This window comes from Castor canadensis, chromosome 2 (genome assembly GCF_047511655.1).
Source record: "Castor canadensis chromosome 2, mCasCan1.hap1v2, whole genome shotgun sequence".
NCBI classification, from domain to species: domain Eukaryota; kingdom Metazoa; phylum Chordata; class Mammalia; order Rodentia; family Castoridae; genus Castor; species Castor canadensis.
In genome coordinates this window covers 145,149,275-145,207,985 of record NC_133387.1, presented here as the reverse complement: position 1 = coordinate 145,207,985, position 58,711 = coordinate 145,149,275, and the positions used below count along the sequence as shown (strand labels likewise).

General features: G+C 40.4%; 1 protein-coding gene across 2 annotated transcripts; it reads left to right on the top strand.

Annotated features, from left to right (window-relative positions):
- The first annotated feature begins 375 nt into the window (after nt 1-375).
- Nucleotides 376-48,841, top strand: Dnaaf4 (dynein axonemal assembly factor 4). Of its 2 annotated transcripts, XM_074065999.1 has the most exons (9): nt 378-574; nt 861-1,008; nt 4,441-4,574; nt 16,096-16,327; nt 25,719-25,864; nt 28,181-28,290; nt 39,669-39,822; nt 41,769-41,874; nt 46,882-48,841. In XM_074065999.1, exons 1-9 carry the CDS (start codon nt 452-454, stop codon nt 46,989-46,991), a joined length of 1,263 nt encoding a protein of 420 aa, XP_073922100.1. In that variant the 5' UTR covers nt 378-451; the 3' UTR covers nt 46,992-48,841. The 2 variants fall into 2 exon arrangements, with proteins under 2 accessions (XP_073922101.1, XP_073922100.1); XM_074066000.1 differs by lacking the exon at nt 41,769-41,874 and having other exon boundaries at nt 376-574.
- The last annotated feature ends 9,870 nt before the right edge of the window (nt 48,842-58,711 follow it).

The window sequence follows — 58,711 nt, the reverse complement described above, 5'->3', positions numbered from 1 at the left end:
ACACCTCCACCCTCAGGTGCTGGGATTATAGCAGTGCAACAACACGCCGGGCAAACGGTGCTCACTCTTAAAAGCCGTGGTCAGGGCCCATCAAGGTTCGGCTTTGATGGCACGTGGGTGTCGCACCTACTCCGCGCGGGCCTCGCTTTCCGCCTCCGTAAGGCCACAGCCCTTCTTTGAAGTCTAAGGCATGAAGCTCTTCCTTTTCTTAAGCACAGCATGTAGGGCTGCTTCTTTCAAACGAAGAGGAAAAGGGTAGCCCAGGCAGTGGCCTAGCACGGCAGCTCCGCGCCTCAGGCAGTCCCGGGAGGGCCAGGACGCGCGCGGTGCACGCCGAGAACCCGCAGTTCCGCGGCCCGGCCTGACCCGGAAGGACTAGCGCGTGCTGACCTCAGCTTCCCTAGCAACCGAACGAGCGCGGGGAGCAACCAGCCACGCCGGCTGCTCCGCGATGCCGCTGCTAGTGAGCAATTACAGCTGGCAGCAGACCAAAGCCTCAGTCTTTCTCTCTCTGCCCCTACGAGGCGTCTGCGTCAGAGACGCGGACGTGTTCTGTGCGGAAAACTATCTGAAGGTAGGCATCCGAGTGCGTCCGCCGCGTCCTGGGGGCGTGGCCCGACGCTTCCGCCGCCGCGCGCCACGCGCGACTCGTGCGTCCTTGCCCGCCACCGAGTCGTATGCAGGTGGCATCTCAAATGCAAGCAAGTGTCAGCAGGTCAAATATGACTTTAATCCAGGGCTTCCTTATAGCCCTTGCTAAATTGGGCTACCTGGATCTTTAAGAAAAGTAGGCCTTTATTCTTTTGATAGCCATATCTCTAATTTGTGTAACTAATTTCCGTTTTCTCCCTTCGGAACAGGTCAACTTTCCCCCATTTTTATTTGAGGTATTTCTGTATGCTCCCATAGACGAAGCGAGCAGCAAAGCAAAGATTGGGAATGACACTATTATCTTTACCCTGTGTAAAAAAGAAGCGGTCATGTGGGAGACCCTTTGTATATCAGGTGGTAAGTGTTTTGTTAAACCATGTTCGTCTGCCTGGGCATGGTGGTTCATGCCTGTAGTCCCAGCATTTGGGAAACTGAGGCAAAAGGAGCGAGCTTTAGCCCAGCCTGGACTACATAGTAAGACCTGTTTCAAAACAAAACAAAAACCCTGTTCATCTGGTTGTGCTTTTTCTGTTTTAAAAAACTTTTTTTTTTTTTTTGGTAGTGCTACTGGTGTTTGAACTCAGAGCCTTGTGCTTGCTAGGCAAACCTTCTACCACTTAAGCCGGTGCCACCAGCTGTTTTTATTTTAGCTATTTTTCAAATAGGGTCTTATGTTTTTGCCCAGGTGGCCTGGACTGCAGGCCATGCTTCTTTGTTGCCTGAGATGACAGGTAGGTGCCACCACACCTAGCTTATTGGATGAGATGGACATGTCCCATGCTGGCCTTGAATTTCGATCCTCCCCATCTCCACCTCCCAAATAGCTGGGATTCTAGGCATGAATCACCACACTTGGCTAAGTAATTCTCTTTTAAGGTTGGGATGTAACTCAATGACAGGGTCCTTGCCTAAGTTTACATAAGGCCCTGGGGTTGATCCCCAGCACTGCAAAACAAAAAACAAAAAACAAAATCCAAAAACCTTTGAAACAACTAAGTTGTGTAGGGAAAGAAAAACTCCGAGATCGTATAGCTTGGTTTATGAAGCAAACTAACTAGCAGATTAACAGCAGACAATTTATACAATTTTATTAATTTTTAAGATGTGCTTGGGGGCATCACGGAAAGAAAAGTGAATACCTAAAAGATGATGAGATTTAGCCTGGTGCCAGTGGCTTACCCCTGGAATCCTAGCTACTTGGGAGGATGAGGTTAGGAGGATTGAAGTTTGAGGCCTGTCCAAGTAAATAGTTCCAGAGATACCTATCTCCAAAATAATCACAGCAAAATGGACTGGAGGTGCGGCTCAAGTGGTGTAGACACTGCTTTGCAAGCATAAAGCCCTGAGTTCAAATCCCAGTCCCACCAAAAAAGTGAAGTTTGAGTTTATATAGACTTTCTTAATAAGGAAATGCTAGCAAGGGAGTGAAGACCACTTAGGCCAGTAAGTGCTTAGGAAAGATGAACAGGTCATTTTGTGGTACGGGGGTTTGAATTCAAGGCATTGTGCTTGGTAGGCAAGCAGTCTACTATTTGAACCATGCACCAACAGCTTTGTTTTCCTTTTTGATACAGGGTCTCGATATGTAGTGCAGGCTGGCCTTGAACTCTTAATCCTCCTTCATCAGCCTCCCAAGTGCTGGATTTACAGGTGTGCTCCACATGCTGGCTTGAACAGGGCTTTGGAATAGGTGGGAGATAAGAGTTTGTATGAAAGTTAGAGTGTAGTGTGGAGCTCTAGTCTCCTCTCCTGTGGTAAGAATTAATACTAGCCCAGTTAAGTGGCACATGCCACTTAGTAGTCCCAACTACTTGGGAGGCTGAGGCAGGAGGATTGATTGAACCCAGGAGTTCAAGATCAGCCTGGCCAAGACCCCATCTTTAAAAACAAACAAACAAAAAAATGAGTCAGTACTCCCTGATTGATGAAACTCCAATTTATGACAATTGAGGGGTTTTTATTTTGTTTTCTTTTGTTTTTTTATAAAGGATCTGTTTCTAGGCAGATAAGAGGAGTTCAGAGAAAGCCTCTACTTGCACTTGTTTTATAAATGCCTTCTCTTAGGGTATCAGGAACTAGAGAAAAGGTTAGTTTGAGAAGAATTAATTTAGAAGGTAACACACATGTACAGGAAAGCAATGCCAGTCAACTCCCTGTATAGCTATCTTTATCTCAACCAGCAAAAACCCTTGTTCCCTCCTATTATTGCTTATACTCTCTCTACAACAAAATCAGAGATAAGGGCAAAATAGTTACTGCCTGGTAGTGAGTGGGATAGGGGGGCTGAGAGAGGGGGCGGGGGAGGTGGGGAGAAATGACCCAAACATTGTATGCACATATGAGTAAAAGAAAAAAAAATGCCTTCTCTTCAACACAGTCAATACACCAAAGCGCTATATTTGGGGGAGGCATGTCTGATCTCCTTTAATTGCTGTCACAGAAAAAATAGATACCGTTGCCTGATTTAAATGAGATAATGCTTCAGTGGCCACTTCCCAAAGATTGAATTGTTAAAGTGAGAGCACAGTAAGCAGAAGAGATGTGGGTAAGCCTTCCTGGTAGGTCCTTTATTGAGAACTCACTTGTGTCAGGCAGTACCATAATTGTTAATCCTCGAAACAACCTATCACTTAATCACTTAGGTTGAATTACCCTTTTTTTTTTTTTTAAGGATTGCAAGTTCATAGCTAGTCTGGAATACACTGAGACCTTGTCTTTAAAAAAAGATCTGAAAAAAATTAAGTGACAAACAAAAACCAAAAACAGCTAGCACCTGTAGTCCCAGCACTAGGAAGGCTGAGGCAGGAGGATCGCTTAAGCCCGGAAGTTTAAGACAAGTCTGAGCAACATACACCCTGTTTCTAAATAGAGAGGTGGATATAAAAATACATAGATAAATAAAAACGTGATGAAGGTGTACATAAAAAGGGTCTGCTGGACAAAAAGGTTAAGAACCCATCCCTAGGGCAGGATTCATCCCTCCACCCTGTTACCCCCATCCACTGTCCCCCACTTTACCTCTACCCACGCCCCAATTTTCTCCCCTACCATTTTTTTTTTCTCTCAAAGGCTATCCTTTCCCTCTGGGCCTGATTCCCTCCTTCCCTAAGCTAATTTACCCACTAGTGAATCACAGCCTGCAGTTTGTAAAGCATTTAGCTATAGTGAATATAAAAATAATTGTGAATGGAAACCTTTTATATAGCATGTGTTGTTACTGCAGAAGTTTTTCCAGGACTGGCCCTGTGTTCTTCATATGTATAAAATACTACTTTAAGCTTTTGAAGAATACTGGTCATTTCAGATGATGCCACCTTTCTCTTCATCTTTCCCTTCTAGAGGACCCCATAAGGATGTATTACGGTGACAAAATTTTTAATCTCTACAGAGAGGAGGGAGGATAAATCTGTTACCATGTTTCTCCTCTCTCCTTCCCTCTTATTCCCTCCCTCTCCTGTGTCCCTCCTCCATTCCTTCATCTTCCTCCTCATTACACCGTAAATTGCTCACCTTTGAATGTTAACCTCTTGGCTAGTTTAATATTAAAAAATGTTTTCATAATGACCATGGTGGTGCAGGCCAGTAGTCCCAGCATTCAGGAGGAGGAGGCAGGGTTCGAGGCCAGCTTAGGCTACATAGTGAGACCCTGTCAAAACAAAAACGAAAAGTTTTCACTTCTTACGGAGTTAGGTCAAAAGAAACCTCATCCTGGATCGTATGTTAAGTAGTTTTTCCTAAGTCAAGCAAATTAATCATAATCCTGATTTGGCGATATTCCTTATTTGTTAGTTGACAAAGAGATGATGCAAAGAATAAGAGAACAATCTATTTTGCAAGTACAAGAAAGGGCAAAAGAGGCTGCAGAAGCAAAAGCTACAGCAAAGCGGGAAGATCAAAAATACGCACTAAGTGTCATGATGAAGGTAAGTTGAAGATGGAATGGGATGTCATCCAAAGAAAGGTACTAGTGAGTGATATAAAGGTACTTAGTTCTAGTCACTGCTTTCTCATTGTTTGGTCATAGGTGTTACTATGTTAGGTAGACAATCCACTACTTACTGTGTTGCTAAAAATCTGTGGAACTGTTCAGAGAATAAACATCCAGAGATAAGCCAGACACTGTGGTACATGCCTGTAGTACAGTTACGCAGGAGGATGAGGTAAAGGACCACTTGAGCCTGGATGGTGATAGTTGGATGATTGATTTACTTGTTTTGGAAGAGATGGTGCTGTTTCTATGGAAATAAATACAGTTTCTATGGTGTGTTCTACTTCTTTTTAATCTTGGAATAATGGACACATTTGACAGTATCTTCTTAAATGTCAAGCTTTCAAGTGATATAATTTATATGTCACCCATTTAAAATGAGTACTTGTACTTGCCTAGCAAGTACAGTGCCCTGATTTCAATCCCTAACACTGCAAAAAGTAATAATAATAAAATTTAAAATATATATACAGTTTGATAGCTTTTAAGATATTCAGCATCGTGCAACTACCCCACAGTCACATTTAGAAAATTTTCATCACCCCAAAAAGAAACACAGTAGCCATTAATATTTACTCCCAATTTCCTGCTTCTATTCCTAGGCAAGTGCTTATCTACTTTCTGTCTCTGTTGTTTTACCTGTTCTGACTAATTTTTACAAATGATTTCTTATCTTGAATTCTCCTTTTGACATGTGGAAATGATTAAGGATTCTGGAATAAGCATTATCCTATGAAGAGCTCCTTGGACCATGGCTCTTTCGTACTATATCAGTTTTTATAAGCAACAGATCATGATTCCAAGCATTTCTCTGCTTTTTTTGTCACTTCTACTAGATGACTTTTTTTTGAAACATTCTTTTATATAGCACCGACTGGCCTCAGTTCTAAGTGCTGGATTTACAGACAAGTACCATTGTGCCCATCCTATGGTTATGTACTATGTCTTTTTTTAATATGTTTATTTTTTGGTGCTATTGAGTGAACCCAGGGCTGTGCAAGCACTCTACCACTGAGCTGCATCTCCAACCTGACACTTTGCCTTTTACTTAATAATTGAACAAATGGCCAGAGATCTTTACCTTTAGTTTACTTGTTAATTTCCGTGTTTTTTGGATTATATTATTTTAGCTGAAAAAGAAGAAAGCTTAACTTTGCCATTTAGGGATATGAATACATAAAATATAAAGATGATGATATTAGGGGAATAGAACCTATGAAAGCTTGGAGCATGTATTAGAAACTACTTTGCCTCATCCTAGTAGTGTTGATAGTTAAGACTGTTTGCTTTCATCCTGATTATAGCCATTACCAAATAAATGGTTGTACTCAAATATTTGAATGAATTAATATAACTATGTTGCTTTAGTACAATGTACTTGTAGTAGAATTCTACTTTGATGGATATTTGAAGTTATTTGTATTCTGTCTGAGTTTGGACACCTTTTAGAAAGGAATTTGATAATCCAATAACAGCAGATGAAGAGATGTGACAACAGGCAATCTGTGACTAGCTGCACCCATAAATTTGCTTAAAAGTTGGATAACATCTACCAAAAATCATCATTTTAATTTAGGAGGAAGGGACAAGGTTTCACTGTGTAGTATAGGCTGGCCTTAAACTTAGGCTCCTGGTATTACGGATATATGCCACCATGTTATTTTTAAAAGTTGCTACTTTAAAAAGGCAATTTTATACAGGGTAATCCCAGCACTGGGGATCTGAAAAGAAAAAAAATCATTATTTAAAAAAAAAGTAGGTTTTTAAAGAAATTGATAATGGAAAGAACTAGGGGCAGGACTCAAATGGTAGAGCATCTGCTTAGCAAGTACAGATCCCTGAATTCAAAACCCAGTGCCATTAAAAAAAAAGAAGAAAAAATAAATGGAAAGAAAATAAACTATTTTTAAAGATACTATTTTTAAGTTATGCTTAAATGTACTGAACAAGCTGGAGGTGTAGCTCAAGCAGTAAAATGCCTGCTTAGCCAGTACGAGGCCTTGAGTTCAAACTCCAGTATCGCCTAACACACAAATACACATGCACATGTAACATGAAATTTACCATTTTAGTTAAGTACCAGTCACATTATTTAGCAACTATTGCCAACTCTATCTCCGTCTCTTCATTTCATAAAGTTGATACTCTGAGTCTGGCTCTAGTGGCTCATGCCAATAATCCTAACTACTTGGGAGGCTGAGATTGGGAGGATTAAAGTTCGGGGCCAACCCAGGCAAGTAGTTCTTGAGACCCTCATCTCCAAAATAACCAGAAAAAAATGGGCTGGAGGTGTGGCTCAAGTGTTAGAGTGCCTGCTTTAAAAGCATGAAGCCTTGAGTTCAAATCCCAGTTCAAGCAATGACAACAAAAAAATTGGAACTCTTTACCTATTAAGCAGTAGCACTTCATTCCCCTTCCTCAAAGCCCCTGAAATCCACCATTTTACTCTGTTATGAATTTGGCTCTTTTAAGTGCTTCATAGTGGTGGAATCACAGTATTTGCCTTTTTATTTTTTTTTTATTTTTTTTATTTTTTAAACATTTTTATTAGTATATAATAGTTGTACAGGAGGGGTTGTTGTGACATTTCCATATATACATACATTACCCCCATTTGGCTCATCCCCTCCACTCTTCTCCCTCTTCCCTCCCTCTCCTTTCTTAGGGTGACTTTGACACATTTCAGTGCTCCGTATTCATATATGTATAGACTATATTCGCCCTCCTTTTTTTTTTTTTTTTTCATTTTTCTTTTATTATTCATATGTGCATACAAGGCTTGGTTTATTTCTCCCCCCTGCCCCCACCCCCTCCCTTACCACCCACTCCACCCCCTCCCGCTCCCCCCCTCAATACCCAGCAGAAACTATTTTGCCCTTATCTCTAATTTTGTTGTAGAGAGAGTATAAGCAATAATAGGAAGGAACAAGGGGTTTTGCTGGTTGAGGTAAGGATAGCTATACAGGGCATTGACTCACATTGATTTCCTGTGCGTGGGTGTTACCTTCTAGGTTAATTCCTTTTAATCTAACCTTTTCTCTAGTTCCTGGTCCCCTTTTCCTATTGGCCTTTTTGTTGCTGGTTTATTTCTCTTAGCATACTGTCTTCAAGGTTCATCCTGTTTTTTTTCTTTGTTCGGATAGTATTGGTGCTTGAACTCAGGGCCTTGTGCTTGCTAGGCAGGTGCTCTACCACTTGAGCCATGCACCCAGCCTTTTTTTGTGTTGGTTATTTTTGAGGTTACTCTCTACTTGCTTGCTTTTTCTTTTCCTGTAATTTGGTGCTGCCTGTCCTTTCATGGTTATTTGGGTTTCACTTTCTGTGTGCAGAATCCCTTGAAGAATCTTTTGTAGTGATGGCTTTGTGGTCACATATTGTTTTAGTGTCTGCTTATCATGGAAAACTTTTATTGCTCCATCTATTTTGAATGATAGTTTTGCTGGGTAGAGTATCCTGGGGTTGAAGTTATTTTCTTTCAGTGCCCGGAAGATCTCACCCCACGCTCTTCTTGCTTTTAATGTTTCTGTTGAGAAGTCTGCTGTGATTTTGATGGGTTTACCTTTGTATGTTACTTGTTTTTTATCTCTTACAGCCTTCAATATTCTTTCCCTAGTTTCTGAACGTGTTGTTTTAATGATGATATGTCATGGGGTGGTTCTATTTTGATCTGGTCTGTTTGGTGTTCTGGAGGCCTCTTGCATTTGTATGGGAATAGATTTCTCTAGATTTAGGAAATTTTCTGTTATTATTTTGTTGAATATATTACATATTCCCTTTGCTTGCACCTCTTCTCCTTCTTCGATGCCCATGATTCTCAAGTTTGGTCTTTTGATGGAGTAGGTGAGTTCCTGCATTTTCTTTTTACAGGTCTTGAGTTGTTAAATTAATAGTTCTTCGGTTTTTCCTTTAATTACCATTTCATCTTTGAGTTCTAACATTCTGTCTTCTGTTTTTTCTATTCTGCTGGATTGGCCTTCCATTTTGTTTGCAATTCTGTTTCATTCTTTTTTCTGAGGTTTTCCATATCCTGAGTCCCTTCCTCTTTAATGTTGTCTATTTTCGTCCTGAGTTCATTTATCTCTATTATTCGTGTACTTTGTTTCACTTTGGTGTTTATACAGTGCTTCTATGGTTTCTTTTATTTCTTCTTTTGCTTTTTCAAATTCTCTATTTTTGTTGTCTTGGAATTTCTTGAGTGTCTCCTGTACATTTTGGTTGACCATATCCAGTATCATCTCTATAAAATTCTCATTGAGTACCAGTAGTATTTCTTCTTTTAGATTATTCTTGTGGGCTTCATTGGGTTCTTTGGCCTAGTTTATCTTCATTTTGTTGGAGTCTGGATCTGAGTATCTGTTTTCTTCATTTCCCTCTGGTTTCTGTAGTAATATTTTGCTGTGGGGAAACTGGTTTCCCTGTTTTTTCTGTCTTCCCGTCATTGCCCTTGGTGTTGTTATTGTCCCTGTACTGTGTGCAATTAAGTATTTTCTGGCTTGTAATAATAGCACTAGTGATATTTAGAATGGAAGGGTGAGAGGGGATGGAAAGCAAAGAAGTTAAAAGAAAAGGGAAAAACAAATAAACAAGTAGAAAAAAACAAAACAAAGAAACAAAAAGAGTTTCAAAGATATAAACTGGGAGAGACAGTGTACTAATCAACTGTAAGCTGAAAAGGCATTAGAGAGACAGAAGATTGAAAATAAAAAATAAAAAAATAAAGATAATAAAAATAAAAAGAAATAAAAGAAAAAGTATATGAAAATAAAATAAAATAATAAAAAAAGTAAAAAATAAAAAAATAAAACCTCTAAGTTCAAATGCAATGAAGTTTCAGTCTTAATAATTTTGGTGTTCCTCCCTCAGCCTCCAATCCTGGAGATGGTGCCTCAGATGTTGTTCTTTAGTTGTCTCATCAAAGGGGAAACATAAAATAGAACAAAACTGCACAAAACCGCACAAAACAAAACAAAAAAACCCACAAAGTGTCCCAAGTTCAAATGCAATACAGTTTCAGTAAGTTTTTCAGCATGCAGGTGTAGTTCAGTTGTTTCCTCATCAAAGGTAGGGAGGGAGAGAGAAAAAAAAGAGTCCGGAGACAGGTCTTTGAATGGCTATCTGCGGCTGTGGCTTGCCTGCCCACTGCTCCACTGCTGTCAGCCTGCTGTTGCTGGAGGCTTTATTTATGCAGATCTCTGGGGTGAGCTTAACACTCACCTGGCCCTGCAGGCTTTGTTTACTCAGCGTTCTCATGTGCCAGAGCCACTGCTACAAGCTTTCCCCTTTCCAAGCACACTGGGGGAGGTGACACTTTATTTACAGTTCACGCGGGAAGTGGGTCTTCCCACCTCTCCTGTGGAGTTTTCCTCCCTCTGCCACTCTCACAAGCTTTCCTGCTCCTGGTTGCTGGGCGCGTGCCACCGCTCCGCCCTCTCCGACCAGGCCCGGCTTGTTTATTTACGGTTCCAGGAGGGATTCCCCTCCCTGCCTCTTCGGTGCTCAGGGCACCCCACCCTCTTTGCTACGTGTCTTTATTGTTCTTATTGCTTATTACTCAGTTTCTCTTTTTTCCCTGGGTGGGAGTTGGTCTGTCCAGGGGGCTATGCTGACCTGGCCCAGGGTTGTCTGTGGAAGTACCACGTACCACTTAGCTCACCTTGTTGTCTGTGTCTTCCTGAGTTGTCTGGGCGCCGGCGTCCGGCAGCGGCCCCGGGGCCCTCCTGGTCTCTCTGTCCAACGTGAAGTGGAGATGCTCTGCACAGGCTGGAGGTGTGGAGGGGGTCAAAGTTTTGCCTCTTCTCTGTGGCCTTGCCTGCGAGATGTGTCTCCAGTGTCTCTCCAAGATTTCACTTTAGGAGGCACGCTTTCTGCTTCCCCCCTCTAGTAGCCATCTTGGAATCCTCTGTCTGTGTTGGTTATTTTTGAGATAGGGCCTTGGTTTTTGCCAAGGAGGACCTGGGCCACGGTCCTCCTCTTTGTGCTTCTTGAGTATCTGGGGATGACAGGCACACACCACTGCCCTAGCCATTGAGGTGAGATGGGGTCTTGCAAACTTTTTGCCTGGGCTGGCCTGGAACCACAATCCTTCTGATCTCAGTCTCCCAAATAATTAGAATTATAGGCGTTAGCCACTGGTGCCCTGGAAGGCTCACCTTTATTTCAGCATGTGTCAGAATTCCCTTCCTTTTTAAGACTGAATGTTCTACAATGTGTGTGTCACTTTCATATCCAGCATTTCCCATGTTCTTTGTTCCTTCTCGTAGATCTGTTTTAGTGTTTGGTTTCATTTCTTTTCCTTTTAATCTAAAGAACTTTCTTTAGTGTATCTTACAGAGCAGGCCTATTGGCAGCAGGTTCTTCCCGTTTTCATTTGTCTTAGAATATGCTTATTTTGCCTTTCTTGTGAAGAGGACTTTTGCTAGATATAGAGTTTGTGGTCTATGGTCTTTTATGTCAGCACTTTGAACATGTTATTTCACTGCCTCTGGCCTCCATTGTTTCCCTAGAGAGCCTTAAGAGGCCTGCCACAACCTCCGTGTACACTCTTGGCTCTTCCATTTATGTGCTTTTTCCATTAAACTTAGCATCCTAACCAGGACCTCAACCTCAGACCTCAACCACAAATTTTCTCTGCTCATTCCCAGCCAACTCTACCACTTTTACACCAAAGCCACAGAGTTTTCTGCCCCACCCAGAAAGGAATTCACCACCCTGGCCACCAAAGCTGCTGCTTTTTGCTAGATTCACATTGGTAAAATTGCCAGGCTCATCATCCTTGGTGGAAGTGGTGGTTGGGAGCAAGCTCAGGCAGAATGGGCCAGACACCACTCTCCTTGCTTTAAACCTTAGCACTTTTTCTAGAATAAACACCTCTCCATTTGCAATCTTCCTATGGTTCATTTCCAGTGCCCTGAAATGGTTGTTTTGATAATTTTATCCAGTCTATCCTTGATATTTGGGGAGGTGAATTGTCAACCTCTGTATAATACCCACAAGTTTTCTTTTGCAGGTGAATGTTATATTTACATATCATGCTCCCTACAAGTCCTCTTCATATTTTGATTGGACTTACATCAACTATAACTTAATCTGCAGAGCACTGGCATGTTAACAATATTGACATTTCCTTTCAGGAGTAGGACATTTTTATCTCCATTTATTTGCATTTACTTTATATTCCTCAGCTAAAATAAATAAATAAATATGAGTTTGGCAGTGCTGGTGCTTGCTGGGCAGGCACTCTGCCCCTTGAGCCACTCTGCCAGCCATTTTTTCTCATTGGCTACTTTTGCGATAGGGTCTCACTTTATGTCCAGGCCAGCCTGGATTACAATCCTCCTATTTGTGCTTTCCCATGTAACTGGGAAGACAGGTATGCACCACCATTCTCACCCATTGGTTGAGATGGAGGGCTCAAAAGTTTTTGCATGGGTTGACCTTGAACCCCGATCCTCTCAATCTCTGCTTCCCAAATAACTAGGATTATAGGCATGAACCACCACGGCCAGCTTCTCAGCAAAATTATTTAACATACATTTAGGACTTGCTTATATTTTGCTAAGCTTAATCTTAGCATTTTAAAAGTTTTTTGGGGGTTGGGGATGTGGCTCAAGTAGTAGAATGCTTACCTAGCATGCCTGAAGCCTTGGGTTTGCTATTCACCACTGGGGGGAAAAAGTGGCTAAATATTGTCAAATGTCCAGTGGGGGAGGGGCAAAGTTGCTCCAAAGCAATCAGAATAGTGCTCCTTTATTTTAAAAGTTGTACTCTAAATGTCTCTTCCATAGGGCTATTCTTGAGTTGTATCCTTTTATAATGAATAGGTAAATATAAGTTAAGTGTTCCCCTGAGTCTTGTGAGTCATTGTAGGTTTGTGGGAGCCCTCAGTTTATAGCCAGTTGGTCAGACGTACCAGAAGCGTGACTTAAGGGTGGCATGTGAGGGATAGTTTTGTGAAACTGACCTCCTAACCTGTGGGATCTGATGCTACCTCCACATAAGTAGCATCAGAGTTGAATTAAATTATAGGACACCCTGCTGGTGTTAGAGAATTGGTCAGCATAGAAAAAACTTACAAATCCTGGGGAGCAGAAGTGAAGTGTAAGTATTGTGCAAGTGTAGAAGAGGAGGAAAAGGTTTGTTTTTCCTGTGCACTGTCTTTCTCTTTAATACATGTGGTCTCTATTTCTCCTTTGTCAGGAGCTTCCTGTCCCTTCCTTCTTCATGCTTTTCTCTTCACTGCAGTTCTTCTGCCACCTACTCTGTGAAACCTCTTCTTCATTGCTCTTTGAAGAGTACTATTCTGTGTCTCCAATATAGTTCACTATAAACTAAAAGTATAGATATGATAGAATTCCTTTAATTACATCGTGGCTATTATACCAGAACTTCACTATTACTTTTGGTTTTAAGAACAGTCTCACATTTGATAATTAAAACTGACTTACATGTTTTCAAAACTCTACTTAAAATTCACTTTGCACACTAAGGATATGCTTAGTGGCAGAGAGCTTGCCTTGTATGCTGAGGCCCCAGTTTCCATCGCCAGTACTGAAAACAAAATAAAAAAAACCCTCACTCTGCCTACAGGAGTTATGAAGGATGAACATGTCTGACTCCTCATATTTTTCTCTTCTTCCAAGTGTTGGGACAGAAAGCATATTGTCAAACGGGGTGAGGTTGTCTCTTTCTCCTTGTTGGGCTGTGACTTCCTCTCTCTTTTGTCAGTCATATAAATGCTGATTAATCGCCATGTATGCATTCTTCCTCACTTGTTGGCAGCTCACTGAAGTTAGAACTTGTAGTAATTATCTTTTGTTTTTAGTTTAAGCCATAGGTGAATGTACTAATCTGCTTTTCATTACTATAACAAAATTCCTGAAACAGGGTAAGTTCATAAAATAACTTTATTTAGCTCCCAGTTTTGGATGTGAAACTCCGAGATCAGGCAGCCCCATCTTTTGAGCCTCTGGCGAGGTGTGATGGTGGACAATGTTATGGCGGGAACATTTTGGGAACAAGAGATTACATAGCAAGGCAGAAGGTGAGGGAGAGATTCAGGGTTGGGCTCAGGCTTTTTTTTTTTTTTTTATTTTGGCACACTGGAGTTTGAACTCAGGGTCTCATGCTTGCTAGACAGGTGCTCTACCACTTCAGCCACTCCACTTGACCTTTTTTGTGATGGGTTTTTTTGAAATAGGGTCTTAGAAACTATTTGCCTGGGCCGACTCCAAATCTTGATCCTCTTGATCTCTGCCTCCTGAGTAGCTAGGATTTCAGGCATGAGCAACCAGATTCCTGGCTTCCCAGGCTGATTTTAAAAATGACTTCTTTTCCTTTTCCCTCCTCTCCCCTCCCCTTTCCTTTTCTCTTCTTAGGCTTAGTTTTTTATAACAACTTAAGAACTCAGCCATTTCCTGGTTCCCATGTACCCCCATTTCTCCCTATCCTGCTGACTAAAATAAATCCTTGGTAAAACTTAACAACAAAACAAGAACTAACTCGGCTGGTTACTGGTGGCTCTCGCATATAATCAACAGGAAAACTGTCAGTCTTCCAGAAGATAGGGTTAAGTCATAAAGATAGTATAGAGGACCTCTCAGTGCAGATTTTTTAACTAGAATGTCTGTATCCTGAAATAATACACTTCAAGGACTGAGGAAGATGCTCAGTGGGAGAGCACTTGCCTAGCATGTGCAAGGCTGTCAGTTCAATCCCCAGCACCACAAAACAAACAAAACAATGTCTGGGAGCCTTCATCCCAACCTCTCTGTATTCTAGAAACCCTCCAGATATACTATATAAATGAAAGTAAAATAAAAGGTGCAGTTTCTTAGCCCAGTAGCTATGTTTGAAGTACTTAAATTTACTACACGTGGCTAATGGCTATTGTATTGATAGCAAAGAGCATTTTGATCCTTGAAGGAAGTACTTCTGTGGGGGATAGAGAGATTTTCCTTATCATAGGAAAATCATATATAGAGTCAGTCATAAATACCCACTAGTTACTTTATTTCACATTTATTTTCCTCATCCATGTGAAAGCAAGAAAAGTTGCTACCTCCTGTCTAAGACACTGCTTTCACATCTACCTGACGTTTAGCTTTTCATATGAAAGTGTTTTCCTGTAAAAATGTTAAACAACTACTAGTACAAACAGTTGGCAGCAGGATTGAGAGTTCAAGTGTTTTTACCCACCAGAGGCAAACTGTCTAGTTCATCCTTCCTGCTTGCTGCCTACCTCTTCCTCAGATGAGGGTTGGCATAACTACAGTCCTAAAGCAGGTAAAACGTGTAAAAAAGAAAGACACATTTTGTTTATATGTTTGGGTGGGTGTATATATGTAGGTTTTAAGAAAAATGACTTAAATTTTAGAAAAATTATTTTTTTTCACCAAGCTCTTAGATACCACCTATTTGAATACCCACCCAGGAAACCAGGGATAGAGGACATGATTACCCAAGACCTTATCAATAGTTAGCAGTAGAACTGGGTCAAAACCTGTGTTCCGTCACCCAACACCAATGGGCATTGTACTTCTTCATTTTAATTATTTGTTCATGGCTAACTTGCTACAGATGAAATGGAAAGAGTTCAGATGTGGAATAATTAACTCTTATAATTAATTTTCTAGAAGGGAGGGTGAGGGAGAATGATGGTGGGGATGAACTAACCAAGGTACATTGTCAGCATATGTGAATAGAAATGTCACAATGAAACCCCCTGCACAACTAATAGAGCAAATAAAAATGCAAAAAAAAGAAGAATTTCTGAGTCTGTAATCCTCCTAGCTACTTAGGAGGCAGAGATCAGGAAGACTGTGGTTTTAAGTCCGCCCCAGGCAAATAGTTCAAGGGACCCTATCTTGAAAAATACCCATCACAAAAAGGAGCTGGTGTAGAGGCTCAAGGTGTAGGTCCTGAGTTCAAACCTCAGTACCACAAACAAACAAACAAAAAACCTAAAATGCTTTAGCAAAGGAAAAAGGGACAGGTGACGGGAGAGGAGCATGGCACAGTGTAGCTTAGGGTTGAATCTGGGAGTTGGTGTAGTTCAAGGGACCCTATCTTGAAAAATACCCATCACAAAAAGGAGCTGGTGTAGAGGCTCAAGGTATAGGTCCTGAGTTCAAACCTCAGTACCACAAACAAACAACAAAAAAAACTAAAATGCTTTAGCAAAGGAAAAAGGGACAGGTGACGGGAGAGGAGCATGGCACAGTGTAGCTTAGGGTTGAATCTGGGAGTTGGTGTGAGGCAGCTCATTACATTGCTGCTTCTACTTTGTAAGCGTTTGGAATTTTCATAATGAAAAATTCAAGCCAAAAAATAGTTTCCTATTTAAAGAGATACTGCTTTTATATTTTACAGAGGAGAGTTTCCTTATCATAGGAAAGTCATAAATAGAGTCAGTCACATATGCGCACTAGTAAAGGATTTACTCATTCTAATTTTTACAGATTGAAGAAGAAGAGAGGAAAAAGATAGAAGATATGAAAGAAAACGAACGGAGAAAAGCAACTAAAGAATTGGAAGCCTGGAAAGAAAGTCAAAAGAAAGCTGAAGAACAAAAAAGAATTCAGAGAGAAGAGACATTTCGTCAACAGCAAAAGCAAACTAAAGAAGAAAGAAAAAAACTAAAACCTAAAAGTCTCACTAGAAGTTCCATATCCAGACATCCTGCTACAAAAGGTACAGTGAGTAATATATTCTGGAAAAGTGAGTCCTATTGGTGTCTATGACACTATATTTTTGGTGTATCTGTTCACAGTATTAAGATACTGTTTTGGTAAATAATGTAAAGGCTAAAGTGAAAGACTTCTTTTTTAGGGAGTGGTGGAGTTTTCTAATAAAATGTGCAAGGATTCAGTGTCTTCTTTGCTTGTGTGCTACTTTTTCAACTTACGCAGGTGTTACTAAAGATATGCTCAAGTTAGGTTCAGAGAGACTTAGAGTGGACTGGTACTGTCAGGAACATTCATTTATTCCTTTAGAGATAAGAAGGTAGGAATTTTACTGGGTGTAAAATCCCTATAATCCCATTCCTATAATCCCAGCTACTCAGGAGGCAGAGTTTGGGAGGACTGCAGTTTGAGACCATCCTGGGCAAAAAGTTAGCAAGACTTCATCTTGACTAATAACCCAAGTGTGGTGGTTTGCACTTGTCATCCCAGCTATATGAGAGGAGTAAAGAAGATTGTGGTCTAGGTTGCCCTAGCAAAGCACAAGATCCCAAAAATCACTAGAAAGAGCTAGGGTATGGCTCAAGTGATAGAGCCCCTGCCTAACAAGTGCAAGGCCCTGAGTTAAAATTCCAGTGCCACAAAAAAAAGAAAGTAGGAATTTCATTAAGAGACCTTTTTCTCAAATGACCCAGGAAGATGAGTACTATAAGCAAATTTAGTCTCAAGCAAATAGGGTTACTTCTGACCTTTGATCCTAATGTATTCAAAAATAGGTAAAAGAGCCAGGCACCAGTGGCTTACACCTGTAATTCTAGCTATTCAGGAGGTAGAGATCAGGAGGATCGGGGTTCAAAGCCAGCCCAGGTCTCGAAAAAAATCCAATCTCAAAAAAAGGGCTGGCGGCGTGGCTCAAGGTATAGGCCCTGAATTCAAGCCCCAGTACTTGAAAGAAAATAGATGGTCTGGCAGAGTGGCTCAAGTGGAAGAGCGCCTGCCTAGCAAATGTGAGGCCCTGAGTTCAAACCCCAGTGCCACCAAAGAAAATAGGTAAAAGCATATAATTCTTTATCGAAAACTAGAAATTTTATTTTGTCCAATTTTTAGAATAGTAAAATTTTGGGGGTACATTTCAGTCTCCCTTATCCCTGGGGGTTGTGTTCCAAGACTCCCAGTGGATGCCTGAGATTGAGGGTAGTTCTGAACCCTGTATGTCATATGGTTTTCCCCATACATACATACCTATGAAAAACTTTCACCTTTTCACTCACACAAAACAGGCTTTCTTGGGCATATCCGGATCGCTAGTGTCACTACCGTTATGCTTTGGGGCCATTATGAAGTAACATAAGGGTTACTTGCCCTGGGCTTTTGTTACTGCTCTCTTGTAACCAAAACAAATACTGGGTGACTGTGCATGTGTACAGCACAGATACTGTGGAAAGAAGAGTGGTTTACATTCTGGGCTGGATGGAGCAGGATGGCACAGATTGTGTCACACTAATCATGTGCAGTTTTAAACTTACAACTTGTTTATTTCTGAAAGTTTTAGTTAATATTTTTGAGCTGTGGCTGACCATTGGTAACTTAAACCATGGAGAATGAAAGTGCAGGTAAGTGGAAGGTACTATTATTTACTATTTTATTTAAGTCGTTAATGAAAATAGAACATCTGAAACTGGGTGCAATGGTGCACACCTGTAATCCAAGCATGGAGGCTGAGGCAAGAGGATTACAGGTTCCAGGTCAGCCTGGGCTACATAGTTGAGACCCTGTTTCAAAAAAACCAAAAAACTCCTAAACAAGCAAAAAGAAATGTCTCATCTTTAAGTGTTGAAAGAGGACCAAGGGTGTGGCTCAAGTGGCCCAGTGCTTGCCTAGCAAGTGCAAGGTTCTGAGTTCAGTCCCCAGTTCTGCCTCTCACCCCCCCAAAATCATGTTAAAAAAATTAAAGTGCTGAAAAAAAAAAAACCTGTCAACCCAGAATTCCATTTAAGTGAAAATATTCTTGTGTTCATTTTCTAGTGTTACTATAACAAAGTTGCCCCAAACTTGGTTGTTTAAAACAACATAAATTTATTCTCTCACATTTGGAAGTCACAAGTCTGAAGTCAAGGTACCAGGTGTTTCCTTCTGAAGACTCAGGAAGAACCCTTCTGATGCCTCATAATTCTCATAACTCACAACTTCTGGTGGCCGTCATCAATCCTTAGCACTCTTTGGCCTGTGTACTCATCATGCATTCTGTGCTTCCATCTTCTTGTGTCTGTCTGTCGTTTGTTCTCTTACAAGCATTCCGGTCACTGGAGTCAATACCACTTTGAATCCAGGGGGATCTAAGTTTGTGATCCTTACTTATATGTGTGAAAGAGTCCAAATAAGGTCACTCTGATGGCTTTTTTTTTTTTTTTTTTCTTTGTGATCCTGGGGTTTGAACTCAGGGTCTCACACTTACTAGGCAATTGCTTTACCACTTGAGCCATGCCTTAGTCCTTTTCTGCTTTATTTTTCAGATAGGGTCTTGCTTTTGCCTGGGGCTAGTCTCAGACCATAATCCTCCTCTATCTGTGCTTTCCATGTAGCTGGGATTTTTGTAAAATCGCAGCTGGTTATTTGAGATGGGGTCTCCTAACTTTTTGCTTGGGCTGGCCCTAACTGAGGTCCTCCTATTTCTGACTCAAGTGGCTGGGATTACAGGTTTGAGTTACCATACTCAGCCCTCTGATGGCTAATTTATCTGACTACTGGGCCATGGTATGCTCAGATTTTTGGTTAATTGTTACTTGGAGGTGTGTCTGTGAGGATGTTTCTGGATCTGATAACTATTTTAATTGGTAGACTGAGTAAAACAGATGCCTTTCCCAGTGTGGGCAGGCCTTATCCAATCTGCTGAAGACATGAATAGAATAAAAGATGAGTCAGAAAGGTCTCTCTTTTTCTTCCTCTCTCCCTCTTTGTCCCAGTCTCTTAGCTGGGACATTGTTCCTGCCTTTGGACTCAGACTGGAACTGTGCCATTGACTCTCCTGGATCTCAAGCTTGCCTACTACAGATTAGAGACTTCTTACTCTCCAGTCATGTGAGCCACTTTCTTAATCTCTCTCTCTCTCTGTCTCTGTCTCTCTCCTTCCTCCCCACCTCCTCTCTCCCCTCTCTCTGTCTTATAGGAAGGCAGGTAGATAGGTAGCTTTGTATCTATTCTGTTTCTGTTTTAGGGGTAAAGGGAAGTGAGGAAACTTGGATCTTTAGGAATAAATTGAAAGTGCTGGAGACCAGCCAAAGGCTGGTTTTTGAAAACATCACAAGATATATTAATACCTAGCTAGACTCATCAAGAAAAAAGAAAAATAAACAATTAAATTCGAGTGGGTGTGCTGGATTCCACCAGTAAGCCTAGCACTCGAGAGGTGAAGGGAATAGGATCACGACTTCCTGAGCTATGTAGCAGAACTGATTCAGAAAATAAAGTAAAATAAATAAGTTACATACTAATCTTACAGACAGAAAAATATAGTAAGATAATAAAGTATACCATAATTGACACAGATAAAAGCAAATTTGGCAAACTGAAATAATGTATTTGGCTGGGGATCTAACTCAATGTAAACTTCAGGTCCTAGTGATATCACTGGTATATTCTATCAGTTCAAAGAAAAAGTAATGCCAATTTTTACAGAAAATCTTTCATAAAAGTAGAGGACAGAGGAATACTTTCCAACACTTAAGACCAACCTAACTCTAATAATCCAATCCTGACAAAGACAGTACAAAAAAGGAAAACTGCAGGCCTATGTCCCTTATAAATATAAATGTACACATCCACAACAAGATAATAGCCAATTGAGTCCTGTAATAAATAAAAAGGGCAGCACAGGTGCCAGCTGTGGTTATGTACACCAGTAGTCCTAGCCCTCTTGGACACCAAGGCAGGAGGATTGCAACTTCAATGCCAGCCTAGTCTGAATAGCGAGACTCAGTTTCAAAAAATACAAAACAACAAAACAGAATGGTAGTATAGTGTGACCAAGCAGAGTTTGTACCAGGACTGCTAAGTTGGTTTACTATCTGAAAGTTTTCAGTATTGATTCCTCTTGTTAACAGAATAAAGGAAAAAACACCATTTCAGTATTGTAGAAAGACATTTGACAAAATCCAACACCCATTGATGATAAAAATTTCATGTTTTTAGCTGGGCTTGGTGGTTCATGCCTGTAATCCCAATACTTGGAAGGTGGAAGCAGAAGGATTGTGAATTCAAGGTCAACTTGATATACACAGCAAAACCCTGTCTCAGAAAACCAAAGGCCCCAGTACCACCAAAAAAAAAAAAAAGTCAGAAAATCAAGGGCCACAATGTAACTCAGTGGTAGCGCTCTTGCCTATTATGTGCAAGCCCTTGGTTTGATCGGCAGAAATGAAGAAAAAGAGAAAAAGAAAAAAAGAAGAGGGCTGGTGGAGTGGCTCAGGCAGTAGTGTACCTGCCTAGCAAGCATGAGGCCCTGAGTTCAAACTCCAGTGCTGCCAAAAAAATTTTTTTTAATAGCAAATATATTTGCTGCATAGGTCTAAGAACCAGGCACTTTTATTCACTATGCATTAAGACAAGAAAAAAAGTTGGCACTGGGGACTCAAGCCTGTAATCCTAGCTACTTGTAGGCTGAGATTGGATCTTGATTTGGGAACCCTAAGGAAGATCCAGAACTAGTAGAACTAATCAATGAATTGTAAGCCTTAGGAATAAGTTTATAAAAGTCACTTGTAAGGTTTTTTTTGTTTTTTGCGTTTTTGAGACGGGGGCTAGCTTTGTAGTCCAGACTGGCTTCAAACTTGAGATCCTCCTATCTCAGCCTCCTGAGTGCTGGATTACAGGTGCGGGCCACTACACCTGGCGAGAACATATTTTATTCATTAAATAAGGACATGAGGCTGTAATAAAGAATCTTGAGAGAATAGCTGGGCAAGGTGACTCAGCCCTATAATCCCAGCTAATCAGGACGTGGAGATCAGGAGGAACTCGGTTCAAGACCAAAAAGTTAGTGAGACTCAAGCTCTACTAACTGAGCATGGTGGCACACACCTGTGATCCCAGCTGGGCAGGAAGTGTAGGTAGGAGGCTCATGGTCCAAGGTTGGCCCTGGGTAAAAACCTGAGACCTTATCCAAAAAAGAAAGAAAAAAAGAATATTGAGAAAACAAAAATGTTTGGAAATTAAAAATATGATTAATATTTTAAAAATTCAACCCAATAAATGGAAGATGGTTAAGGCTTTTCTTCTTTTCAGAAAGTAGAACAATATGATAAAGCGATTTGAGCTAGGAAAAAATTAAAACAATTTGAAGATATATCTAAACTGTCCAATATTCAACTAACAGGAGTATTAGGAAGAGTGAAAGGAGAGACAGGAGAGGAAATCATTAAAATGTGCTAGAAATTTAAATTCCTAGAATTTAAATGAGTTTCTAGATTGAAAGGACGAATCAGGATGAGTATAATAATGTTAAAATTGATGTTAAAATTGATTACACATTGTAATCCGTTTTGTGCCACTATCACAGAATGGCACAGACTGGATTCTGTTTTTGGGTGCTGGGAATTGAACCCAATGGCTGGTGCATGTAAGGGAAGCACTGTACCACTGAGCTACACTCCAGACTCTGTTAACTTAGAAAGAACAGCACTTTATTTCTCACATTTCTGGGAGCTAGGAATTCAAGGTCAAGGTGCTGATACCTGATGTGGGCATTCTTTCTGTGTCCTTACTTGGCATAAAGGCAGAGACAGCAGGCTCCCCCCATTATGCCCTTTAAAATGACATTATAATAGGACATGACATAAACTCCTGCTTGGCTCTACCCTCCAACACTATTGCATTGGGAATTAAGTTACCAACACAGTAATTTTGGAGAACATATTCACACCATTAATTTTGGAGAACACATTACCAAGTATTTCAGCATACTGGGGAAAATGATCCTGAAAGCATCCAGAGAGAAGAAATGGGCCACACAAAAAGGACTGGGAATGTTCACATTGATACTTGTCAGCCTTAGAATCCCAAAGCTGTGGGTTGGTGCCTTCAACATTCTGGGTGAAAAATTTTTTCAACATGGAATTATGCACCCACATTATTAATGAAATGAGAGGTGAGAATAAAGATTTTTCAGGTGCCAGGCATGGTGCTGTACACCTGTAATCCTAGCACTCAGGAGGCTGAGGCAAGAGGATGGTGAGTTTGAGGCCAGGCTGAACTACATAGTGAGACCCTGTCTCAAAAAAACAAAACAACAAAAAGATTTTTTTTAGGCATGCGATCTTATAGCATTTACTCTCCAGGTACACTAGAAATTTTACATATATATATATGAAGTACATATATACTGTGTACTTACGGGTTTGAACTCTGGGTCTATGCTTTTAGCCACTCCACCAGCCCTTTTTTTGTGAAGGATTTTTTCAAGATGGGGTCTCAAACTATTTGCCAGGTTGGCTTTGAACCGTGATCCTCCTGTTCTCTATATCCTGAGTAGCCAGGATTACCCATGTGGTACACCAACGCCAGGCAGGAATGATGTATTTTTTAAATTACTTTTTTAAAGACAAATGTATTGGAAGGCAGTTGATTAATACGTGTAGGACAATATGTTGAATTTGCTTATTTATTTTAATTATTCTGGATAATGAATGGATATTGAATTCTAGCCTGGGCATTTGTTGTAATTTTGTCCTTTATTTAATGAATGTGGTATATTGCATTAATAGTTTTTATGACATAGAAGCATTCTTGTGTTCCTGTGACGAGTGATGTTTGATCACACTGGTTTCTATACAGTGAAATTCAATTTGCTAGTATTTTATGAATGATTTTCACAGTCATATGAAGATTGACTTACATTTTTTCCTTCCTCACACTGTCCTTGCCAAGATTTGATAATCATAATAAACCTCACAAGTTATGGGACTCCTTTTTTTCTTCTTCTTTTTGGCAGTACTGGGGGTTTTGAACTCAGGGCCTTGCCTTGGCAGACACTACCAATTGAGCTATGCCTTTAGCCCTTTCCTTTTAGCAATTTGTCAAATAGGGTCTTACATTTATGCCCCAGTTTAAGCCTTCTGAGTACCTAGGATAACAGGCGTTCACTACCATGCCCAGCTTTGTTGGTTGAGGTGTGGCCTCAAACTTTTTCCCTGGGCTGGCCTCAAACTGTGATCTTCCCAATTTTCACCTTCCCAAATAGCTAGGATTACCATTGTGTGCCCCCATGCCTGGCTTTTTTTGTTTATTTTGGTTTTTGAGACATGCCTATAAATCCCAACACTTGTAAGGCTGGGGCAGGAAGATCCAGAGTTTGATTTTGATGCCAGCCTGGGCTGTCTTGATCCACAACTGCAACATAAGATTGAAAGTTGGTTCTTTGTAAGGTGACACTTTGTTGTGCAACAGACAGAAATCAACCTAGGTCTGATAGATACTTTTCTTCAGGAGCAAATGTCCAGGTTGGTGTGGTTGCTTCTGTCATCACATCAGATGACTCTGTCTCTGGGTCCCTTCTGTTGAAATGTCTGCTCAGGCCTTTTTCTAATTTTTAACTACTTATTTTTGAAAGAGGCCTCATGTGTCACCCAAGGTGGCCCTGCACTACTAGACTCAAGCTGTCCTACCTCAGCCTCCTACGGAGCTGGGATTATTGGCTAATTCCACTGTACCTGTCCTTTTTGTAACTTTTTAAACTTTTTGATTTTTGCTATGTATTCATTTTCTGCCCAGGACTTTTTGTTTATTTGGGGGATGGAGATCAAAGCCAGGGTCTTGTACATACTAGGCAAGCACTATACCAGTGAACTACACCCCCAGTCTTTGGTGTGTTTGAGACAGGGCCTCAGTTTACAGCCCATGCTGCCCTTGAGCTTGAGATCCTTCTGCCTCAGCCTCCCAGGTACTGAGATCATAGGCCTGTGTCCTGAAGTCTGTTAAGCATATTATCCTGTATCCTATTTCTTTTCTTTCTTTTTGGTGGTACTGGGGTTTGAACTCAAGGCCTTGTGCTTCTAGACCAGCCTCCACCCCTTGAGCCAAGCCCCCATCCCTCTGTGTCCTAGTTCTTGAAAATCTTTTTTTTCACTAGTTTTGCTATGTACCTTTAAATCTGCATGTTATATTTTTGGTGCTTTAGTAACCTGGGTTTGTTTTTGGTTTTGTTTTCATTGTTTTTAGGGTAATAGTTAATTTTAATCTCTACGTTTTTGGATTAAGAAAGGGCTAGGAGGGCCAGTGGCTTATGCCTGTAATCCTACCTACTCAGGAGGCAGAGATCAGGAGGAAAGCAGTTTGAAGCCAGCCTGGGCAAATGGTCCAAGAGACCATATCTTGAAAATACCCATTACAAAACAGTGCTCGCAGAGTGGCTTAAGCAGTAGAGCACCTGCCTAGCAAGCTTGAGGCCCTGAGTTCAAATCCAGTACACCAAAAAAATGCTTAGGAGATTGGTAAAGCACACCAAGCATACCTGGATGTGTTTGGAAGGTTGTTTTCATAGGCAGCTACATCCTGAGAGCTCTGGCCTAATGAATGGATTATGGCCTGATGGATTTATAACATGATGGCATTATTGGAGGTGGTTAAAGGGAGGAGGTAGGGTCTAGTTGGAGGAAGAAGGTCACTGGGTCAGGCCCACTTCCTGTATGCCCCTTTCCCCTCTTCCTGATTACCATAATGTGAACTGCTTTTCTTCACCTCCTCTCTACCACAATAGACTGACACCTCTGAAACTATGAGCCAAAATACATCGTTTATCCTGTAAGTTGCTTTTTTTAGGACATTTGGTCACAACATTGCAAAAGGGTGACTAACACAGCTCCATGTCCTTTTCTTCTTTCATATAGGTTATACTCTAACACGTAGATTAATCTTTTCTCTTATACCAGCTTAACTGTTATTATGTCTAACGACCTTTACAAAAATGTTTAGCTTTTCATTATCATTTGCCTATTATAGTTAGTTCTCTTTGATGGTTGAACAACCTACGCCCTCGCAAGGATGTGCATAGGCCACATGGCTATAGGAGCATAAGGAACAGAGTGGTTTGGGCAGTGGTGGATTTGCTTCCATGTCCTGCTCTAGAGTTGATGTAGAGCTGCCTAAAGTGCCCACCCCTAGACTTGATGTGAATTGGGCACCATGACAGTGGCTTAACAAAGAGAACCCCAGAAAAGGAGTGGGGTCATCAGTTAAATGAAAGATTAGCTTCTGTATTATCAGAAATGAGCTTTATGTTCCTTTTTGCAGAAAATATCTTTGCTTTATTTGTTTAGGAGTTTAGAACTAGCTTTAATGCATAATTATCTTTAAAGTCAGTTTTTAACTAGGAAATGAGAAATGACTTACTTTTACCATTGCTTTTGAAGGGAGAAATTCAGAGAATATATTTTCTGAGGTGTTCAAGGAAGACTGCGTTCCTGCTCCTCGCTCTGTGGGCAGCATTCAAGTCAGCTTTACCCCTCGAGTCTTCCCGACAGCCCTCCGAGAGTCACATGCGGCAGAGGAGGAGGAGGTACATACACGTGCTGTAGTTACACTTGCCATCCGTGGAAATGCTTTCATCTGACTTCAACTATTGAACTTAGCACAGGTTCTAAATTTCTTAAATATTTATTACCCAAGGATATTATTTCATGAATATATTTTAGTATTTCCTTAGGAAATGTTTCCCCAGAATGCTGATGAGAGAACACGGACATAATGGTATTGCTGCTATTGCAAGAGGGAAACTTCACTTACTATTAATTTTGTCAGACTTATTCGCTGTAATATATTTGTAAACTTTGTAATAGTGTGTATTTTGGAAAGAAAAGACTTGCAAGTTTCAATGAATGTATTATTACAGTTAATTTTTATTGGCAGGTATTTCTAACATTGTGATATTATAGAATTAAAATATTTCATTCATTTATAAATTTCTGAGCCCTGGATTTCATAAATTGTGTCTTCAGTAATAAGAGCACTAAGATATGCATTTTTTGATGCCTCTCTCAATTAAAAAATTATAGAAACTGGACAGGCAAGGGGGCTCACTCGAGTGGGAAGATTGTGGTTCAAGGCCAGCCCTAGCAAAATGTTAGTGGAGCTTCATCTCAATAAGCAAGATGGGTGTAGTGGTACACACCTGCTATGTGCAAGGCATCAGTGGGAGTATCGCAGTCTAAGGCTAACTCAGGCAAAGAGCAAGACTCTATGTGAGAAGTAAAGCAAAAAGGATGAAAAGTGTGCGGATACTGGGGGCTCATATCTGTAATCCTCGCTACTCAGGAGGTAGAGATCAGGAGGACTGCTGTTTGAAGCCAGCCAAGGCAAATAGTTAGAGAGACTCTATCTTGAAAAAATTCACTAAAAAAAGGACCAGTGGAGTGGCTCAAGGTGTAGGCCCTGAGTTCAAACCCCAGTATCATTAAAAAAAAATTTTAATTTCCGTAATTATAATTGTAATTATTATAATTGTTTTTAAATTTTTTATTAGCATATATTAGTTGTACAGTGGGGTTTCATTATGGTACTTCCACACAAACATACAGTGTACCTCAATCAAGTTTACCCCTATTCCTCTCCCTCATTCCCCCCTTCTTAAAACAGTTTCAACAGGTTTCATAGTTTGATTTTCATTCATGGGTATAAACCATATTTGCCTTCTCTTTTGTCCTTCCCCCTCCCACTGGTGTCCACCCCAAACAGTCCCCATTTTAAACTCTTGTCATTCATTTTTAAAGAATAGATTCTGCATATGACAGAGAGCAGAAGATATTTGTCCTTTTGAGCCTGGCTTATTTCACTTAACATTATGATCTCCAGTTCCATCCATGTTCCTGCAAATGGCATAATTTCATTCTTCTTTATGGCTGAGTAATACTCCATTGTGTATACATAACACATTTTCTTTCCATTCATTGGTTCATAGGCACCTTGGATGATTCTATATTTTGGCTATTGTGAATAGTGTTTCTGTAAACATGGATTTGCAGATATCTTGAAGATAGAAAATCTAAAAGTATCTGTTAATACCATAGTGTCTGCTGTGGTTTGGATATGGTTTGCCCCTGTGTTAATCGCTTTTCACCAGTGTGACAAAATACTTAAGAGAGTGAGCTGATAAGGAGAAAACGTTTGTTTGGGCTTCTGTTTTTAGAGGTTGCAGTCCCTGGTTGGTTGATGTCATTGCTTTTGGCCCTGTGGCAAGGTGAACATCATGGTGTAGGAAAGCTGCTCACAGCTTGGATTCTGGGCATCCAAGAAAGAGGAAAGTCTGAGTCCCTGTGACCTGACTTCTGTGCTGCTAGGCCCCACCTCCCAATAGCGTCATGGCTGGGGACCAGCCTTAAAGGCATTAAAGGTCCAAAACATAGCATCCCACAAAGATTCCTGTGTCAGAAGCTTGGTCCCCAAAGTAAAGGTACTGAGAGCTGGTAGATCTTTAAGAGGCAGGGCCTCGTGGAAGCTGGTTACATCATGGGCACTGCCCTGGAAGGGGTTAGTTCTGGTCTTGAGGAGTGGACTAGTCCACAGAGTGTTTGGTTCCCCAACCAAACACTGGTAGCTCCCCCATATGATATCTCTCCCTCTCACAATTCTGTCCCTCTCCCACCCACCCCCTTGCACATGCTCCAGCCACATGATAACACCCACAATTTGTAACATAGCCTGAAGGCTTCCCAGAGCCTGACCAGATGTGGCTATCAGCTCTCAGACTGTCAGCCTCCAGAACTATAAGCGAAATGGAGCTCTTTTCTTTATAAAGCACCCAGCCTCAGGTCATTTGTTACAGCAACACAACCTCAACAAAGACTGTATCCTTCATGACACTTCATTCTTTTTTCAGTGGCTGCACAAACAAGCAGAGGCAAGAAGAGCAATGAATATTGATATTCCTGAATTTAGTGATTTAAAAGAAGAAGAAAAGAATCCAGACTGGCTGAAGGAAAAAGGAAAGTAAGTTGTTTGAACTCTGGCTTTGAGATCTATAATGTATGTAGATGTTAGGACTAAGCACATTCTCTCAATATTTTGACCTTTGTGGTTGCATATGTGTATGTTTTTGAGGAGAGATAAGACAAGTAAGCAAATTAGGTAGGCAGGGCTGCCAAACTTCAGAAGTTAGATGAAGCTGGGTGCTGGTTGTCATACCTGTAATCCTAGCTACATGCAGGTCATCTCTGTGTCTCAAAATCTTTAATCATACCTGTGAAGGTTTCATATTAGAAAATGTATTCATAAATTCTGGGGACTAGTATGTGGCATCTTTAGGGAAACTATAGCACAGTCATAGTCATCTTTTGGTCATAGTTATCTTTTTTCTTTTTCTTTTTGTTTTTGCTCCTGGAGTTTGAACTCAGGACCTTCCCCTTGCTAGGCAGGCCCTCTACCACTTGAGCTATGCCTACAGCCCATTTTCCTGTGGTTATTTTGGAGATGGGGGTCGGGATTTGAGGATTCTAGAAAACAGGCTAGTCAGGAGGGAGTGCATGCAAGTTTGGTTTTGCATAGGTTAAATTTGAGATGTCTTTGAGGGTTCGTCAGGGTGACAGAGTTCAGCAAGCTTGAAACTTAGGGGAGAGGCCAACACTGTAGATATATTTTTGGAGTTAACAGAATTTGTATAGTGGGCTGGTGTTGTAGCTTAGTGGTGGAGCATACATATAGCATACACAAAAGTCTGGCTTCCATCCTCGGTACACAAACCAACCAACAAAATGGGGTGGGAATGTAGCTAAGTGGTAGAGTGCTATCATGGATGAGGCAGGTTCAACCCCCAACAATGAGAAAATGACCAAAAAAAAAAAAAAAAAGAATTGCTGATTCCCTGCAGGATGTGATGGCACATGCCTGTAATCCCAGCACTCAGGATGCTGAGGCAGAAAGATCTTAAGATCAAGGCCAGCTTAGGCTACTGAGTGAGGAAAAGAGTAGATGCCATAAGTTCCAAAGACTGATAACTCTTATGTAAATGAAGAGTTATGCTCAGAAGTGAACTGGAGAGTGCCAGTCCCTGCAGTCCGGGCCCTGTGATGGGAAACTGAGGGCCTCAGTGGACAATATGATAGAGTACAGCTGAGGGTGTGGTGTTTGTCTCACATATATAAGGTCCTGAGTTTGATCCCTAGTACCCCCACCCCTCCCACCATGAAAAGAAAAGTGTTTTGTAGACAAGTTGAGGATTTGATGGGGGAGGGGGACGACAGCTTCTGTGTGTGTGTGTGTGTGTGTGTGTGTGTGTGTGTGTGTGTGTGTGTGTGTGTGTGAGAGAGAGAGAGTGTGTGTAATACAGGAGTGAGAATGTGCAGAAGAGCTGAGGGGGTGAGGGTAGGAAAGGCCAGCAAAGGGCGGCTTGGCATGAGGACAGGGAGAGGCATGCTTCTTGTTCTGTGCCCAAGGACAGCAGGGTGAATGGACAGGGTTAGAAAGTGCTTTTGCAAAAGGCCTTATGATGCTGCAACTGGCAAAAGGTCCTGGGCAGTGTGTGGTCTGGTCTTATCTCTCATATCTTAAGGATGTGACTGGATTGAAGAATGCAAAGAGCAGAAGAGGTCCTGGAGCCAGAGTTAAAGGTTTTACAGAAAAGTGTGGCCAAATGCCAGTGCATGTGCATATATGTGTGAATATGTGTTATTACTGAATTGTGACAAAAGCCATGTTTTGGTAGCAACCTGGTTAAAAAATGTACTTAGCAATAGTCAGGTGTGACTGGTAGATTGTAGTTGCATTAGTCTGTCATTTGGGTATCATTTTGCCATACTAACTCCAATTAGGTAGAAAATGAAAGAAAAGCAAAATAAAAGAGTAGGAAAAGAGCTACAAATGAGAAGAAGAGATGAAGGAAATGTAGTTACTGATGAATCCCAGTGAAGCAGAGTGGAGTAGTTAATCACAAGAAGTGCAGATGGATACAAGGAAAGGCACAGGGCTGGCAGAGGGGCTCACATGGTGGAGCACCTGCCTTGCCAGTGTAGGCCCTGAGTTCAAACCTCAGCACCACCACAAAAAAAGGAAAGGAAAGGCATAATGGCTAGGAGAAAATGTTTCCTTTCTAACAATATAATGGAGTCCAAAAGTTAGAAAGAGTCACACTAGAGCCAGTTGTGTAAAGGATAAACTTCTTTCATCTCCACAGGCTTTGTTTTAATGGTAGTTTTCTATAGTTACACAGGTGGCAAAAGTGGTCCAGCTGTCCTTATTGTATTACCCTTGGGGATGTTTGTTTCACATAAGTGTGGAAGGGGGCATGCCTCTCAAAAAAAAGTAGCTTGAGGAAATTGTTTAGGGAATTATATCAGCTCAAAAATAGATTCTTATTTTTAAAAAAAGAAGAATGTTTTCGTTTTCCTCTTTACCTAACCTCCTTCTGCTGTCTTAAACACCAAAGCTACCTTAAGAGAATACATATAGCTTAGGTAATTTTATTTGCTCATGAAAGCATTTTACCTTTTCCAGATAACATTGTACCAGATATCTTTTTATGAAGAACATCTCACATAAAATAGAGTCTAGATGCTCTAAATTAGGGATAAGCATGGTGTGATGTTATTTAACAGCTGTACATTACTCAGCTTCTGTAAATAACATTAACAGCTCCCTTCCAGATGCTTGTAATCATGTAAGATAGATGAGCCATTGATCTGTCACTTTGCCATTACTTCGTGTTGATATTTAGAATGAGTTTTACTGGACCCTATCTTGACCCTAGACTTAAATAAAACTCCTTCTTTCCCACAGTGGACCTACCTAAGTTCCATCTATATACTGCACTCTTTCAACAGATTCTCAAGTGACATAAGAGAAAATGAAGGATATATAGCTCCACATCATTTTTCAGAGTTTCAGTACTACTGGGGTTTGAACTCAGGGCCTTGAGCTTACTGCATAGGCTCTCTGCCACTTGAGCCACATTCCCAAGAAAGATACATGACTCTGCAATCTAGCACCTTGAATCCTATTACTGTTGTTTCATTAGCATCAAGCTTCGTTTGTTCTCTGTGCCTACATGTTGGCTTTTATAGCTTGCTTGACACCCAGTCATTTGAAGAGTGAGGCTTTGCTTTGGTTTTTCCTCTCACCAACCATGTAAATTCTGCTTCCAGATCCCAGTTTAGAATGTAGGAGCCTGCTACTTGATGACACGCTAGCACCAATGTGTGATAGTCTGAGTTGCTGGGTTTGCTGTTTCTGGATTTTCTAGAGCTGGCTTCTATGTCCTTGTCAGATGTCCTTTTACTTCACAAGGAACTTTTTTTTTTTGGAGACAGGGTCTTGCTATGTAGCTCAGGCTGGTCATAAACTTCTGATCCTCCTGGTATTACAGGCGTGTGCCACTATACCTGGCTCACATTGGACTTTTGATGCTGATTATTAACCCCTCTTAGAATCTTCTTTTTCTTTTTTCTTGGCAACACTGGGGTTTGAACTCAGGGCCTCACACTTGCTAGGCAGACATTCTTACCATTTGAGTCACTCCCTCAGCCCTTTCTTGTGATAGGTTTCTTTCCAGATAGGGTCTCGAACTCTGCCCAGGCTGGCTTCGAACCGTGATCCTCCTGATCTCTGCCTCCTCAGTAGCTAGGATTATAGATGTTAGCCACCGGCACCTGACTTGTCCTTTTCTTTCTTTCTTTCTTTATTTTTATTCATATGTGCATACAATGTTTGAGTCATTTAGCCCCTCTACCCCTATCCCCCCTTCCCCCCACCCCTCCCTCTCCCCCCCACCCCCTCACTATCTGGCAGAAACTATTTTGCCCTTATCTCTAATTTTGTTGTAGAGAGAGTATAAGCCATAATAGGAAGGAACAAGGGTTTTTGCTGGTTGAGATAAGGATAGCTATACAGGGAGTTGAGTCACATTAATTTCCTGTGCGTGTGTGTTACCTTCTAGGTTAATTCTTTTTGATCTAATCTTTTCTCTAGTTCCTGGTCCCCTTCTCCTATTGGCCTCAGTTGCTTTAAAGTATCTGCTTTAGTTTCTCTGCGTTGAGGGCAACAAATGCTAGCTAGTTTTTTAGATGTCTTACCTATCCTCACCCCTCCCTTGTGTGCTCTCGCTTTTATCATGTGCTCAAAGTCCAATCCCATTGTTGTGTTTGCCCTTGATCTAATGTCCACATATGAGGGAGAACATACGATTTTTGGTCTTTTGGGCCAGGCTAACCTCACTCAGAATGATGTTCTCCAATTCTATCCATTTACCAGCGAATGATAACATTTTGTTCTTCTTCGTGGCTGCATAAAATTCCATTGTGTATAGATACCACATTTTCTTAATCCATTGGTCAGTGGTGGGACATCTTGGCTGTTTCCATAACTTGGCTATTGTGAATAGTGCCGCAATAAACATGGGTGTGCAGGTGCCTCTGGAGAAACCTGTGTCACAGTCTTTTGGGTATATCCCCAAGAGTGGTATTGCTGGATCATATGGTAGATCAATGTTTAGATTTTTAAGTATCCTCCAAATTTTTTTCCAGAGTGGTTGTGCTACTTTACATTCCCACCAGCAGTGTAAGAGGGTTCCTTTTTTCCCCGCATCCTCGCCAACACCTGTTGTTGGTGGTGTTGCTGATGATGGCTATTCTAACAGGGGTGAGGTGGAATCTTAGTGTGGTTTTAATTTGCATTTCCTTTATGGCTAGAGATGGTGAGCATTTTTTCATGTGATTTTTGGCCATTTGAATTTCTTTTTTTGAGAAAGTTCTGTTTAGTCCACTTGCCCATTTCTTTATTGGTTCATTAGTTTGGGGAGAATTTAGTTTTTGAAGTTCCCTATATATTCTGGTTTTCAGTCCTTTGTCTGATGTGTAGCTGGCAAATATTTTCTCCCACACTGTGGGTGTTCTCTTCAGTTTAGAGACCATTTCTTTTGATGAACAGAAGCTTTTGAGTTTTATGAGGTCCCATTTATCTATGCTATCTCTTAGTTGCTGTGCTGCTAGGGTTTTGTTGAGAAAGTTCTTCCCTACACCTACTAACTCCAGAGTATTTCCTACTCTTTCCTGTATCAACTTTGGAGTTTGTGCTCTGATATTAAGATCCTTGATCCATTTTGAGTTAATCTTGGTATAGGGTGATATACATGGATCTAGTTTCAGTTTTTTGCAGAGTGCTAACCAGTTTTCCCAGCAGTTTTTGTTGAAAAGGCTGCTATTTCTCCATCATATATTTTTAGCTCCTTTGTCAAAGACAAGTTGGTTATAGTTGTGTGGCTTCATATCTGGGTCCTCTATTCTGTTCCACTGGTCTTCATGTCTGTTTTTGTGCCAGTACCATGCTGTTTTTATCGTTATTGCTTTGTAATATAGTTTGAAGTCAGGTATTGTGATACCTCCAGCATTGTTCTTTTGACTGAGTATTGCCTTGGCTATTCGTAGCCTCTTGTGTTTCCATATAAATTTCATGGTAGATTTTTCAATCTCTTTAATGAATGTCATTGGAATTTTGATGGGAATTGCATTAAACATGTAGATTACTTTTGGGAGTATAAACATTTTTATTATGTTGATTCTACCAATCCATGAACATGGGAGATCTCTCCATTTTCTATAGTCTTCCTCAATTTCTTTCTTCAGAAGTTTATAGTTTTCCTTGTAGAGGTCATTCACATCTTTTGTTAGGTTTACACCTAGGTATTTGATTTTTTTTGAGGCTATTGTAAATGGAATTGTTTTCATACACTCTTTTTCAGTTTACTCATTATTAGTGTATAGAAATGCTAATGATTTTTCTATGTTGATTTTATATCCTGCTACCTTGCTATAGCTATTGATGATGTCTAGAAGCTTCTGAGTAGAGCTTTATGGTTCTTTAAGGTATAGGATCATGTTGTCTGCAAATAGGGATATTTTGACAGTTTCTTTACCTATTTATATTCCTTTTATACCTTCTTCTTGCCTAATTGCTCTGGCTAGGAATTCCAATACTATGTTGAATAGGAGTAGAGATAGTGGGCATCCTTGTCTGGTTCCTGATTTTAGAGGGAATGGTTTCAGTTTTTCTCCGTTAAGTATAATGCTGGCTGTAGGTTTGTCATATATAGCTTTTATAATGTTGAGGTACTTTCCTTCTATTCCTAGTTCTCTTAGAGCTTTTATCATGAAATGGTGTTGGATCTTATCAAAGGCTTTTTCTGCATCTATTGAGATGATCAAGTGGTTTTTGTCTTTGCTTCTGTTAATGTGGTTTATTACGTGTATTGATATTCATATGTTGAACCACGCCTGCATTTCTGGGATGAAGCCTATGTGGTCGAGGTGAATAATCTTTTTGATGTGTTGTTGAATTCGGTTTGTCATTATTTTGTTGAGGATTTTTGCATCAATGTTCATTAAGGAGATTGGCCTATACTTCTCCTTCTTGGAGGTGTCTTTGCCTGGTTTTGGGATAAGTATAATACTGGCTTCATAAAATGTGTTTGGCAGTTTTCCTTCCCTTTCTATTTCATGGAACAGTTTAAGGAGGGTTGGTATCAGTTCTTCTTTAAAGGTCTGATAGAATTCAGCAGAGAATCCATCAGGTCCTGGACTTTTCTTATTAGGGAGACTCTTGATTGCTGCTTCAATTTCATTTTGTGTTATAGATCTATTCAGGTGATTAATTTCCTCTTGGTTCAATTTTGGATGATCATATGTATCTAGAAATCTGTCCATTTCTTTAAGATTTTCAGATTTATTTGAATATAAGTTCTCGAAGTAGTCTCTGATGATTTCCTGGACCTCTGTGGTGTTTGTTGTTATCTCCCCTTTTGGATTCCTGATTCTACTAATTTGGGTTTTTTCTCTCCTCATTTTAGTCAGGTTTGCCAGGGGTCTATCGATCTTGTTTATTTTTTCAAAGAACCAACTTTTTGTTTCATTAATTCTTTGTATGGTTTTTTTGGTTTCTAGTTCATTGATTTCAGCTCTTATTTTTATTATTTCTCTCCTTCTATTTGTTTTGGGATTTGCTTGTTCTTGTTTTTTTAGGAGTTTGAGATGTATCATTAGGTCATTGATTTGGGATCTTTCAGTCTTTTTAATATATGCACTCATGGCTATGGCTATAAACTTTCCTCTCAGGACTGACTTTGCTGTGTCCCATAGGTTCCAGTAGGTTGTGTTTTCATTTTCATTGACTTCCAGGAACTTTTTAATTTCCTCTTTTATTTCATCAATGACCTATTGTTCATTAAGTAATGAGTTATTTAGTTTCCAGCTGTTTGCAGGTTTTTTGTCTTTACTTTTGTTGTTGAGTTCTAGTTTTACTGCATTGTGATCATATAGTATGCATGGTATAATTTCTGTTTTCTTGTATTTGCTAGGCTTGCTTTGTGCCTAGGATATGAGCTATTTTGGAGAAGGTTCCATGGGCTGCTGAGAAGAATGTATATTGTGTAGTTGGATGAAATGTTGTGTAGACATCAAGAAGGTCCATTTGATCTATTGTATATTTTAGATCTTGGATTTCTTTATTGATTTTTTGTATGGATGACCTATCTATTGATGATAATGGGGTGTTAAAGTCTCACAACCACTGTGTTGGAGTTAGTATATGCTTTTAGGTCTTTCAGGGTATGTTTGATGAAATTGGGTGCGTTGACATTGGGTACATATAGGTGGATAATTATTATTTCCTTTTGGTCTATTTCCCCTTTTATTAGTAGGGAATGTCCTCTTTATCTCGTTTGATCAATGTAGGTTTGAAGTCTACTTTGTCAGAGATAAGTACTGCTACTCCTGCCTGTTTTCGGGGGCCATTGGCTTGGTAAATCTTCCAGGCTTTCATCCTAAGCCTATGTTTATTTCTCTGTCAGTGAGATGGGTCTCCTGTAAGCAACAACTTGTTGGATATACCTTTTTAATTTATTTCGTCAAGCGGTGCCTTTTGATGGGTGTATTAAGTCCTTTAACATTAAGCGTTAGTACTGATAGGTATGTGGTGAATACTGTCATTTAGTTGTCTTGGTTGTTTGAAGGTTTGATTGTGTGTACCTAAGTTGAGGTTACTCTCTACTTTCTTGCTTTTTCTTTTCCTATGGTTTGGTGCTGCCTGTCTTTTCATGGTTAAGTTGGGTTTCACTTTCTGTGTGCAGAATCCCTTGAAGAATCTTTTGTAGTGGTGGCTTGGTGGTCACATATTGTTTTAGTTTCTGCTTATCATGGAAAACTTTTATTGCTCCATCTAGTTTGAATGATAGTTTTGCTGGGTAGAGTATCCTGGGGTTGAAATTGTTTTCATTCAGTGCCCAGAAGATCTCACCCCAAGCTCTTGTTGCTTTTAATGTTTCTGTTGAGAAGTCTGCTGTGATTTTGATGGGTTTACTTTTGTATGGTATTTGTTTTTTCTGTCTTACAGCCTTCAATATTCTTTCCCTAGTTTCTGAACTTGTTTTAATGATGATATGTTGTGGGGTAGTTCTATTTTGATCTGGTCTGTTTGGTGTCCTGGAGGCCTCTTGCATCTGTATGGGAATATCTTTCTCTAGTTTTAGGAAATTTTCCGTTATTATTTTGTTGAATATATTACGCATTCCCTTTGCTTGCACCTCTTCTCCTTCTTCGATGCCCATGATTCTCAGGTTTGGTCTTTTGGTGGAGTAAGTGAGTTCTTGCATTTTCTTTTCACATGTCTTGAGCTGTTTAACTAATAGTTCTTTGGTTTTTCCTTTAATTACCATTTCATTTTTGAGTTCTAAGATTCTGTCTTCTGTTTTTTCTATTCTGCTGGATTGGCCTTCCGTTTTGTTTTACAATTCTGTTTCGTTCTTTTTTCTGAGGTTTTCCACATCCTGAGTCCCTTCCTCTTTATGTTGTCTATTTTCGTCCCGAGTTCAGTTATCTCTTTATTAATCATGTTCTTTGTTTCACTTTGGTGTTTATATAGTGCTTCTATGGTTTCCTTTATTTCTTCTTTTGCTTTTTCAAATTCTCTATTTTTGTTGTCTTGGAATTTCTTGAGTGTCTCCTGTACATTTTGGTTGACCATATCCAGTATCATCTCTATAAAATTCTCATTGAGTACCTGTAGTATTTCTTCTTTTAGATTGTTCTTGTGGGCTTCATTGGGTTCTTTGGCCTAGTTTATCTTCATTTTGTTGGAGTCTGGATCTGAGTATCTGTTTTCTTCATTTCCCTCTGGTTTTTGTAGTAATATTTTGCTGTGGGGAAACTGGTTTCCCTGTTTTTTCTGTCTTCCCATCATTGTCCTTGGTATTGTTACTGTCCCTGTACTGTGTGCAATTAAGTATTTTCTAGCTTGTAATAATAACAATGGTGATATTTAGAATGAAAGGGTGAGAGGACAGGGAAAGCAAAGAAGTTAAAGAAAAAGGGAAAAGCAAATAAGTAAAAAAACAAAAACAAAATGTCAAAGACATAAACTGTTGATTAGTGTACTAATCAACAGTAAACTGAACAGGCATTAGAGAGACAGAGAGAGGATTGAAAATTAAAAATTTAAAACTAAAAATAAAACAAATAAATGAGAAAATATATTTTATTAAAAAAAACTCTATGTTCAAATGCAATAAAGTTTCAATCTTAGTAATTTTGGTGTTCGTCCCTCGGCCTCCAATCCTGGAGATGATGTCTCAGAAGTAGTTCTATTGTCTCATCAAAGGGGAAAAAAACTAAAAAAAACAAAACAGCACAAAACAAAAAAACCCCACAAAGTGTCCCAAGTTCAAATGCAATATAGTTTCAGTAAATTTTTCAGCATGCAGGTGTAGTTTGGTTGTTGTCTCATCAAAGGAAGAGAGAAAAAAAAAAGAGTCTGGAGACAGTTCTGTGAATGGTATCTGTGGCTATGGCTTGCGTGCCTGCTGCTGTCAGCCTGCTGTTTCTGGAGGCGTTATTTATGCAGATCTCAGGAGTGAGGTTAACACTCACCTGGCCCTGCAGGCTTTGTTTACTCAGAGTTCTCCTGGGTGTGACCGCCACTGCTACAAGCTTTCCCCTTTCCAAGCACACTGGGGGAGGTGACACTGCACCCGCTTTCTCAGGCCTGCATGTTTATGTACCGTTCATGTGGGAATTGGGTCTTTCCCCCTGTCCTGTGGAGTTTTCCTCCCACCGCCACTTTTACAAGCTTTCCCACTCCCGGTTGCTGGGCATGTGCTGCTGCTCCTGCCTTCTCCAGCCGGCTTATGAGGGATTTCCCCTCCCCCCTCTTCAGTGCTCAGGGCACCCCACTCTCTTTGCTATGTGTTTTTTTTGTTGTTATTGCTCATTATTCAGTTTCTCTTTTTTTTCCCTGGGTGGGGGTCGGTCTGTCCAGGGGGCTATGCTGATCTGGACCAGGGTTGTCTGTGGGAGTACCGAATGCCGCTTAGCTCACCTGGTGGTCTGCGTCTTCCCAAGCTGTCTGGGCACTGCCATCTGGCAGCGGCGCGGGAGCCCTCCTGGTTTCTCTGTTTAATGTGAATTGGAGATGCTATGCACAGGCTGGAGGTGTGGAGGAGTTAAAGTTTTTCCTCTTTTTGGTGGTTTTTCCTGTAAGGTGTATCTCCAGCATCTCTCCAAGATTTTACTTTAGGAGGCACGCTTTCTGCTTCCTCCCTCTAGCCGCCATTTTGGAATCCTGTCCTTTTCTTTAGTATGCAGTAAGATTCTCCTTCTTCCATTCTAAATGCTAAATTGCACTGTTTGATGTACCTTCATTAAGGCACACTGAGACTAGCTTTATAGTAAAAGGAATTTATTGGCTTATGTAACCAAACACAAGCAATATTTTGCATTTCAGATACAGCTTGATTTAGCAGCTTACCTGTCACAAAGTACGCAGTTTCTTTCTGCCTTTTTATTCCTTTCCTATTTCCATATTATCAGCCTTATTCTAATTCTAGCTTTTCCCGTGATTTTAAAAATGAACAGCAACAATTTGGGCTTATCCAGCAGGGGGAGAAGTTCTCCCAACTTTTCATTCATGCTTTTTGAAAACAAAGTCACAAGCTTCATTGTGTTTGTTGTGCTTTTTTTCATGGTGTTGGGGGTGGATGCTAGGCAGTCACTCTCTCTTTGCTCTTCCCTGAGCCCGTAGGCTTCAATTCTGAATAAACCACTTTAGGTAACAGTCCCTCAGCCAGTCACTAGCAAGGATGGCAGTCTGTCTGCTGGCTTAAACTGCCCATGACTACTTTGGGGCAGGGTGTGACATCCACCCCATTCATATTACGTGCCGTGTATGTGGAGAGACGGTCAGTCTGTGCAGCTAGCAGTCTTCAACCTACAGGGAGTACAAAAGGCGATGAGTAATCCCTTTGCCAAATAGTGCTATGTATTATTTCTCTGTTTCTGTTTCAAGGTTATAATGTCTTTTTCTCTCTCTCTCTCTCTGTGTTTTTGTCTTAATAGCAAATTGTTTGCAACAGAAAACTATTTGGCAGCGATTAATGCATACAATCTGGCCATAAGACTGAACAGCAAGATCCCACTGCTGTACTTGAACCGGGCTGCTTGCCATCTAAAAGTGAGAAACCTACACAAGGCCATTGAAGACTCTTCTAAGGTACACACATATCTCTCCACTATTTGTAATTGGTATCCTCCAAGTTACTGTTTTAAATAATGCTCTTGGGCTAGAGATGTAGCTCAATAGAGTGCCTGCTTAGCACATAGGAGGCTCTGGGTTTGATCCTGATTGCTACCAGAAATAAATACGTACATATATACATACATACTACATACATAAATGTTGCTCTTTTTTTATTCTGTTACTTTAAAAAAATTTTTTTTGTTGTGCTGGTTCAGGGTACATTGCGGCATTTGTAAAAGTTCTTACAATATATTGCACTTGAATTCACCCCTTCACCATTCTCCTTCATCCCTCCACTTCCCCCATTATTAAATTTAAAGAACTAAGGTGGACATAGTGCAGCTATGCATAGTTGTAATCCCAGTACTTAAAAGATGGAGGTAGGAGGATTGTGAGATCAAGGCTAGCCTAGGCTACATAGCCAATTTGAGGCCAGCCTGTGCTGCATGAGGAGGCCTTGTCTCAAAAGAAAACAAGGGTGGGAGACGTGGCTCAGTGGTAGAGCCACTTGCCTAGCATGTGCAAGGCCCTGGTGTTGATCCCCAATAAAACACACACACACATGCACATGCACACACTCACACATTTATTCAAATTCTTAAACTCCTACAGCTTTTCCTCTTTTTGTCCCTGTCAAGGTGACTTGTCTTATCGTAATATCACATGCAAAAATCTCTTATGTAGTCCTTCAGATTGAAGATGGTGAAGAAGGTCCTCATACTTTGACCATATTATATTTTTTAAACTAGTTTTCCTTGGACTAGCACAATTTTGTGAAAACTTTTTTCCTAGTAGAAACTTTTTATTTCATAAACTATTTCAGTGCAAATTATACCAGGAATAGTCAAGATTTCCATCAGTGCAGTGAGATTAGTCATTTGCTTCAGTGAACCACATTAAGCATTGAAGAAAATAAGGGAACAACTAAACAAATATTTATTAAATGAATGAATGAAAGAACAAACTGAAGTAAAGCATGATGGTACACACCTATAATCCCAGCACTCAGGAGGCTGAGGCAGGAGGACCATGAGTTTAAACTAAGCACGAGCTACCTAGAGAAATCCTGGCTTAAAATACAACACAACACAACAAAACAAAACAAAACAAACACAACAAAAGACTAGACTAAATTACTCAATCTGAATGCAAAGACCACAAGTGCTATTTAGTCAGTCCTGTTAGAAAAGATAGAGCTGTAGAGGTTTCAGATAAGACAGATCACAACTTTGTGGTTTGTGAATCTCACATAGGGACAATTCCTTAATTTGTTCAACATAAACAGGGATATTTGGTAAATTCCTGTACCAGCTAAGTCAAAAATTTCCATGGGTGAGGGCCTGAGGCTTGTTTTTTTGTTGTTAATGGTTTGTTTATGAAGTTTTAGCAAGGGTTTATTTTAGCATAACAGGATAAAGTAGGGAAAAATAGGGAAAAGAAATAAAGGGAGAGCCAAGCACCAGTGGCTCATGCCTGTAATCCTAGCTACTCAGGAGGCAGAGATCAGGAGAATTGAGGTTCAAGGCCAGCATAGGAAAATAGTTCTATGAGACCATATCTCAAAAAAAACCCATCACAAAAAGGGCTGGTAGAGTGGCTCAAGTGGTAGAGTGCCTACCTAGCAATCATGAGGCTTTGAATTCAAACTCTAGTACTACCAAAGGAAAAAAAAGGAGAAACATTTCTTGCTCCCCATCCAGGAAATAGGAATAAGAGCTCCACTGAGGCTTGTTTTAGAGTTTTTCACTCAAGTTTAAGTTAGGAATTTTAGTCTTTCCCTTATTAATCATATATGTGTATATATGTGTGTGTGTGTGTGTGTGTGTGTGTGTGTGTGTGTGTGTGTGTGTGTGTGTGTGTGTATATATACACACACACATATATACACACACATTATATATATTTTTTTTTTTGGCAAGGCACTGGAGTTATTGACGCCACCTGTTAAAGACAATGCTAATGCAAGAATGAAGGCACATGTTCGCCGCGGAACAGCATTCTGTCAGTTAGAATTATATGTAGAAGGTAAGATATTGACAGATTTGTTTTGTTGCGAGACGGGGTCTTGATATTCAACCCCATGCTAGGCTCAAAGAAGATATCCTCCTGTCTCATATTCAGAGTGCTGGGATTATAGGTATCTGGTAATAGAAAAATTTTAACTTCCAGGTTATGCTGAAAAAAATGTCATTCAGATTTTTTGAGATCATGACTTTTCAGTACTCATTAAATAAAAGTGATTTTGAAATTATATTTTAAAAAATTCAGAGCTGGAGGTGTGACTCAAGTGATAGAACTCCTGTTTTGTAGGCACGATCAAACCCCACTCCCACAAAAAGAATTCTTTGTAGGGCTGGGAATGTAGCTCAGTGGTAGAGCACTTGCCTACTATGTGCAAGGCCCTGACTTGAGTCTCTAGTACCACAAAAAAAAATAAAATAAAATAAAAATGAAAATTCATTGTAGAATGGAGTTAAGGTAGATTCAGGAAAATCTGTATTATCAGACATTTCCATAGAAGGATATGTAATAAATGGTATAAATGACTCACTTAAGATAATAATACTGGCCCAGCAGCAGTGCTAATGCCTGCTGCCCACCTCAAGACACAGAGATCAGAAGGATGTGTTTTGAAGCCAGCCCAGGCAAATAGTTCTTGAAACCCTCTCCCCTATCTCAAAAATACCCAACACAAACTGTGCCTTTTGATGGGGGAATTAAGTCCGTTAACATGAAGTGTTAGTACTGATAGGTATGTGGTAATTCCTGTCATTTAGTTGTCTTAGTTGTTTGAAGGTTTGATTGTGTGTACCTAAGTTGAGGTTACTCTCTACTTTCTTGCTTTTTCTTTTCCTGTGGTTTGGTGCTGCCTCCCCTTTCATGGTTAAGTTGGGTATCACTTTCTGTGTGCAGAATCCCTTGAAGAATCTTTTGTAGTAGTGGCTTTGTGGTCGCATATTGTTTTAGTTTCTGCTTATCATGGAAGACTTTTATTGCTCCATCTATTTTGAATGATAGTTTTGCTGGGTAGAGTATCCTAGGGCTGAAGTTATTTTCATTCAGTGCCCGGAAGTTCTCACCCCATGCTCTTCTTGCTTTTAATGTTTCTGTTGAGAAGTCTGCTGTGATTTTGATGGGTTTACTTTTGTATGGTATTTGTTTTTTCTGTCTTACAGCCTTCAATATTCTTTCCCTAGTTTCTGAACTTGTTGTTTTAATGATGATATGTCGTGGGGTAGTTCTATTTTGATCTGGTCTGTTTGGTGTCCTGGAGTCCTCTTGCATCCGTATGGGAATAGATTTCTCTAGATTTGGGAAATTTTCTGCTATTATTTTGTTGAATATATTACGCATTCTCTTTGCTTGCACCTCTTCTCCTTCTTCGATGCCCATGATTCTCAAGTTTGGTCTTTTGATGGAGTCGGTGAGTTCCTGCATTTTCTTTTCACAGGTCTTGAGTTGTTTAATTAATAGTTCTTTGGTTTTTCCTTTAATTACCATTTCATCTTTGAGTTCTAAGATTCTGTCTTCTGTTTTTTCTATTCTGCTGGATTGGCCTTCTGTTTTGTTTTGCAATTCTGTTTCATTCTTTTTTCTGAGGTTTTCCATATCCTGAGTCCCTTCCTCTTTATGTTGTCTATTTTTGTCCTGAGTTCATTTATCTCTTTATTAATCGTGTTCTCTGTTTCACTTTGGTGTTTATACAGTGCTTCTATGGTTTCCTTTATTTCTTCTTTTGCTTTTTCAAATTCTCTATTTTTGTTGTCTTGGAATTTCTTGAGTGTCTCCTGTACATTTTGGTTGACCATATCCAGTATCATCTCTATAAAATTCTCATTGAGTACCAGTAGTATTTCTTCTTTTAGATTATTCTTGTGGGCTTCATTGGGTTCTTTGGCCTAGTTTATCTTCATTTTGTTGGAGTCTGGATCTGAGTATCTGTTTTCTTCATTTCCCTCTGGTTTCTGTAGTAATATTTTGCTGTGGGGAAACTGGTTTCCCTGTTTTTTCTGTCTTCCTGTCATTGCCCTTGGTGTTGTTATTGTCCCTGTACTGTGTGCAATTAAGTATTTTCTGGCTTGTAATAATAGCACTAGTGATATTTAGAATGGAAGGGTGAGAGGGGATGGAAAGCAAAGAAGTTAAAGGAAAAGGGAAAAACAAATAAGTAGAAAACAAAAACAAAACAAACAAAAAAAGTTTCAAAGATATAAACAGAGAGAGACAGTGTACTAATCAACAGTAAACTGAAAAGGCATTAGAGAGATAGAGAGAGGATTGAAAATAAAAATAATAAAAATAAAAAATAAGTAATTGAGAAAAAAAATATATAAAAATCTCCAAGTTCAAATGCAATGAAGTTTCAGTCTTAATAATTTTAGTGTTTGTCCCTCAGCCTCCAATCCTGGAGATGGTGCCTCAGATGTTGTTCTGTAGTTGTCTTATCAAAGGGGAAATGTAAAATAAAACAAAACTGCACAAAAAAATTTTTTAAAAACCCACAAAGTGTCCCAAGTTCAAATGCAATACAGTTTCTGTAAGTTTTTCAGCATGTAGATGTAGTTTGGTTGTTTTCTCATCAATGGTAGGGAGAGAGGAAAAAAAAGAGTCAGGAGACAGGTCTGTGAATGGCTATCTGCGGCTGTGCCTTGCCTGCCCGCTGCTATCAGCCTGCTGTTGCTGGAGGCTTTATTTATGCAGATCTCAGGGGTGAATTTAGTACTCACCTGGCCCTGCAGGCTTTGTTTACTCAGAGTTCTCCTGTTATGCAGATCTCAGGGGTGACCTTAGCACTCACCTGTCCCCACAGGCTTTGTTTACTCAGAGTTCTGTGCATGAGCCACTGCTACAAGCTTTCCCCTTTCCAAGCACACTGGGGGAGGTGACACTGCACCAGCTTTCTCAGGCCTGTGTGTTTATTTACAGTTCACGTGGGAAGTGGGTCTTACCCCCTCTCCTGTGGAGTTTTCCTCCCTCTGCCATTCTCACAAGCTTTCCTGCTCCTGGTTGCTGGGCGCATGCGCCCCCGCTCCCACCCTCTCCGGCCAGGCCTGGCTTGTTTATTTAGAGTTCCAGGAGGGATTCCCCTCCACCCCTCTTCAGAGCTCAGGCGTCCCACCCTCTTTATTGTTCTTATTGCTTATTACTCAGTTTCTCTTTTTTCCTTGGGTGGGATTTGGTCTGTCCAGGGGCCTATGCTGATCTGGCCCAGGGTTGTCTGTGGAAGTACCATGTACCCCTTAGCTCACCTTGTTCGTGTCTCCCTAAGCCATCTGGCCATGGGTGACTGGCGGTGGCCTTGGGGCCCTCCTGGTTTCTCCATTCAATGTGAAGTGGAGATGCTCTTTGCAGGCTGGGGGTGTGGAGGGTCAAAGTTTTGCCTCTTCTTGGTGGCCTTGCCTTCAAGGTGTGTCTCCAGTGTCTCTCCAAGATTTCACTTTAGGAGGCACTCTTTCTGCTTCCTCCCTCTAGCTGCCATCTTAGCTCTCTCTGAATCTTATATCTGATTTTGGGTTTAAACCTGCTTCTGTCCGTTTTTCTAATGGAATCATCCCAATTACGTTTATATGCCCATCTGTTTTTACTTATTTATTTATTTTTTGCAGTATTGGGGTTTGAACTCAGGGCCTACACCTTGAGTCACTCCACCAGCCTTGTTTTTTTCTTCTTGTGAAGGGTTTCCAAGATAGGGTCTCTCAGACTACTCGACTGGGCTGGCTTTGTAGCATGATTCTTCTGATCTCTGCCTTCTGAGTAGCTAGGGTTACAGGCATGGTGCCCAGCCCATCTGTTTTAAACGTCTTTCCACCTTCATGAGGATAAGGACCTCTCTTTCTCATTTGAAAGGTGAGAAAGTGGAGATTGCAGGAGTTAAGTGGTTGGCCTGAGTGATGTGGCAAATGAGTAGCACTTGGGTCTTCAGCTCAGTTTTCTTTATTCTTTCCAGTAAAGACTGGGTGCAGTCACTGTTTTCAGTGAGCACTGCACAGTACTTCTTTCTTTTTTCTTTTTTTTCAGTACTGGGTCTTGAACCAGGGCCTGCATCTTGAGCCCTTTTTTGTGATGGGTTTTCTCAAGGTATGGTCTAGAGAACAGTTTGCCTACTCTTCAAACCAAGATCCTCCCAATCCCTGCTTCCTCAGTTGCTAGGATTACGGGTGTGAGCCACTTGGTGCCTGGCTAATACTTTTGTTTTTAAACAATTCTTCTCAAAGGAAATTTGTAGATAAAATAACTACAGGCTGGGCACGGTGGTATTTATTTGTAATTCCAGCAATTGGAAGACTAAGGCAGATAACTGCAGAAAAAATCACATACTTTGTTCTAGCCTGTGAATATAAAGTAAGGACTGAGTCTACAAAAAGAATTTCAGTGAAAGGGTGTGGCTCAGTGGTAGAGCTTGTGCCTGAAATTTGTGAGACCCCAGCTCTGTCCCCAGCACTCCCACATCCCCCATTTCATAACAAGATTCCATTTGTTTCCTTTTCATTGAAGGAATAAAAATAGCTTTATGATATGTAAATTTTATTGGCTCCATTCATATTTTAATGAGTCTAAGATATTAAGACTGTTTGTACTTGAATTAAAAATAACCTGTTTTCTACCAAATTCTGACTGAAATCATAATTTTTCCCTAAATCACAGAATAAATACCAGGTGTGTGAAGTTGGGAAACTTATTAAAAACTTAATAATTATCCAGTGTCATATTCATAGTGGTTTTTTTTTTAATTTTTAAAAAATGTTGTCTAACCCAGAGGCCTGTTGCTCACACCTATATTTTAACTACTTGGGAAGCTGAGATCAGGAGGATTAGGATTCGAGGACAGCCTGGGAAATAGTTCTCTAGGCCCTATCACCAAAGTAACCAGAGCAAAATGGACTGGAGGTGAGGCTCAAGAGGTAGAGTGCCTGTTTGACAAGTGCAAAGTTCTGAGTTCAAACTCCAGGCCCTCCCCCCACAAAAAAATGTATAGATAAGACAAGTACTTATAAAATATTTATCTTATTAATGATTGCCATATAAATACAGGCCTACAGGATTATGAAGCTGCACTTAAGATTGATCCAACCAACAAAGTTGTGCAAAATGATGCTGAGAAGATTCGGAATGTAATCCAAGGAACAGAACTAAAATCGTAATGACTACCAGAGGCAACTAGGTATAATAATAGGTATTGTTTTGAAGTTTCTCAAAAAGAGCTAGAGATGTTAGGAATCTTTGTACATATTATGGCCAATGGGTGCAGAATCACTTATTAGTACTCTCTCATTGTGTAGAGGCAAAATATTGTAAATCTGTAGAAAGGGAAATGTTTGTTTGAATCATTTTGAAAGTAAATCTAAATAAGATTAGTTTATTTTAATTTTCCATTTCTTAATATTAGTACACTATTTATACATTTTTTGTTGTTGTGACTGAATTACACTTGCTCTTGTAACAGAATTGTTGGTGGTGTAGTTGCCAGGCACTGACTGATTAATTTTTAACAAGGTAGAATTTTAAAATGAAAGTTGTGTTTTTGAAGTATTTTTGTTTATATTAAATCTACTATTTCATTGTCTGAATTGTTGACTTTGCTGTAATATTGATAAATGTTTACTTTCAAAATACACAGAGCCTTATATTTTATTTCTGCTACCTGTTGTTTGAGGTCAAACCATGTCAGTCTGGTAAAATAACCATCTTGAGCCTTGCATTGTGATGCACATCGGTTATATGAGCACTTAGGAGACTGAGCCAGAAGCATGGGGAGTTCCAGGGCAGCCTGGGCTACATTGTGAGACCCTGTGTCAAACAAAGTAAACAAAAAACAACTCAGAAACTTTATCCCCAACTTTAGTTATAAGCTGTTGTCCCAAAAAAAAGACAGAGCCTGAGGTGTAGCTCAAGCTATAGAACAGTGCTTAGTAAACATGAAGTCCTGAGTTCAAATACCAGTACTGCCAAAAAAAAAATGTGGTTGTACATACTGGTAATCCCAGCACTAGGGAAGCTGAGGCAGGAGTATTGCCAATTTGAGGTTAGTCTGGGCCACATAGCAAGACCCTGTATCAAAAAAAAAAAAAAAAAAAAGAAGAAGAAGAAAACAAACAGACTGGAAGTGTAGCTCAAGTGGTAGAGTGCCTATTTAGCAAGCATGAGGCCTTGAGTTCAAACCCCAGGACTGCCAAAAAAAAAAGTCAAAACAAATTTAGTTTGCAGACCTTGGTTGGCTTTATTTTGTGATTCTTAACTCTGGCAACAGGTACCTACATAAATTAAGTGTTCCAGTGAGTTGAACAGGAGTTTGGTTTAATAGACAGAGAAGAACTGAAAAATGCAGAAACAGAACAGTGAGCAGATTATTCATTTCAGTTACTTTCCTTGTAAGGTGTGGATAGGGAGACAGAAAAATAGGAAAATACCTGGTTAACATCAGGTCATTTCAGGTTCTTTTTTGTATGGGGATTCAAATTGAGAGAACGTCTTTATCATACCAGTTGGAACTGGAAGATTTGGAAATTTTGGTTGTCTTTCTCTCCTGTATTTCTCAGAAAGTCAGATCACAACTTACTTTCCATTTGGTGACTGGAACTTTGGTTCCATTTTGATTTTTAATCTGGTATGTTGGGGTGTAGTGCTGCAGCAGCTTAGCTCCAGACAGTGTCCTCGTATAATTTTTTTTTTGGTGGTATAGGGGTTTGAACTCAGTGCCCACGCTTGCTAGATGGGTGGTCTACTGTGGCAGGAAGACAGGAAGGGGGAAGAGAGATAAAGAATGCTACAGTAAAACAAAGAAAAACTAAAGTTCGGGAATGTTACCTGGAGACCAGAGAAGGGTCACCAGAGGCTAAAGCAGCCAATGAAATAACATGTGATTATGTATGGGATGAGCTATACTCCCTGTTTCTGTAACCTGCTCTAAATGGTATATAAGGAAGGCCCCCTTTTTCTCAGGGCTCAGCCTTTGGACTCGAGTCCAATGAGTCGCTGCTGGCTTAATAAACTTGCTTCCCAAAAGCTTTGGTGCCTTCTGTCTCTGTCTGAACCCTCCTGCAATATTTCTGGGGTGCTTTCCCAGGATTCAGAGGGTGGTGTTTTCACCTCCTGTCACTGGCTCAACGTCCCAAGCCCGCTGCCAGGAGCCACTGGACTGTGTTGATCTGAGGGGAAGGGAGCCTCTCTCCCAACCAGCTGAGGTGGTGTGTTCCAGTTGCACAAAGGAACCCAGAAAGTCTCAGGAACCAACTTGAGAGCCCCACTCATCAGACTGGTAAGAACCTGGGTTTGAATTCAGGCCTGCCTCAGGAGGCAGAAGGGGAGTCTGATCAACTCCCAAAGACACCTGAGTAACCCCCTTTTTGTGGGTGAAACCGTATCTTTCAGGTTCAGGGAGCGGGATGGAAGTACTGTGCTGTGTGAGAATGTGTGAAAGTGCGAGCCTGAGAGGTATCCCAGTTACAAAGTGAGTGTGGAGTCCCAATCCAAACTCGTATGGTCTAAGGTGAGTCCTAATGGCCTCCAGTCTGGGGTTTATATAGACTCACTGTGGCCAAGAGGTGCCTAAATCCCTGCAAGGGGAGCAGCTGGAGACAGATGAAGCAAGTAGTGTTATTTGTTTTTTCCTGGGTGCCAGAGAGGAGGACCCCTTACCTCCTCTCCACAGCCCTCATCCCTTCCATCTTTGTCTCTGTCTTGCCATCTGGCAAATGGGAGGAATGGGAGGAGGTCAGAGTAAGAACACCGCCCTAGAAGGCATGCTTAAGAACTTTAAGAGGGGATTTAATGGAGATTATGGGGTAAAGCTGATACCTGGCAAGCTTAGGACCTTCTGTTGACTGAACCAACTCAGGAGGATTATATGGAAGGAACTCACCTCTTTCTCTCCCTTTTGTGGAAGGCAGGATATAAGGGTCCCCAAAAGAAAGCTCAAGTTTGCCAGGATGCTGTCAAATACCTTGGGTTTCACCTGTCACAAGGATGACATAGACTGGACCCTGAGAGGAAACAGGCCATCTGCTCCATTCCGACCTCCAAGACCCATTAAAAGATTAGAGAATTTCTAGGAGCTGCAGGTTTCTGCCAGATCTGGATCCCCAATTACTCTCTCTTGGTAAAACCCCTTTATGGAGCCACAAAGTGGGGAGATCAGGAATCCATGGAATGGGGAGAGGAAGAAGAAAGGGCCTTTAAAGAAATTGAGAGGGGACTCACAAACGCCCCTGCTCTGGGCTTGCTAGATGTGATGAAGCCCTTCTTATATGTACATGAAAGACTGGGGACAGCTACAGGAGTTTTGACCTAGCTGCTAGGTTTCTGGCACTGCCTGGTGGCCTATTTATGTAAGCAACTTGATGCAGTTTCCTGAGGCTGGCCAGTCTATCTGTGTGCCCTAGCAGGCACTGCCGTCTTGGTGGCTGAAGCAGACAAACTTACTTTGGGACAAGAACTCACAGTTTGAGTTCCCCACTCTGTTTTTTTTTTTTTTTCCTTGATATCACATTTATTGTTTTTGCTCTTTTTTTTTTTTTATTTTTTTTATTTTTATTTTTATTTTTTATTTTTCTTTTATTATTCATATGTGCATACAAGGCTTGGTTTATTTCTCCCCCCTGCCCCCACCCCCTCCCTTACCACCCACTCCACCCCCTCCCGCTCCCCCCCTCAATACCCAGCAGAAACTATTTTGCCCTTATCTCTAATTTTGTTGTAGAGAGAGTATAAGCAATAATAGGAAGGAACAAGGGGTTTTGCTGGTTGAGATAAGGATAGCTATACAGGGCATTGACTCACATTGATTTCCTGTGCGTGGGTGTTACCTTCTAGGTTAATTCTTTTTAATCTAACCTTTTCTCTAGTTCCTGGTCCCATTTTCCTATTGGCCTCAGTTGCTTTAAGGTATCTGCTGTAGTTTCTCTGCGTTAAGGGCAACAAATGCTAGCTAGTTTTTTAGGTGTCTTACCTATCCTCACCCCTCCCTTGTGTGCTCTCGCTTTTATCATGTGCTCATAGTCCAATCCCCTTGTTGTGTTTGCCCTTGATCTAATGTCCACATATGAGGGAGAACATACGATTTTTGGTCTTTTGAGCCAGGCTAACCTCACTCAGAATGATGTTCTCCAATTCCATCCATTTACCAGCGAATGATAACATTTCGTTCTTCTTCATGGCTGCATAAAATTCCATTGTGTATAGATACCACATTTTCTTAATCCATTCGTCAGTGCTGGGGCATCTTGGCTGTTTCCATAACTTGGCTATTGTGAATAGTGCCGCAATAAACATGGATGTGCAGGTGCCTCTGGAGTAACAGTCTTTTGGGTATATCCCCAAGAGTGGTGTTGCTGGATCAAATGGTAGATCGATGTCCAGCTTTTTAAGTAGCCTCCAAATTTTTTTCCAGAGTGGTTGTACTAGTCTACATTCCCACCAACAGTGTAAGAGGGTTCCTTTTTCCCCGCATCCTCGCCAACACCTGTTGTTGGTGGTGTTGCTGATGATGGCTATTCTAACAGGGGTGAGGTGGAATCTTAGTGTGGTTTTAATTTGCATTTCCTTTATTGCTAGAGATGGTGAGCATTTTTTCATGTGTTTTCTGGCCATTTGAATTTCTTCTTTTGAGAAAGTTCTGTTTAGTTCACCTGCCCATTTCTTTATTGGTTCATTAGTTTTGGGAGAATTTAGTTTTTTAAGTTCCCTGTATATTCTGGTTATCAGTCCTTTGTCTGATGTATAGTTGGCAAATATTTTCTCCCACTCTGTGGGTGTTCTCTTCAGTTTAGAGACCATTTCTTTTGATGAACAGAAGCTTTTTAGTTTTATGAGGTCCCATTTATCTATGCTATCTCTTAGTTGCTGTGCTGCTGGGGTTTCATTGAGAAAGTTCTTACCTATACCTACTAACTCCAGAGTATTTCCTACTCTTTCTTGTATCAACTTAAGAGTTTGGGGTCTGATATTAAGATCCTTGATCCATTTTGAGTTAATCTTGGTATAGGGTGATATACATGGATCTAGTTTCAGTTTTTTGCAGACTGCTAACCAGTTTTCCCAGCAGTTTTTGTTGAAGAGGCTGCTATTTCTCCATCGTATATTTTTAGCTCCTTTGTCAAAGATAAGTTGCTTATACTTGTGTGGCTTCATATCTGGATCCTCTATTCTGTTCCACTGGTCTTCATGTCTGTTTTTGTGCCAGTACCATGCTGTTTTTATTATTATTGCTTTGTAATATAGTTTGAAGTCAGGTATTGTGATACCTCCTGCATTGTTCTTTTGACTGAGTATTGCCTTGGCTATTCGTGGCCTCTTGTGTTTCCATATAAATTTAACAGTAGATTTTTCAATCTCTTTGATGAATGTCATTGGAATTTTGATGGGAATTGCATTAAACATGTAGATTACTTTTGGGAGTATAGACATTTTTACTATGTTGATTCTACCAATCCATGAGCATGGGAGATCTCTCCACTTTCTATAGTCTTCCTCAATCTCTTTCTTCAGAAGTGTATAGTTTTCCTTGTAGAGGTCTTTCACATCTTTTGTTAGGTTTACACCTAGGTATTTGATTTTTTTTGAGGCTATTGTAAATGGAATTGTTTTCATACATTCTTTTTCCGTTTGCTCATTGTTAGTGTATAGAAATGCTAATGATTTTTCTATGTTGATTTTATATCCTGCTACCTTGCTATAGCTATTGATGATGTCTAGAAGCTTCTGAGTAGAGTTTTTTGGGTCTTTAAGATATAGGATCATGTCGTCTGCAATTAGGGATATTTTGACAGTTTCTTTACCTATTTGTATTCCTTTTATTCCTTCTTCTTGCCTAATTGCTCTGGCTAGGAATTCCAGTACTATGTTGAATAGGAGTGGAGATAGTGGGCATCCTTGTCTGGTTCCTGATTTTAGAGGGAACGGTTTTAATTTTTCTCCGTTAAGTATAATGCTGGCTGTAGGTTTGTCATATATAGCTTTTATAATGTTGAGGAACTTTCCTTCTATTCCTAGTTTTCTTAGAGCTTTTATCATGAAATGATGTTGGATCTTATCAAAGGCTTTTTCTGCATCTATTGAGATGATCAAGTGGTTTTTGTCTTTGCTTCTGTTAATGTGGTTTATTACGTTTATTGATTTTCATATGTTGAACCACCCCTGCATCCCTGGGATGAAGCCTACCTGATCGTGGTGAATAATCTTTTTGATGTGTTGCTGAATTTGATTTGCCATTATTTTGTTGAGGATTTTTGCATCAATGTTCATTAAGGAGATTGGCCTATAGTTCTCCTTTTTGGGGGTGTCTTTGCCTGGTTTTGGGATAAGTGTAATACTGGCTTCATAAAATGTGTTTGGCAGTTTTCCTTCCCTTTCTATTTCATGGAACAGTTTAAGGAGGGTTGGTATCAGTTCTTCTTTAAAGGTCTGATAGAATTCAGCAGAGAATCCATCAGGTCCTGGACTTTTCTTTTTGGGGAGACTCTTGATTGCTGCTTCAATTTCATTTTGTGTTATAGGTCTATTCAGGTGATTAATTTCCTCTTGGTTCAGTTTTGGATGATCATATGTATCTAGAAATCTGTCCATTTCTTTTAGATTTTCAAATTTATTTGAATATAGGTTCTCAAAGTAGTCTCTGATAATTTCCTGGACTTCCATGGTGTTTGTTGTTATCTCCCCTTTTGCATTCCTGATTCTACTAATTTGGGTTTTTTCTCTCCTCATTTTAGTCAGGTTTGCCAGGGGTCTATCAATCTTGTTTATTTTTTCAAAGAACCAACTTTTTGTTTCATTAATTCTTTGTATGGTTTTTTTGGTTTCTATTTCGTTGATTTCAGCTCTTATTTTTATTATTTCTCTCCTTCTATTTGTTTTGGGATTTGCTTTTTCTTGTTTTTCTAGGAGTTTGAGATGTATCATTAGGTCATTGATTTGGGATCTTTCAGTCTTTTTAATATATGCACTCATGGCTATAAACTTTCCTCTCAAGACTGCCTTAGCTGTGTCCCATAGGTTCTGGTAGGTTGTGTTTTCATTTTCATTGACTTCTAGGAACTTTTTAATTTCCTCTTTTATTGCATTGATGATCCATTCTTCATTAAGTAATGAGTTATTTAGTTTCCAGCTGTTTGCATGTTTTTTGTCTTTACTTTTGTTGTTGAGTTCTACTTTTACTGCATTGTGGTCAGATAGTATGCATGGTATTATTTCTATTTTCTTATATTTGCTGAGGCTTGCTTTGTGCCCTAGGATATGATCTATTTTGGAGAAGGTTCCATGGGCTGCTGAGAAGAATGTATATTGTGTAGAGGTTGGATGAAATGTTCTGTAGACATCTACTAGGTCCACTTGATCTATTGTATATTTTAGATCTTGGATTTCTTTATTGAGTTTTTGTTTGGATGACCTATCTATTGATGATAATGGAGTGTTAAAGTCTCCCACAACCACTGTGTTGGCGTTTATATATGCTTTTAGGTCTTTCAGGGTATGTTTGATGAAATTGGGTGCGTTGACATTGGGTGCGTACAGATTGATGATTATTATTTCCTTTTGGTCTATTTCCCCTTTTATTAGTATGGAATGTCCTTCTTTATCTCGTTTGATCAATGTAGGTTTGAAGTCTACTTTGTCAGAGATAAGTATTGCTACTCCTGCTTGTTTTCGGGGGCCATTGGCTTGGTAAATCTTCTTCCAGCCTTTCATCCTAAGCATATGCTTATTTCTGTCGGTGAGATGAGTCTCCTGTAAGCAACAAATTGTTGGATCTTCTTTTTTAATCCATTTTGTCAAACGGTGTCTTTTGATGGGTGAATTAAGTCCATTAACATTAAGTGTTAGTACTGATAGGTATGTGGTGATTCCTGCCATTTTGTTATCTTAGTTGTTTGAAGGTTTGATTGTGTGTACCTAACTTGATGTTACTCTCTACTGTCTTGCTTTTTCTTATCCTGTGGTTTGGTGCTGCCTGCCTTTTCATGGTTAAGTTGGGTGTCACTTTCTGTGTGCAGGATCCCTTGCAGAATCTTTTGTAATGGTGGCTTTGTGGTCACATATTGTTTTAGTTTCTGCTTATCATGGAAGACTTTTATTGCTCCATCTATTTTGAATGATAGCTTTGCTGGGTAGAGTATCCTGGGGTTGAAGTTATTTTCATTCAGTGCCCGGAAGATCTCACCCCACGCTCTTCTTGCTTTTAATGTTTCTGTTGAGAAGTCTGCTGTGATTTTGATGGGTTTACCTTTGTATGTTACTTGTTTTTTCTCTCTTGCAGCCTTCAATATTCTTTCCTTAGTTTCTGAACTTGTTGTTTTAATGATGATATGTCGTGGAGTAGTTCAATTTGATCTGGTCTGTTTGGTGTCCTGGAGGCCTCTTGCATTTGTATGGGAATATCTTTCTCTAGATTTGGGAAATTTTCCGTTATTATTTTGTTGAATATATTACGCATTCCCTTCGCTTGCACCTCTTCTCCTTCTTCGATGCCCATGATTCTCAAGTTTGGTCTTTTGATGGAGTCGGTGAGTTCTTGCATTTTCTTTTCACAGGTCTTGAGTTGTTTAATTAGTAGTTCTTCAGTTTTTCCTTTAATTACCATTTCATCTTCAAGTTCTGAGATTCTGTCTTCTGTTTGTTCTATTCTGCTGGATTGGCCTTCCGTTTTGTTTTGCAGTTCTGTTTCGTTCTTTTTTCTGAGGTTTTCCATATCCTGGCTGTTTTCTTCTTTATTGTTGTCTATTTTTGTCCTGAGTTCATTTATCCATTTATTCATTGTGTTCTCTCTTTCATTTTGGTGTTTATACAGTGCTTCTATGGTTTCCTTTATTTCTTCTTTTGCTTTTTCAAATTCTCTATTTTTATTGTCTTGGAATTTCTTGAGTGTCTCCTGTACATTTTGGTTGACCCTATCCAGTATCATCTCTATAAAATTCTCATTGAGTACTTGTAGTATGTCTTCTTTTAAATTATTCTTGTAGGCTTCATTGGGTCCTTTGGCATAGTTTATCTTCATTTTGTTGGAGTCTGGCTCTGAGTTTCTGTTCTCTTCATTCCCCTCTGGTTCCTGTACTAATTTTTTGCTGTGGGGAAACTGGTTTCCGTGTTTTTTCTGTCTTCCTGTCATTGTCCTTGGTGTTGTTACTGTCCCTGTACTGTGTGTAATTAAGTATTTTCTAGCTTGTAATAATAACAATGGTAATATTGAGAATGGAAGAGTGAGCTGAGATGGAAAGCAAGAAGTTAAAGAAAAGGGGAAAACAAATATACAGACAAGAGGGAGAAAGCAGAACAAGGTATCAGACAAGAGAGTTTCAAAGGTATAAACAGGGAGTGTTAGTGTACTAATCGACAGTAAGCTGAACAGACAATAGAGTGACAGAGAGAGGATTGAAAATCAAAGATAAAAAAAATAAAAAATAAGTATATGAAAGTAATATCTATTTATAAAAATGAATTAAAATAAAATGGAAAATAGAAAATTAAAAAAAACAAAAAAAACCAAAAAACCAAAAAACTTCCAAGTTTATATGCAATGCAATTTCAGTCTTAATAATTTGGATGTCCGTCTCAATCTCCAGTCCTGGAGTTGGTGCCTCAGATGTTGTTCTGTAGTTGTCTCATCAAAGGGGATGCATAAAGTAGAACAAAACTACACTCACACACACACAGAAAAAAAAAAAAAAAAGCCCCACCAAGTGTCCCCAGTTCAAATGCAATACAGTTTCAGTAAGTTTTTCGGCTTGCAGGTGTAATTCGGTTGTTCTCTCATCAAAGGTAGGGAGAAAAAGAAAAAAAAAGCGTCTGGAGGCAGTTCTGAGAGTGGTATCTGCAACTGTGGCTTGCCTGCCTGCTGCTCTCAGCCTGTAGCTGACGGCGTTATTTATGCAGATCTCTGGGGTGAGCTTAGCACTCACCTGGTCCCACAGGCTTTGTTTGCTCAGAGTTCTCGTGTGTGGGGGAGGGGGGCCTCTGCTACAGGCTTTTCCCTTTCCAAGCACTGGGAAAGGCGACACTGCCCCGCGTTGTCAGGCCTGCGTGTTTATTTACAGTCCCGGGAAGGATTCCCTTCCCCCAATCTTCAGCGCTCAGGGCGCCCCACCCTCTTTCCAGCGTGTCTTAACTGTTCTTATTGCTTAGTACTCAGTTTCTCTTTTTTTCCCGGGTGGAGGTCAGTCTGTCCAGGGGGCTATGCTGCTCTGGCCCAGGCTTGTCTGTGGGGGAACCGCGGTACCGCGAAGCTCACCTGGTCCGCGTCTTCCCAAGCCGTATGGGCGCCGGCCACTGGCGGCCCGGGGGCCTCCTCGGTTCTCCGTTTAACGTGAAGTGGAGATTCTCTGTGCCGGCTGGAGGTGTGGAGGGGTCAAAGTTATGCCTTTTCTCGGTGATTATGCCTGCAAAGTGTGTCTCCAGCGTCTCTCCAAGATTTCACTATAGGAGGGTCGCTTTCTGCTTCCTACCTCTAGCCGCCATCTTGGAATTCCCCACTCTGTTTTGACTCTAATGGAATTTAAAGGAAATTATTGGTTGACAAACTCCCAAATCAAATCAAATCTCAAAACATGTTATGTAAAAACCCACATATCCAGCTAAAGGTTATTAAGACTCTAAACCTAGCCACCCTATTACCAGCTGATTCAGCCACAGCCCCCTACCCCCCACTGAACATGACTGTTTAGAAGTTATGGATGAGGTGTTCTCCAGCCAGCCAGACTTGACTGACCAGCCTATTAGTCATCTGGACACTGAGTATTTCATGGATGGCAGCAGCTTTGTCCAGAAAGGCACACGTTTTGCTGGATATGCAGTAGTGACTCCAGACACTGTCACTGAAACACGACCACTGCCAGTTGGGACCTCTGAACAAAAGGCTGAGTTTATTGACCTCACATGGGTGCTTCAACTCACTGCAGGAGTGCAAGTAAATATCTATATGGACTCTAGATAGGCCTTCACTACTATTCATATCCATGGAGCCCTTTATAAGGAATGGGGGCTCATTAACTCAGGAGGAAAAACTGTTCAATATGGAGAAGATATTTTGGAATTACTAAAAGTTGTATGGGCACCTAAGCAAGTAGCAGTCTTGTACCATGGAGGGCACCAGAAGGGGGAAACAACAGTGTTTGGGGAAACCAAAAGGTGATAGGGAAGCCAAGTGAGCAGCCCTCACAGGAGAACAAACCTCAGCCTCACTGACAGCTGCCTTGTTCCCATGCCCCTTACCTGAATGGGACCTGTGGTATACTTTACAAGAACAGGCTTGGTTTGAGACTTAAGGAGGAAATTTTCTACCAGACAGATAGTGGAAGTTTACAGATGGCTGCATTGCCATACCTGAGTCACTGGCTCCCACATTTGTTAAGCAGTTCCATGAAGGAACTCACTCAGGGTGGACAGCTCCAGACTACCTTGGCCCAGCATTTTTATGTCCCCAAGCTCTTCAGCATAAGAAGACAGTATGTGAAAGGTGCACTCTGTGTGCCAGAAACAATCCTTGACAAGGGCCAAGACATAAATATTTGCAGTTGTTTGTCTGCACCTTCTGAGGATGGGTGGAAGCCTTCCCCACTGGGATTGAGAAAGCACAAGATGTTGCCAGGTGCCTATTAAAGGAAATCATCTCTTGATTTGGAATACCTGCATCTATTGGGTCAGACAATGGGCCATCCTTTGTGACTGAGGTGGTACTGTTGATGGCTAAGGGAATAGGAATAACTTGAAAGCTGCACACAGCCTACCATCCCCAGAGTTCAGGGAAAGTAAAACATATGATCGGGACTTAAATTGCATTTGAGAAAACTTTGCCAGGAGACCCACCTACAATGTGATCAATTACTGCCCATAGCCTTGCTCAGGATTAGGTCAAGCCCCACTAAATGGATGGGTCTTT

Bases quoted from the DNA above. Each gene is read 5' to 3' on its own strand.
- Dnaaf4 (XM_074065999.1), top strand. From the start codon at position 452: ATGCCGCTGCTAGTGAGCAATTACAGCTGGCAGCAGACCAAAGCCTCA. The intron at 575-860 runs GTAGGCATCCGA...CCTTCGGAACAG, and splicing joins GTGCGGAAAACTATCTGAAG to GTCAACTTTCCCCCATTTTT. The intron at 25,865-28,180 runs GTACATACACGT...TTCTTTTTTCAG, and splicing joins ATGCGGCAGAGGAGGAGGAG to TGGCTGCACAAACAAGCAGA.